Genomic DNA, 68,797 nt, shown 5'->3' on the forward strand with positions numbered 1-68,797 from the left:
CCCACATCAGGTTCTCTGCTTGGTAGGAAGCCTGCTTCTTTCTCTCCCTCTGCCTGCTACTCCTGCTGCTTGTGTTCTCCTTCTCTGTCAAATAAACAGATAAAATCTTAAAAAAAAAAAAAAAGATGAGGTAGAGGGGCACCTGGGTGGCTCAGTCTGTTAAGCCTCTAACTCTTGATTTTGGCTCAGGTCATGATCTCAGGGTCATGAAATCGAGGCCCATGTGAGGCTCCATGCTCAGTGGGGAGTCTGCTTGAGATTCTCTCTCCCTCTCCCTCTGCCCCTCCCCTGCTCGCTTGTGCTCTTTCTCTAAAATAAATAAATAAATCTTAAAAAAAAAAAGATGAGGTAGGAAAATTGATTCTTGTTTATATAAGTACTCCATTCTAAGGAATCTGAATCATAAAAACAAATTAGAAATAATAACCTGGACAAGAATTGGACTTGCCACAGGGTCCTGTAAAATGTTAATACTAACATTTTTAGACAATTTCGCATTTTGAAAGAATAATATAACAGTATCATATTATTTTTAATAATACCTATTTGTGCACTTTTAGGTTCTTATATCTTGCATGCATGTTTGAATATATTTGTACGTAGGTAAATAACCTCGTTGCTGGATGACCCCTAGCTTTTTCCCACCCCATTGGCCAAGTTAGCTGTGTAGCTACAGCTGCTGATAACAAAGCCTGGGTTCCTATTTCGGGGCCAGCTTCTCAACTGTACAGCAGGTGACCAAGAATTTGGTTCAGAGAAGCCTCATCAATGATTTTCAAAGTTTGGTCAGTGGCAGATGGAATACTTGGAACCTTGATTCTGAGCATCCAGTGATAGGCCCGGGAATTGCTATTTCAACAAGTCCCTCAAGGAGTGTGATCTGCACTCAATTTTGAGAGCCCCAGCTGTGGGCACCTATTCCTGATTGCTGTGGAGAAGCTGTGACTGTTCACATTCTCCTTGCTTGCCAGGGTGAGAGTGGCATGCCTCCTTATTGTTAACCATAATGGGACTTCAGTGAGCCTGGTGCTGGGTCTGCAGGCACAGTCTTCTCATTATACTGCCTGGTATTTCCATTTTGGATGGGGTTTCTGTCTGCTGGGGTCCTGACATCCCATCATAGGCTGCAGAAGCAGCAGACAGCACAGTTGGCTCTGTCCCTGGATCCTATTCACAATATACTACGCTGGAGACCAGGATCATGAACTCTAGGGCAGGCTCTATACCTCTCCCCACAAGTGATGAGGGATGAAGGGGCATCATCTTAGGTCAATAACCTCTCAAGGCTGATGGGGGCTCAAGTGATTTCCCAAGTACTATACTTGAATGCTTCCAGGGATGGGAAATTCACCACTTACAAGTAAGCTCTTCTCTCTGTGGATCTGCTCCCTGTCCCTTGAATGGACAGCAGAGTTATGCCAGTCTCACTTGCTCATCTCATGTGGACACATCTATTCTGGCTCCTTCCAACATCTTTTGGAAACAGGGGTGTCTCTGCTCTGGTTAAAAACCTTCAGACACTCCCATTCTTCTTAGGATCTAGACCACAGTCCCTACCATGGCCTACTATTCTTGCTGATCTTTGCAGCCTCATCTCCTCCGCTCTAGGACCCTGTCCCACAGATCTTGGTGTTCTCTTACCAGGCCAGGCTGTGTCTTGCCATGGCCTATGTCTCTTTAAGTGGTTAACTCCTATTCATCCCTTGGCTCTCCAGCATCATTTCCCTGATCTCCAAGTCTGGATCAGGTCCCTTGCTTGTTCATGCTCCTAACACTCTGGGCCTCTCATTAACATCTGCCAACGCTGAAATTTTTCACTCAAGCAATTCTTTCACCAATGTTTGCCTCCCCCAGTAGACGGCAAAGTTCATTAGTCCAGGGATCTGAGTTTGCTCTCTTGCATCCCCAGCATCTAGCAAAAAGCCTGGCAGGTATTTAATTGGACGGATGGCTAGCTCCAGGAAGGCGGGCCACAACTGGGAATTAATCAAAGACAGACCAGGAGCAGCTACACATATAAAGCCCTCAGAACTGAGGGCATCCGTGTGCGGCCAGGGGCCCGGGGAGCCCCCAGGGCAAGGACACAGCATAGCTCTGGCTGGCACCCAGCTGCCGAATGGGAGAGGGGCACTCCGTCTTTGTGCTTGGGGGCCTCAGTTTCCCTACCGGTTCCCCGCGGGGTCGACTGAGAATGGCCTCAGCGGCCCCCGCGTAGACGCACGCCAGGCGTAGCAGGCTGTGGAGGTCTGAGGGGCCCGAGCCGGTGAGGCCGCCGCTCCCGGCGAGGGCGCTCCAGGTCGGTCCTCCCGAGCAGTCGCGCGCCGCAGGGGGCCCTCTAGCCGCCAGGACGTGGCGCGGTGCGAGTCGGGAAGGCGGCGGGCGGGTGCGGCCTTCGGCGGCGGAGGGCGCCATGGTGGGTGGCGAGGCGGCCGCCGCGGTGGAGGAGCTAGTTTCGGGGGTGCGGCAGGCGGCCGACTTCGCGGAGCAGTTCCGCTCCTACTCGGAGAGCGAGAAGCAATGGAAGGCTCGCATGGAATTCATTCTGCGCCACTTGCCCGACTACCGCGACCCGCCCGATGGCGGTGGCCGCCTGGACCAGCTGCTGTCCCTCTCCATGGTGTGGGCCAACCACCTCTTCCTGGGTTGCAGGTGCGGACCCCTGCGGGCTGGCTGACCCTGTCCCCTACCTTCAGACCCGCAGCCCTCCCCTAGGGCCGACCCCTGCCCAGTGCTGACCCCGCCCCCAACCTCCCGCCGCACTGGCCCGGCCTATGGCTGATTCCCACGCTAGCCAGCTGCTTGGAAAGACATTTAACCTCTCAGAGCCTCAATTTCCTCATTTGGAAAATGAGTTGTGAAGACTACAATATTAAAGAGCAAAAAAAAAAAAAAAAAAAAAATGCACCTAGCACAGGCTATTTAGCAAGAGCTCAATCTATGGTGGGCGCTAAAATGCCATTGTCATCTGTATTAATACTATTAGTTTAAACCATCGCCTTTGCGGAGTACATTGTAAGTGTCTTGGCTCCTTCCACCCACATGGCAAACGTGCAGACACAGAAACTGAGATCCCCATTTTACATATGAAGGAGCTGAGAGAGGGCCATATGTCTTCTGGCAGGATTGTGGATTTTACCATTTATGGCAGGATGTGATCTGTGGCCTTTGGCTTTTTCTCCCCACTCCCCAGTCTGCTGGACTCTTTTGCCTCTCTGCCTTTCCTGTTAGGAAAATAACAGACGACTTCAAGGGGCTGTTGTTGAAGTGCTGGATAAGGCACCCCTTGTACGCCCTCAGTGAAGAAGGTGTCAAATCTTGAAGTTCCCACATCCTTTTATTTTAGTGTCTTGAAATTGTGCTAGGATAGTAAGATGACTTGTCTTAGTCCTGGTTTCTGTGCCCGTTTTGGCTCTCTGACTCTAGTCATATGCTTCCGCCAGCCTTTAGCCACTTGGTTTGTTGGGGTTGTTAGAGCAGGATTTGGAGGAGCAGTGCCAAAGGCTTTTCCTCTGTTTTCTGGGTGCCCCTGAGAAATCCTGGTTAATGGGCTCCAAGACTAGGAAAATGTCAGAAAATTGGAAAAATGAACAAATGATGTTATTTACATTAGACCAACATTCCGTGTGTTTAAAAAATAAAACATTTTGGTCCTCATACTGTATCCATGAATATGTACTGCCAGATGTACATTGCCTCTATTTTTGTAAATTTTTTTTGTTTTGTAAATCTTGAAACGCCTGCTCTATTTGCATTCCTACAGTGGCTTCTGAATCCACAAGCCAGAAGAACGTTTCCTAACCTGCCGCTGAGCATGTGTCCATTTCCCCTGTAGTATCACATCAGAATGCTGAGTTGGGCTACTTGCAATTTCTCATTAACCCATAGTGACAAGTAATTTCTCCACGGTTTTTATCTTACTACTTTTTATTGTGCAGTTACAACAAAGACCTTTTAGACAAAGTGATGGAAATGGCTGATGGGATTGAAGTGGAAGACCTGCCACAGTTTACTACCAGGAGTGAATTAATGAAAAAGGTAAACAGGGTTTCTAAGTGCATTTGAAATGGTATAGCATTAATGGCCCCTGCTTTTATGTTGATGTGTTAGAGTATATTGTTTACTCCCCAAGGATCTAAGCCCTTTGATTAAAAAAAAATTTTTTTAAGTTTTTTTTTTTAAATTTATTTATTTGATAGAGCGAGCAAGAGAGGGAACACAAGCAGGGGGAGTGGGAGGGGGGAAAGCAGGCTCCCTGCAGGCTCCCTGCCGAGCAGGGAACCTGTCTCGGGACTCGATCCCAGGATCCTGGGACCATGACCCGAGCCGAAGGCAGACGCCCAATGACCGAGCCACCCAGGCGCCCCTCATTAAAAATGTTTAAAAATTTAGGACGCCTGGGTGGCTCAGTGTCCTGGGATCGAGTCCCACATCGGGCTTCTTGCACGGCGGGAAGCCTGCTTCTCCCTCTGCCTGCCGCTCCCTCTGCTTGTGCTCTCTCTCTCTCTGTCAAATAAAATCTTAAAAAAATTTTTTTTTAATTTGTTACTGAAGTATAATTGACATACAATATCCTATTCGTTTCAGGTGTACATCATAATGTTTTTATACGTTACAAAATAATCTCTACTTATTATCTAGTTATCCATCATTCACCATACAAAGCTGTCACAGTATTACTGACTGTATTCTCTGTGCTGTACATCACATCCTTATGACTTAGTTTATTTTATAATTGGAAGTTTGGACGTCTTAAATGCCCTTCACCTCTGTGACCCACCCCCCACCTGGTAACCAACAGTGTTTCCTGAATCTATGAACCTGGTTTTGTTTGTTGTTTTTTTTAGATTCCACATAATAAGTGAAATTCATCTGTCTTATTTCACTTAGTGTAATGCACTCTAGGCCCAACCATGTAGCGAATGTCAAGATCTTTTTTTTTTTTTTTTATTGCTGAGTAGTATTCCATTATGTATAACAGCACATCTTCTTTATCCATTCATTTATCTGTGGACACTTAAGTGCCTTTTCACTTTCATTTCTCTGTAATTGGTATAAGCCTTTTCATAACTAGATAACAACTAAATTACACATTGTTGGTGGAGTAATTCATAAATTTAACCTCTAAACTTCCTTTATGAAGTTTTGAGCTTTTTGCTTAATTTTTAAGAAAATGTTGGCTAGAATGCTACAGCTTTCCACTTATTAAAAAATCTTGTTGGTAACATTAACTCATCTTTACCCCAATGGGTGAAGGTCTTAACCAGATTGGTTTGGCCCATCTGACTTGCTGATGGAAATGTAGATGGAATAATACCCACATATAGCTGTTCTGTTATCACTTTAAATTGTCAGCATTTATAGATCACAGGTGTCAACTCTGTAGGGCTTAGTCTGATATGAGGTTGCAGACTTTACATGGTGAGCTATTTGCCTGGGGAGCCTTGTATCTGGGTCCTTGTGCTGGGGCCCTGGAGAGTGTGGGAGAAAGAAGCTCAGATGATGGGCTGGGCATCCCAGTTGTTCTTCAGAATCCCCTAAGACATGCTTCTTTTTTTTTTTTAAGATGTATTTATTTTAGAGAGCAGCACTAGTGGGGCAGTGGAGCAGGGGAGGGCAGAGGGAGAGGGAGAAGAGAATCTCCAGCAGACTCCCTGTTGAGTGCGGAGCTCGATGTGGGGCTCCATCCTCTGACCCTGAGATCATGAAGCTGAGCTGAAGTCCGACACTTAACCGAATGAGCCACCCAGGCACCCCAAGACATGCTTTTTCTCATTTGCCTGGGCCTTTTCAGGCAGCAAAATTAATTGCTTCCTCTCTCCCAAAGTTTGTTTCTTCGGCACTCTACCAGGTCTATTTTAGAAGATTGTAAGCTTTTCAAGGGAAGAGATGGTGCCCAAAGTTTTAGTCCTTCTGTCTCCAAAACCTATTATAGGCTTACCTAAGAGCAGCTTAGAAAATGCTTACAAAATTGACGAAAGCAATAGAGTAAAAGGCTGCAAGTCCGTTTTATTTCTATTCTCAGAAATATAGGTAAGCCCTTACCTCATCCTTGTTGGGTTTTGTTTTGGGAGGCAGGACATATAAAGAGGTTCCCTTCTGTGTGGGTATCAAGGAACTAATCAAAATCTCAGCTTCCCAGAAAGTACTTCAGTCTCAAACAGCACACCCCACTTGATTTCAAATAGTTTTGCTAAAAAAACATACTCTTTTAAAATCTGAATCTGGGGTCAGAAATTGGAAGTTTGTGACTTTTTGGATTGTCTCATATAATACTTTTAAAAAAAAATCTCTGGGTAGTTCATCAGTGTCCCATAGTGGTGAGGTTCCTGGGGCTCAGTCATGGGGCAGCTAGATAGTTGCTGGCTGCCTGAGTGCACCCTAGGCAGGAGTAGGATCAGCTTTTACTTCCTAACTGCGTGTGGCAGATTCTTTCCTTGCTTTTTACTCCCAAGAGGTATTTTGCCGTCCTTAAAACTTTTTTCAAGTCAATTTTGTTATACTTCTTTTTTTTTTTTTTTTAAGATTTTTATTTATTTGTGTGAGAGAGAGAATGAGCAAGAGGGAGGGGCAGAGGGCGAGGGAGAAGCAGGGAACCCAATGTGGAGCTCGATCCCAGGACCCTGAGATCATGACCTGAACTGAAGGCAGGTGCTTAGCCAACTGAGCCACCCAGGCGCCCCTATACTTCTCTGTCTTATATGTAGTCATAGTCTTCTGGACTATTAGAGATCAGAACCCTTCACGATGTTTGGGTCACAGACCAAGGGAAACTAAGGAGCTTTTGTAATTGATAAGCATGTCCATACACCAGTGTGAAGAACTACATGTGTGTGTTGGGCCAGGGCGTTTCTCTAATCTGTTAATACTGTGAAGGGGTCTTGAACCTCCACAGTATAGGAGTCCTCTGTCCTGGGATGTTCATTTCTGACACTGTCATTGCCCAGTGTCAGCCTCCAGAGAAGAGTCCTCAGGCACAAACCTGGTATCCCTGAAAGCAGCTCTGCCATCAGACTAGTCACACTCACCTAGCTACCTGGAAGAAGCCTGCGGGGAGCCTCTACTTCTAGAGCACTTGCGGATTGTGTGTGTTCCGGCTTCCTTTCAATAAAACGTAAGTTTTCTTAGTAGCCAAGTTTTAGACTATTGATACCACTGAAAATGAAACTCAGTTAACCCTGAGAAGTGAGATCCTTAAAGGGTATGCAGAGTTTTGCCAGTTTTTAAGACTTCTGGATACTTCGATCCTGAGAAGGACTCTTCTGATGTGTGTGCTATGACAGACTTGGGTGGTGTTGAAGGCTGTCCCTTCTCTATTGAAGGCCACCCTGGGAAGCCACTGGAAAGAGTCATGGGGACTTCCCAGCAGTTCTTTTGTCTCTTGCCTAAAGTTTTTGCGTGTAATAGAGGCTGGCAAACATTAAGCAACATGGCTAGGCCACATACCAAACAAACAAACAAACAAAAAACCCCTGATATTGAGCCATGCACCTGAAAGTGTCATAGTTCTGCCTAGAATAGATCCTGAGCTCTAAAATTAAAGTTTAGGTGGGTTTTAAAGCTAGCTAGCAAGTAGAAATGAATCACCTGGCATTGTTGGCATCTTGAGACTGGACAGTGAAGGTAACTTAGGACAGTTTCTTTAGAGTAAGATTTAAGGGGCGTCTGGCTGGCTCAGTCGGTGAAGTGTCCACCTTTGGCTCAGGTCATGATCTCAGGGTCCTGGGATCGAGCCCTTGGTGGGGAGTCTGCTTTTCTCTGCCCCTCCCCATGCTCATTCTCTCTCTCTCTCTGTCTCTCAAATAAATAAATAAAATCTTTAAAAAAAATAAAGTAAGATTTAAAAAAATTATATACTGCAGTTTTGAGGCAGATACATCTCTGGTCTATCCAACTCTTATTTTTTTGGTCTGAGAAAAGAAATGAGCATTGTTCTCTGACAGGTGGTATTTATCACACAGTTGCAGTGTATGATTTTTCTTCGGATTCAAATACAAATATACTGAGCAAACAATCTCAGGGATCTAACAGTCATCCCTAGGCAGCTACTAGCAGCCTTTGTGGCAGACCAGCTTTATCCATTAGCGAGCAGTAATTTACAAAGGGCAGCAGCTCACTCAGGAAGGGTGTGGTTACTAGCACTGTCAGAGGTTAATATTTCCAAGCCATTGTCTTAAGGAGAAAGAGGAGTGATTAACGAGGAAGCTCTCATTATCGGCTCACAGAAAGAATTTGTCAACTTAATTTCTTGGCCCATTATTCCTAAGAACATTTTTATCCAAGAAGGAAAATGGCAGTACGGAAGGTGACTGGATTTGAAATGTGAACGAGAAGGTAGGAAAACAAGCATACTTGCCTTTGAAGAAGTGCTTTTCTGTGCATGATGTCCAATCTTAGCAAGCTCTAAGGTAATGGAAAAGCCACTCCTGTGGTGAAAGGAGATGTGATTTTAAAGCAGCAAGTATTTGGAAGTATTAAAACAAATTCAGCCTGTCAGATGGATGGAGCTACCTTTTCCCCTTTATCCACTAGAAAGAGAAAAAGCCAGAAAAGCTGATTCTGACCCCCCAGGCCAGACTGTTGCCCGGTGCTCAGGATGAGTACATCACATGCCAACACCTTGTGTCAAAGACCATACTTGCAGCAGCCCGAGCTGTGGCAGCTTCTCGGCTGCCGTAGTCTTGGTCTGTTCTATGGGAAATTGGAAAGATGGCTTAGGGGATTTTCTTTTCTTTTGGAGTAATGATGGTTTCTTTTTTTTTTTTAAAGATATTATTTATTTATTTATTTGACAGAGAGATAGCACAAGTAGACAGAGTGGCAGACAGAGGGAGAGGGAGAAGCAGGCTCTCCGCCGAGCAGGGAGCCTGATGTGGGGCTTGATCCCAGGAGCCCGGGACCATGACCCGAGCTGAAGGCAGCTGCTCAACCAACTGAGCCACCCAGGTGCCCCAATGATGGTTTCTTTAGGTGATACTGCATTCTCCCAAAAGGGGAAAGACTTGATATATTTTGCTTTTCCTGAGGAATTTTGCTGTTTCATTCCTCAAAAAGACTGGAGTGACAGGCTTAGCTAGGAAATAGGTCATACCTTGAAAACTCTTATTACTAAAAAGACTCTCAGATTGATTCACTTGCACTGCTAAATGTTAAGGAAATCCATTCAAATACAAGGTGACAGCCAACATGATTTCTTCACACCCAGCTTAAAAGTTGTCTAAAGCTAAGTTTAAATTTACCAAAGGTGCTAGAGAGCACCCAGAAAGAATATATCTGCTTCAGTTCGCCACTATTTGAAGACATGCATTTACAGTTTCTAATAGTGTGAAATCCAGGAATACATAACCTTCACATCTCCTAAATATCCTGAGTCAATGTGAAATCTTGTGAATTACTACCTGGATTCAACTGATTTTAATTTAGAAGAGTGTTGTGTGATTCTGCTTTTAGAACCCTTCACTGAAGAGCATGCCATGAAGAAAGTTATATTTCAGGTGTTTCTGTTATCACTTTAAATTGTCAGCATTTATAGATCACAGGTGTCAAGACAAAAAAATTAGGCTCTAGGTCCCAAATAGATGGTATGTTCAATGTTTTGTTGAATTTTCTGTATGTACTAAAATAATAATTTGAGTCTACTTTCCATCTAGGTAGATAAATATTGTATTACTGCTGTATTTTATTTTGTAAAAGATTTTATTTATTTGAGAGAGCGAGAGAGAGCACACAAGCCGGGGGAGAGGCAGAGGGAGAGGAAGAAGCAGACTCCCCACTGAGCAGGGAGCCCGATGTAGGACTCAGTCCTGGGACTCCAGCACCATGACCTTAGTGGAAGGCAGAAACTTAATTGACTGAGCCACCCAGGCACCCTTCATGCTGTATTTTAATTTATAAATTAGATTTGCTGGACTACATAGCTAAATAACCTTTTCTTTTTTTTTCCCCAGCATCAAAGCTGAGGCAGAAGATTCATCACATTTTCCAGCATCAGCTACAGGCTTAGGAAGGAGGCTGGGATGAATGTGACATGGACCACAGCAGCTCTCTTAAGATTCCTGGTATTTCCAACATGTAGGAAAGAGGCAGTTGGAATGACAATCTTGTCTAGTTTGGAGTTTTAAAAGGTCTCATTCTTCCAGTAGCTATCATTGTAAAAGTGTGCATGGATATTTATGTATTTATAAATCATGCCCTCTTTTTTTTATTTTCACTTTTTGAATGTCAAACTTTTTGTTAAAAATGCCTATTTTTTTTTTTTATGTTGTTGTAATAATTGCCGGTAGTGAATTTTACAATTTGGATTTTTCAATAATGTATTTTCAAGTCTGATTCTGTTTTATGGTCTTTTCCCCTCCCCGCACTGAGGCAAACCAGCCTTATTTCTTTTTTTTTAAGATTTTATTTATTTGAGAGAAAGAGAGCATGAGAAGGGGGGAGGGGCAGAGGGCGAGGGATAAGCAGACTCCCTGCTAAGCAGGGAGCCCGACTCAGGGCTCGATCCCAGGACCTTGAGATCATGACTCGAGCCGAAGGCATACACTTCACCGACTGAGCCACCTAGGCGCCCTTATTTCCTTATTTCTTTCTGAAGTTTATGCCGTCTTTATGGCCACTGCCACACACACTCATCTTTTTTTAAGAGATGAGTGAGAATCAAATCATAGGCCTCAGGTACCTACCAGCTCATGGGAAGAGGCGGCTTGTGAAAGGGCATCTGGCCTTATTTTAAAATGGACACCAGATGCCACAGCTTGATCCAGGCAGCCTAGTTGATTTATAGATTTTCTAGAAGGTCTCCTAGATAGCTGAGTAAAGCCCACATTCTCTTTTTCTGCAGGGATCCTGAGGGTTTTGGTCTTCTAGACTTAAGGATTGCTTTGCCCATAGCCCCTGAAGAAATATTTGTGTAATGCAATGCTGTTTTGCTCTGAAATTCTGTTTTCCCCACTTAGTTAATATATCTGTTCTTTATCCCCTCCCTCTTCCACTCATTCATTTTAAAATTTTTTTAAAGATTTTATTTATGTATTTGACAGAGAGACAGCGAGAGAGGGAACACAAGCAGGGGGAGTGGGAGAGGGAGAAGCAGGCTTCCCGCAGAGCAGGGAGTCCGATGCGGGGCTCGATCCCAGGACCCTGGGACCATGACCTGAGCCGAAGGCAGACACCTAACGACTGAGCCACCCAGTCGCCCCATAAAATTTTTTTTTTTTAAAGATTTTTTTTATTTGTTAGAGCACAAGCAGGAGGAGCTGCAGGCAGAGGGAGAAGCAGGCTCCCTGCTGAGCGAGGAGCCCGATATGGGACTTGATCCCAGGACCCTGGAATCATGACCTGAGCCGAAGGCAGATGCTTCACCGACTGAACCACCCAGGCGCCCCTAAGATTTTATTTTTAAGTAATCTCTTCATCCAACTTGGGGCTCCAACTTACGACATTGAGATCAAGAGTTGCATGCACTACCAACTGAGCCAGCCAGGAGCCCTCTATTTCTTATTTAGTACCCACCATTAAGAACTTACCTCCAGGCATAAATATTGAGAGAGGGACTTCATTTGGGGTCAGCAATATAACAGTCACAGCAGAATTCACTCATCACTGGGCTTGGTATTTGGGGTAATGGTGAATAAGGCAGTGGACCCTGTCTTAGCTGAACCTACCAGTAAACCCAGGTAATTAAAAAAACCAGGAATGCTGAAGAGGAGAGCTGGCTGTGGGAGCATGATGCTGGGAACAGACAAGTGGGATGACTCTCACCCACTGCTCAAGCCTAAGGACAAGCATCACACCTTGGATGAGCACATCTCTGTGCAGCTTCTGGCTCTAATCTGTAGCAATCACTAGGGTGGACCACGTGAGGTCAAGATCTCTGATATAATTGGGCAAACCATTTCTCTCCCTAGCCTTACCTGGGAAATGGAGGTCATAGAAATACCTAGCACAAAGAGCTGTGGCAAAGACGAAGATGTTGCAGGGGTAAGCTAGTGCTCAGTGAGCCTTAGCCTCTTCCTCACATGTGGCCTAGCCTCTTTCTATTCTGGTTACCTATACAAATTTGTGAGGCTTAAAAACCAAATTTATAAATTGGGAAATATCAGAGTGGGGATGTTCACTTCTAAAATGCATCTTTCACAGGTTTCTCATCACAGATCCTATTTTCTCTGTAAGATATAATGCCCTTTTAAAATAATAACATCCTGTCAGGAACGTAAATCCATTTCAGAAAGCAAGCTTAAATTGTGCACTGATTGCATGTTCCCCTCCCCCATTCTTCTTCACTCTATTTTTGAAGACTTCTCTAGTTAGTCAAAAGCAAATTTTCTGATAACCATTTTCTAATGGGTTTTCTTATCATTTCCTCAGCTTAAACTGTCTCTGTTTTTCTTCTCATCTTTAAAACCTTTGTAGCTATCTGATCTGTAAAATTAAGCGGTATTTTAGAATTTCATCCTTTGTTTTTCTGGGATAGAAAGTGGCACAGAAATCTAAATTTTTGCATTGCAGCAGTCCTTGTAGTGTAGGCAGAATGGCCCACTCTTAATGGTGAAACTGCAGCTCACTCCAAGATACTGGCCTTGGTATATGCAGTGCTGTCCAACACGGGGTAAGGATCAAATGAGATCATAGGAAGGGACATGGTACACTGTTACCTTCAAATAACAACTAGAGAGCATCTTTTCTGTTAAAGACTTAAGTCTCAAGACCTTGTGAGAAGCAAGTACTAACAGTACAGGTTAGGGTGCTCAATTAACCGTGATACCCTTTTATATTACCCAGAAAATTGATTTTTACAATATTCATTAAAGTCTATAGCCCACCTGATGAATCGTCTACCATTGCAGAGGCAAGGAATTTCCAGGATCCATGTGGACCTGAGGGCTTACCTATTCCATGGGCACTGGGAGGATTCATTATCACTGCCCATCCTCTGAGGCTTTGCTATTTGTAGTAAACGGCACTGAAAATACACATTGTCGCATCTGAAATGAGATTTATATTCTTTTTTTTTTTAAGATTTTATTTATTTATTTGACAGAGAGACACAGTGAGAGAGGGAACACAAGCAAGGGGAGTGGGAAAGGGAGAAGCAGGCTTCTCGCCGAGCAGGGAGCCCGATGAGGGGCTCGATCCCAGGACCTGGAATCATGACCCGAGCCGAAGGCAGATGCCCAACGACTGAGCCACCCAGGAGCCCCGAGATTTATATTATTCTAAATGTCAGGTAACTCTGTTTCTCTGCTGCTCAGCACTAAAGTCTCTGCTGGGTCCCCTTTTGTCTGGAAAGAGACTCAACTTCTGGAGTCTGAGGACTGTAGTCTAGGTATCATGTCATCTAGTCATGGCTCTCATCCTTGACTAGTTAAGAGACACCTTTTGGTTCTGTAGGAAGTAAGACTAAACACAAATCTTAAGAGGCAAGAGTTTTAGAACTTAAACAGATTGTAGTCATGGAAATTGCTTCCTTTAACGAATGCTGAATGCACACTAAAAAAAAAAAATCTGCCCTCATGGAGATTATATATATATATTTATATATATAAAAAATAAATAAAAGATATGTATTACATATATAATATACATATTATATATAAAAAGTTTTTCTTTTTTAAAGATTTTATTCATTATTTATTTGACAGAGAGAGACAGGCAGAGAGGGAACACAAGCAGGGGGAGTGAGAGAGGGAGAAGCAGGCTTCCTGCAGAGCGGAGAGCCCGATGCGGGGCTCGATCCCAGGACCCTGGGACCTGACCTGAGCCGAAGGCAGACGCTTAACGACTGAGCCACCCAGGCGCCCCTATATATAAAAAGTTTTATACACACACACACACACACACACACACACACACACACACTCCTTGGGGAAGAAGAATCTCTCTGGGCTTGGTTTTCATTAAAATAAAGAGCAAGCAAGTGAAAGAGGCTATTTATTCATTAAGTGAAAAGCAAGCCAGATGAGGTTCTGTTTCTTCCCTGAAGTTTACTCTAGTCCTTCCAAGTTAGGACTCTCAGGTCTAGGGGTGGCAGTGTGTTGGCTGCCTTTCTCATTTTGGTTTAGTTTTTCTCACAATGCCAAGCATTAGGGGCAGAGTCCTTTGCATATGTGCTTTTGTCAGGGAGGGAGGTGGGCCTGAAGCTTTGCCCACAGACAAGAGAACCAGCTGAGGAGGTGGGGGTAACAAGAATACATCACCTGAACAGATTCCCTTGGGAATCAAAAAAAGAAAAGTAAAAATTGAGACTATTAAGTTCCCATTAGACAGAGCTATAATTCTTAGCATATCCTAGGCATGGACATGTGAACCAGAACTTTTTTCCTTGACAGTGCTCTCAGGCAAGGAGGGCTCTTTAGACATAACCCAGGTGGTCCCAGCCCAAGTCCCATCCTTCTTTCCCAGCCTAGGAAGAGTAGGCAGATGACCCCAAAATAGCCTTGATTATGGTCTTCCAACCTATTTGCCTGGGAGACATGCTGTTAGGGCATCTTGAGGCAGGTCTTGGTCTTCCCCTGGTTTAGTGAAAGGGTGATTAACAGTAAGGAGGTCGGGGCGCCTGGGTGGCTCAGTTGGTTAAGCGACTGCCTTCGGCTCAGGTCATGATCCCGGAGTCCTGGGATCGAGTCCCACATCGGGCTCCCGGCTCAGCGGGGAGCCTGCTTCTCCCTCAGACCCTCTCCCCTCTCATGCTGTTTCTCTCTCTCTTTCTCTCAAATAAATAAATAAAATCTTTAAAAAAAAAAAAATAGTAAGGAGGTCAAGCTTGAACTGTTCGGGCCTGCTGACTAAAAGCCCTTGCTTTGCTGTGGATCCTAGCACCAAAATCTCACTGCTGGGGCTGCATTTTCCTGTCTCTTTGATATCTTCTCATATTAAGAATATTTAACTGAACCTAGATGTAAACTGGTAGATAATTCCTTCCTCCTGATTTACTTCACATCAGTGTAGGGATCTTCAAAGTGGGGGATGATTCTTACTTTGATCTTTATTGGAGGCTTCAGTGGAAAAATTTCTTTAAGTACCTGGCACTTCGTGAGCTTTCCCTGCTTCATTCCTACCCTACTCTCCCTTTGAGGCCAAGCTGGGAAAACAAAATGTTTCAACTAACTTACACAAAAGAAAAATGAGCACCCAGAGTGACCCCCACAAGACCAGGCTCCATCCCCAGAGCTGCAGAAGGGCAGACCAAATCAGTTCCAGTTGCAGAGTAGGGCCAAACATGTGAGTTGGCACCCATTAAGTACTCAGTAGCTATGCTGACAAAATGAATGGCAGCAGGCACTGAACGATGCAGCCTTAATCAAATGCCTGGCGGTCCCAGAGAGAAAGGTAGAAGCAAAACCTCCAGGCGTGCCTGGGTAGCTCAGTCAGTTTAGTCTGCCTTTGGCTTGGGTCATGATCTCAGGGGCCTGGGATCGAGTCCCGTGTCGGGCTCCCTGCTCAGTGGGGAGCCTGATTCTCCTTCTCCCTCTGCTGCTCCCCCGCTTGTGCTTTCTCATTCTCTCTCTCTCAAAAAAAATAAAATCTAAAAAATAAAAAGAAAAACAAAACCTCCAGGATGGGGATTGGGGGTCAGCAGGTGGCCAGAGCTTATAAGTCCACTGGAGTCCTCCACTAACACTAGGTGCCTTGGAACTCCTGTACTCCTGCATCTAGGGTCTGGGGCTTGTGAAGGCTGTGGATGTGCTCCCCTCTCCATGAACATGGCCTTTGCCCTAGCACTGGCATGGCAGGCTTGCCTGAGTCTCACCTTGTAAACCGTTGAGACTTTATCACTCTGTGAATTGTGGACCCCAGCTGACTGGGAACTCTTGGACTTGGTCCATCACCTACAGTCCCACTTCCCCTTAAACCACTTGTTTTCAGCTTCTCAGGTGGTGAGACAATGACTCATGCTTCCTTCTACCTTTGTGTTTACCAAATTATTTTTTATGACTACATTCTACTTTTATAAAAACCAGAAACCTGCTAATCAGTGTCTCCAGAGGATTTGGAGCTTGGACCCTGGAGGTCCTCTGCTGTCCTACTGGCCTCCTGTCCAGGCCTGTGCATGTACTGCCAGAGGCTGTCTGGAAAGGAGGTTTCCTAGTATTTGGATTTACATTCCAGTCTTTGGAACTGTATTTGTATTGTTGCTCTTCCAGCCTGATCCGTCAGACTTGGTCTTGAGAAGGTGCCATGGGGATTGTGCTGTTCTCAAGCTGCTCAGTGCAAAATAATATGCAGCCCATCAAAGAACCAATGTGTAAGGGCTAACAAAAGCCAGGGTGGGGAACTTTCTCCCTGAACAGACGGGTTCATCAGCCTCACCACCATCAGGCCCCAGTAACTGCCCTCACTGATCTTGTTGGCTTGCAAAAGATCCCTTGTGCCCAACCCTGGGATTGACATCGTCTTCATTCTAAAGGCAGCCTTTCAACTCTTCTGGTAAGTCTTGACCTGAAACCACAGCCTTACATGCTCATGCAGGTACAGGTCTATAACCACAGCCTGCTAAAACACAGCAGGGATTACAATCCAGCTTTTCTTTGGAGGTGATACTCCAAGCTTTTGGCCGAAGCTGATATGGACTAGAATCTCTGATTTCTTTTCCTATGCTCTGCCCAGGATGTTATCAGGACAAGAAGCTTCCAGTTCCTTGTGGTCTTTGTACTCACACCACCACAGTAACATAAAATCTCCCAACTCAGTTTTGTAAAATGACTATACAGAGGCCAAATTGCTGCAAACCTCTCTTTGACATTCTCTTATTCAGGAGTGCAGCCGGTCCAATTCAGTGGTGGGCTGTGCTATTCTTGGCAGAATGCTTTGTTTGTAAAGGGGGAAGGGAAAGGGCAATTTACACCTCGGGCTTCAGACAGGAAGCAGCATAAAGAGGTCTGCCTTAAGTGCTCTTAATGTTTGCATTTTGGCAGCCTTCAAGACACCACAGAACCCCTCCGCATTCCAGGAATAATGACAACTAAATGGTACAGGTTGATGGAGCCAGAGATCCTTTTATAGATAGGCTCTGATCCCCTCCAGACCAAGTACCCAACCCAGTGGCTTTAAGGATCCCAGTCTTCCAGGTAGGGGTTTAGAAAGCTCCCCCCAAAAGACTACAGAAGCATCATACTTGTAAACCAAGACTGTCACCATATAAAGACCTCTAACCAGCTAAAAGGTTATTTGCTGTCAGCAGAATACACTCTCTAGTCTTCTCATACGTATTATTCTATGAGTGACTGATAAACAAAAGCATCATGTGGCCAAGCTTTACCACTCAAGTCAATGGCAGTTCCTGAAAGTCAGTCCATGCAGGCTTTTCACCCAAGGCTGAAACCTCCATATGCCAAAGAGGAAGCCTGGAGCCCTTCCTTCCAGGGTTCTTGATTTCAACCAGCAAGGAGCTAATGTTGCTGAGCTTGTGATGAGTTGTTTACTAAAAAGGTTTGCAAAAGGCACAGCTCATTTGTCTTTCTAGCCCAACTGAAAAAAAAAAAAGCCCTAGCCCATGCTATGAATAGGAAATGTAAAAACCTCAAGACGTTATTAACAAAATTGTTTTAAACCAATGCAGCTGGGCTGGGGTGAGGTGGAGAAATTACTGAAAGAGGAATGGCACACACATTTGTATATTCTTTTTCAAAGGACAGAAAACAACAACAATAAGACTTTCTCTTTCCTCCATGTCATATACTTGAATAACTAAAGAAAACTAATCTTTATTCCTATCTGACAGCAGTTGTTTTTTCCTAACTAGATGGGAACTGAAGTAACAGAGCTACCATCTTGGCACAAGGCCCTTGCCCTATGGACAATTTCATTTACCTTTAATAGCTTTGCAACTACTGACTTTTCTATTTACATAATAATCCCCACATAACTGAGATTCCTCTGGGACTCTGCATTATGAAATGCAATAGAAAGGAATTGTAATAAATACCACCAAGACCTAAAAAGTTGATCCCTATCTCTTAAAACTTGGGAGAACTGAGAGCTCAAAATACCTCAGACATAACTCTTAAATTGTATTATATGAGCCCTAGGGTTCTTTCTTCAGAGTACTAAATGAATCAATTAAGTAGACAGGTACTTTGTTTACTAAGCACAAAATACGGTTACTAAATAAGGCACCTTTAATAGATTTCTTTTTCACTACCTTCTACCTACCTACAGGAGTAAGAATTTTTAGATCAGTTTCAGAAGTTATTCACGGAACTTTTACTGGGGTGTGTGGGGGTACTGACTCAAGAATATTTCCATGAAGGGAAAAAAATTTGGTCTATTGATAAGTCATAGGTCATAGTCCTTTATATCGGAGACTAGAAGGTGTTCCTATAACCAAAAAAAATAGAAGTAGAAAATGGTGGTCAAGAAAACTTCTTCACTCGATAGATACGAGTCTGTGCCCAAGTCTAAATCAACTCAAGTATTTTTAAAAATGAGAGGGATGTATTTAAGTCTAATAGGTTTTCTAAAACTGAACTCAATACCTTATTATTTCTTGAGGGATAGTCTACTTCTTGGCTAAACAGGTTGCCCAGGTACAAATCCCAGCTCTATCACCTGCTAGCTTGCTGATCTTCAACAAATCACTCACTTAATCTCTCTGTATCTAGATTCCTCATCTGTAATATAATGGTACCTACCTCACAGGATTACTGTATGAAATGTGATCATAAATGTTAAAGTGCTTCAAATAGTGCCACGCACATTGAGCATTCTACGTCAGAAGTACTGTTACAGAGGAAGTGCATCACAAATGCATTTAAACTTTAGCACGAATCCAACTTCATACTGAAATAAATGACTTAGTTCTAGCCTCTTGCTATACCATACACATTTATAAAATTTACCTAGTGTAAAAGTAAACATTTTTGTATGGTATAACCTTGTAAATTGAAGGTTTACATCTAGTACTCAACCAAAGAAATAGGAATCTGTTCTAAGGCTGAAGAAAAAAAACGGAGGAGTAATTGGGAGAGGAATATTCCTAAGAATTTTCTCCAATGGGAATGTGGACGAGATATGAGTTTTATGCATGTGTTGAACTTAGGACTTTGAGCTCAGAGACTCCCTGCAAAGTGAGATGTGACCCCCTTATAATTATCAACTTGAAATATACAGATTAAGATAAAAATAGATTTTGAAGCAGTAACCAAATAGCATTTAATGAAGTAAGAGGGGAGACTCTTACTGTTATATTTAAGAGTCAGTCACTGGAGTAAATGTCTACAGAAGCTACACTTTGTCTCAGAGCTGAATATGAAAGCATCACATTTACTACAACCAAAAAGTACCCATAAGCATCTTTTTGGCCATTAATTCCAGTGAGTGGACTCTTATTTGTATAAAAAGCTTCCTAAGATCATACACTTACCCCAAAATTTGCCAAGTAATAACTTAAAGGGAAACATCAGCACTTATCCTTCCAGTGTTAAACTTGGCTTAAAAAATAGAAGCTGCAGACACTGCGATCCTAGTCTTCCAACAGAAACTGTCAGCTTACTAAGCTAGTAAGAATAGGACAAGAAACTATTGGGGTTACTCAAATAGCTGTTTTAACTACTAGAAAGACTACACAGGTGTTTCAACAGAATTTACTTGTATATTTTCCATTTTCTGTACTATTTGAAGGCATAGGATAGCTTTGTATTAGCTTTCTACAATACTGTGTTTTAAATTTATCCAGTAAACTAAGATGCAGTACAACTTTTATACAACTTAGGAGATTAAAAAAAAAAAAATCTCCACAAGAGAAAGCAACTCAGCAGGCCCTGGTATTAAAACATTTTTCCAGAATAAACAGATACGCAATTGCATTAAAAGGCAGTTTTCAAATATTTTAAGTTACACCAAGATCCCTTCCAAATATCTGCCTTGCTAAACCAATGCAACCAACTCTTACTCAGTGTTAATAGTGGGGCATGGATTTTGGTAAATGTTTACGGTTTTACTTTCTTCATTATCAAAAATCTTTTAAAGTGCTATCAAGCAGCAAATAAGTTGCATTAGCTCTCTGCTCCCAGTAGAGGTGCCAATTCCTCATGGTAGAGGTACAAACTGTGAAATTGCAAAAGGTACAGTTTAACAGTAAGTAGTGCATGAAGAAACAGTAACAAGTGGCCTAAATACAGAGTTGGACAGAATCAAACCAGTTAGGTCTATAATTGCTCAAGTGAAATGGATTTAGTTTCATTCAAACATTTAAAATAAAGTCGGAAATTATAATTGGTGGTTAGAATCAAATTTGAAGAATTTCTTGATAAAATATAAATCTGTTCTTTTGAAACTGGAAATAAACTATCAATTGATGGAGAGCTAGAGACTTATTAACCCCTCCTACACAGATAAGGAAATAAGTGACAAAGTCTCTTGCACTGAAGTTATGTATTTTAACAGCTTTACATGTAATATTCATATATAAAAAACTTTAAGTGCTTTTCTCCAATTTAAAAATCTAAAGAATTCAAAAATAAGGCATTCAATATTTGAAAAAAGTACAGATTTACAAAATGTGTATTATTCTGTCATGAAAACTCCACACCAACATTATACACTTGGAAAAAAATACAAACAGGATATATTACAAATTTATGTAAGCAATAACTTAGTTCACACCATGCAATAAAAAGTACATTAATCAAGATACACAAGCTTTTGTAGGTTCTAAACTGAAGGACTTTTTTTTTTCTCTGCAGAATCCTTAAAACCTGTGGCACTTAAAATTTGTTAGCCTTTCTACTGAGAGGTAAATTATACACAACAATGATGAAAAAATTAACAGACCAGTTGTCTATTATGAATCATTCCAGCTTTGTTCAACAATGGCCGAAACTCTTTTCTCATATTCTCGTTTGTTTTCCTGATAAAGCTGTGCTGCTTGGCTATTGGCTGGACTGTTTGGATTCGGTTCATCCAGCAGAGACTGGAAGGAAAGAGAAAAGAAAAAAGGATTTGTAGAGTTACTCTTTACATTAACATGGGTCTAGATATGGAACAGAGAGACTGTACAAAAGAACAAATTACTCAGTAAAGAAATGGCAGATATTAGTATATAACTTCTATATTTTTAGGTCTTAAATACTTTCAGAAATGGCTTGATGAATTTAATAATTTCCTGCTGCTAGAGAACTGAAGCTTCTAAAACACAGAGTACTCAACTGCCTTAAGACCTCTAATTTCAAAGAAATTGGGAAAGAATATTCTTCAACATACTGAAACATTGGCCAAGAAATAAACAGCTCGATTTGGTTAAATATACAATACCTAGAAATAGCATTTTCCAAAGTTAAACTCTATTTTGTGGTTTGCAAATGTCTGACATAAGTTGGGTAGTGAGTCTTGTTTCCTTCTATCAAGAAAACATATACATCCAGCAGCAAGGGAATAAAATAGGGAAGTTGAAAACAATGTTTATAAAATGACCTGAATTAAAGAAGAAATGTGATAGGAAAGGCTTAAAAAGAAGGTCACAAACCCAAATTTTACTTCTGCTCCTCATAAACTAAACATCCACATAAACTAAAACATCCCTCACTCCACCTCTCTCCAAAACTGTCATTCAAGGTCAACTCTGAAATAATCTGCCACAGTGTTTTGGCAAATGGTTACACTACCTTTTTTTAAAATAGGATTTCTTGGATAGGGTAACATACTTAATGGTTCTCTGCACTTGGCAGTTTCCTGAGGTCCCTATGGTTTTTCTAAGCAATCATCTTTCTATTTCCAAGAAGCATTTTCCTTTTCTACATCCTCTGGTTATGCTTCATGGGAATAAATAATACCTGACCTGTGAGAACACTTTGTTTACACAAGGATCAGGAAACTGTGTGTTTGATCCAATGTGGTCACTAACAAAAAAGCAGACCAGTTGTCTGAAAACCACAGGATTTTATCCAGGCTGTGCCATTGGTTACCTGCTACTGCTCCTAAAGGAGCTGACTGTATCCCATAGAATCTTGAAAAATCATGATGCAACCTAACACACACTTACCTGAATTGATGTTAAGATAGAAGATACATCATATGTTGGACTCCATCGATTCTGAAGGATATCTAAACATATGCTACCATCAGCATACACTGCAAAGACAACACTAAAATTGGTTACCTATTAACTTCATCATATTTAACAGTTAAAAGAGAAATCTTTACCACAAACAGAACGCTTGGCCCAGTCAGAAGTTCTGAACATTAATTACCAAACCCTCTTGTCTCACAGGAAAACCAGTGTTAAAACTAAGGTCTCTTATTTTGCACCTTTTCATCAGGAAGCTTTGTCAGAGCTAAATTTTTTCAACACCCATCTTTATACCCAATCTGTTTAAAGCATCTATTTCTAAACTCCTTAAATAAAGCTCTTGAAAAAAAAATACTTTTTTTGACATCGTAATTACTCTCCCAGAAATTATTCCTACAAGAAATAAATGTGGACACATGAAGTTTTATTTATAGGAAGTTCACTATAATACTGTTTATAAGCGTGTAAAATTAGACCTTGTGGTCCATAAAGAGATGACTGGCTAAATTAACAGTATATTCATATAACCAATACCAATGTAGCCAAGGGAGAAACGATACACATCTACCCTCTGTTAACTGATAAAGATCCATAATGTCTTAATAAGTTTTCAATTTTTAGAGGATAGTATTTTTTTACAAAATATTTAACTATTTTCATTTGAAGTATAACTATTTTCATTTGAAGTATGTGTAGTTACAAAAACATTTGTAAGATTAAATGCCAAAATATAAGTACTGGCTCTCTGTAAGTAATAGGATTCTTGTATTTTATGATTTTTTAAAAATTTTTTATTGTATGTTAATCACCATACATTACATCATTAGTTTTTGATGTAGTGTTCCATGATTCTTACGACTTGTTTTTAATGAGTATGCTTTCCTTTCATAATAAAAAAATAAAATAAAAATCCAATGATTAATATGTTTTAAGTCTTTAACATTTGGGAAGTCTTCTTTCCTCTTGAACTGATTATGTGAAAATACAATGAACATTAAATTTTTACCCACTTGTGAGACTCTGTCTACATGACAAATTTCCAGAAGTAGAACTGCTGTGTTGACAAAGGATAAATGCATTTAAATGTAATAGACACTGTTAAACTTTGGAAAGCTTCATGGAGCAAGCCAATCACCCTACATAAAGACAGGAATAAGTAAGGCTTTTGGGGGGAGAGGAGGCAAATTATACTTAAATACTGTCGTTTCTCAGGGCTCTCTCTATCCTCCATTCTCTTCCTTCTGGCCCTGTATACAGCCTCTGGGTGATGTTATTCACTCTCATGGCCTCAATGACCATCCATATGTGCTAGCTACTTCCACTTACTGGCTTTAGACCAGATTTAACTCTCCGCTTTAAAGCAGCCTAGTCAACGGCTTACTATCTATCCCACAGGAACATCAAACTTGGCAAGTCTAAAGAACAATTATCACCTCTGTAAAACCCATAAAAGTACAAAATGATTTTTAAGTTTTGAACTAGTAACTATTTCTAAGAAGTAATCCAAAAGTAAACTAGAAATCAAGCATCCATCAACTGGTGATAAAAAAAAATAATGTATATTCATATAATGAAATTTCATTCAGCCATAAAAGGAAATAGATTACAGTTACAACATGGATGAACCCTGAAAACTATGCTAGCTGAAAGAAGTCAGTCACAAAAGCCAACATGCATTATAGGATTTCATTTATATGAAATGTCCAGAACAGGCAAATCTACAGAGGTAAGAAAATACGACTGCCTAGGGCTAGGGTGCTGGGAGAAAAGGGAGTGACTGCCAACTGTCATGGGATTTTTTGGGGAGAGATAAAAATATTCTAAAATTGATATGGTGATGGTTGCACAACTCAGTATACTAAGAACCCCTGAACTGTGTAATTTAAATGAATGAACAGCACAGTATGTGAATAGTATTTCAAATAAAAATGTTTAAAAAGTAGACCAGAAAGTTAATAAAAAAGTACTGGTAAAAGAAAAAAGGGTAACCACTGTTATTAATATGAAGGAATGAGAAATAACCTAATACACTGTTTCCCCAACGATGAAAATACTATACCTACAAACATAGAACCCCCTGCACATTGTACAGTCTTTTCCACCTTCCTTCATTTACAGATCCTTCTTACTACATTGTGGGTCAATTCAATAACAAGTCTAAGTCAGATTAAACTAAAGTGGAATAAATATTAAGTGACTCCTTCTGCAAGTAAGTTAACTGATGGGGAAGACCATATTTAAATGAGCAAAGGTTACAAAAAGGAAAGCTTAAATATTTTGGAAAATAAGTCTTTCGTACAGTAATGTATTATCCAGGAATATACAATGTGTATTAGAAGTAAACAGGAAGTCATAGAAGAGCAAATTTAATTACAAAAGTCACTCAGAAACCATTTATGGAAAATAGGAATAAAATAAATTTCTCCAGGGGCGACTGGGTGGCTCAGTCAGTTAAGCATCTGCCTTCCGCTAAGGTTATGATCCGAGTCCTGGGATTGAGACCTGAATCGGGCTCCCTGCTCCTCGGGGAGCCTGCCCCTCCTTCTCCCTGCCACTCCCCCTGCTTGTGTTCTCTCCTTGTGTCAAAAAATAAATAAAATCTTTAATAAGTAAATAAATTTCTCCCAATGAAAGAAAGAACGAGAGAAAAAATGGAAAACTGTACTTAAAAAAGCCTTAAAAACATATGAACCTTTGACCCAGTAATCCCACTTCTAAAAACTTATGGTAATATTCATGGGTATTTGGGAAGATTTTCAAGAATGTTCAAAGTGCTGTTTAAAATTACAAACAGGGGGGCGCCTGGGTGGCTCAGTTGGTTAAGCGACTGCCTTCGGCTCAGGTCATGATCTTGGAGTCCCTGGATCGAGTCCCGCATCGGGCTCCCTGCTCGGCAGGGAGTCTGCTTTGCCCTCTGACCCTATCCCCTCTCATGTGTTCTCTCTCATTCTCTCTCTCTCAAATAAATAAATAAAATCTTTAAAAAAAATAAAATAAAGTAAAATAAAATAAAATTACAAACAGGGTGCCTGGGTGGCTCAGTTGGTTGGGCGACTGCCTTCAGCTCAGGTCATGATCCCAGGGTCCTGGGATCGAGTCCCACATCAGGCTCCCCCTGCTCTGCAGAGAGCCTGCTTCTCCCTCTGCCTCTGCCTGCCACTCCCCCTGCTTGTGCCCTCTCTCTCTGTCAAATAAATAAATAAAATCTTTTAAAAAAATAAAATAAAATAAAATTACAAACAACTTGGGGCACCTGGGTGGCTCAGTTGGTTAAGCAACCGAATCTTGATTTTGGCTCAGGTCTTGCTTGATCTCAGGGTCACGAGATGGAGCCCCTCGGCAGGCTCCGCCTCGAACGCGGAGCCTGCTTAAGATTCTCTCTCCCCGCCCCCTTTGCATCCCCTCCCCCCGCACTTGCACTCTCTCTCAAAATAAAATAAAATCTTAAAAAAACCCTGAAAATCACCAACAACTGGACACAGATTAATTATGGTTACCTCACAGAACATGTATGCAGCCATTAAGAATGATGCAAAAGAATATTCGTAAGATGTTCATAATATATAAAAAGTTATGTAACTATGTACAATATGATCTCAATTTTGTACAGCATTTATTTGTAGTTTATTATTTTTGAAGATTTTATTTATTTGAGAGAGAGAGAAAGAGTGGGAGAGATCATGAGCAGGGGGGAAGGGTAAAGGGAGAAGACAACTCCCCACTGAGCAGGGAGCCCGATGCGGGACTTGATCCCAGGACTGTGGGATCATGACCTGAGCTGAAGGCAGACAGACCCTCAACCGACAGCCACCCAGGCGCCCTATAATTTTTTAAAAGCTAAATCTTAAGCAACCAATTCTTTTTGGTATCCTTCACATTTCTACAAATGAATAGGTATTATTTTAAAATCAAAAGTATTAAGACAAAACAACTTTACCTGAAATTTGGAACCTTCTAAAGATTCCAGGCTACAAAAACGTAGCCAATACTGACATGGAAGCAACATCCAGTAGTGGCCTGTAGCAGTGAGAAGTATGGGGCAAGGCCTACAAGGAAGGAAAGAACTCTTTTCCCCCCATCACTTATGAAGTTTAATAAATAAAATGTTACTTACCATTTGGATGGAACATTTTGGATAAAAACCTAACAGTTGGTGGTTTATTTGGATACTCTTCAGAAAATTCTATTACTAGTTTAAAAGTACCTAGATAGAAAACAAACCAAAATAATTATGGTAAAGACAAGCATTATTTTTTAGTATCTTCATCAATGAATTCCCAACCCATAGTGGTTTTTGCACAACCACACAAAAAGTAATGTCAATTATGTCTTAGCACATAAAACGTATTAAATATACTTTGATTTACGTTAGACTGGTAACATACAGCACTGGCAAGCACTTGGGAACACACACTTTCATGTGCTATTGGTGGGAATGTTAAACTGCCATATTTTTGGAAGGCAATTTGGCCCTAGCTTCTGAAATTTAAAATGCACATTTGGGGAACTACAGCTAAGTTTATTATAGCTTAGAAGGGGAATGCCAAAAGATTTTGAGAGGGGCTAACTACCACATGACAAAGGACTTAGATTGGAGGCATGGACATTAATTTGAAAGGTCTCTCTGTTCCCATACAAATCCTTTCACTTAAATATGCCAAGAACCAGTAAGTGTAACTGCCTACTGTTGGTTATAGACCAATGTGGTACACTCCTGTAAAGCAGTATTTTATGGTCAGTACAGACACAGGCTTTTAAAAAAATTATGCATTTCTAAGAAAGTCAATCTGTTCACAGTGTACAAAGTAGGACTCTCAACTCCAATTCCAAATCTATTTTGCAGAAATAACCATTATTACTGGGTTTTGTACTTCTATTCTGTTTATTCACTATCCAGAGTTCTTTTATTTTGAGGAAGTCCACCTGAAGGTTGGAGAGGTATTCTAACTGCAACCCCTTGGACATACTCAGTAAATTGAGACTTATTCTTAAGGAAGTCAATAAAAGTTTAAACCATTCCAGATGTCTCTAGAAGGTTCTTCCCTGATTTCATCAATGCAGTTTTAAAAAACAAAACAAAAATCCTTCTATTTATTTTATCTGATAGTTTATATATTTGGTATACAACCTCTACCTTTTCACATTTTTTGCTGCTTGGAAATTTGGGATTAGGGAAGCCAAAGATACAAGCAAAATCAAATGTGGTATCTATTTCATATTCTGAATACATCAGAGGTGTTATGAAAAGTACAGTTAAATAGTGAAGATACTCTTATATTCTTATATCTAATTATGTATTTTGAAAGTGTGCATTTTAATTTGCTTTAATTTAAAAAAGTACATTGTAAAAATTTCAGCCTACACACATATGAACAGCAATTTTCACGTTTTTTCCTGCCCACTTCATGGAGTCTCAGGACCCCTTTATACTCTTATTCCCAATCATGGCCAAGCTTCCAGTGGGAAGTCAACTGAATGCAAAGATGGGGAGGGATATGTGTGACAACATACCATTTTATATATTTCTACCAAAAATGGAAAATAATTTCATTTTTAAATATTGGCTCTTTAATAATTAGCTTGCAAAAATTCCCCTCAATTTTTAACAATCTGTTCTCATGAATCAGTACAAACTGCCTCCAGCATGCCACTGAATATAACTATCAGTATTTCTTATATTAGACAGTATTTAACTCATGAATTTTTTTTTAAAGTAATTTCTATGCTCAATATGAGATTCTAACTCATGACCCTGAGATCAAGAGTCACACGCTCTACCAACTGAGCCAGGCAGACGCCCCAACCCAGAAAATTTTTAAAAACTCATTCATTAATTACTGTAAACTCACTACACATTAACTTAAGTAACATTTAATGAAAAGTAATATATTTCCCCACAAAGTTAGTGAGAAGCTTAGCACTGTTTTACATTTCTGCAAATCTTTTTAATGACTGGCTTAATAGAAGACAGCTGGATTCTCTCAGCTGCTGCTGCATTCGATCTGTTGCAATATGCTGTTCTGGGATGAGGTACAGGGAAGAAAACAAGGTCTCACAAAAATGTTAAGTGAAAAAGGAACATTTTAATAGTTTTTTCAGATAATTGTAGATACTCTTTTTTGATTACTAGAGTAAGGAAGTGGTAGGTTTTTAAGGATTAGTTGCAATGTAGAGTCTGAAAGCATACTTTTTGCATCACTTACACTAAAATCTGTTACACACTGCATAAATGTTTTATCCGTCCCTAATTTTCTTTTATACACTGGTCGTTCAGAAACTATTGGTTCAATGAATGATGCAATTCTTGTAAATGTTGCCACATTTCATTATATACTATCCAAAAACAAATCACAATTTGGTAATACCACCTACTGATGTTATCAGAAGTCTTAAAGTACTGGGCAACCATTATTTATTTATTTATTTTTAAATTTTATTTATTTGAGAGAGAGAATGAGATAGAGAGAGCATGAGAGGGGGGAGGGTAGCAACAATACTGTTACTTTCCTTGATCTAACAGCTCACTTAAGTCATTTTTGAGTGTATCTGCCAAACAGTCGAATCTAAATTATGTTTGTCTCATTCATTCAAGTAAAAATGTTCCATGAAAAAAAGTTCAAGTTGCAACTCAAACAACTGCAGAAGTGCTTTTCCTCCAGAAAATCATCACAAGTGTTTTATGCATACATTCCACTTAATCACACAGAATATTTTAAAAATGTATACTCAAGGGTCAGAATTCAGTAATAATAGTAACATCTACTTTTTCATCAAGACTTTTTTTTTGGCCATCAAGACAAAAAATTTTTAAGTGAAATTGGCAGCTTTTAAAATGCAAAGAATATGGGGCACCTGGCTGGCTCAGTTGGTGGAGTGTGAGACTCTTTATCTTGGGGTTGTGGGTTCGAGCCCCACACGCTCGGTGTAGAGATTACTTAAAAAAAATCTTAAAAAAAATTTTAATTTCTACATACATACATACATACAATGACTATTAGTACAGTTTAGAGCCACTGTGTTGATTTGTGCCAGGATACTAAACTGCATAGGTCCAGTTTTAGCCACTAATGTTTTTGTACCACCAGTGCAAATGCTGACAGAGTAAAAAGGGCAAATGTCTTAGTATCAGTATAAAGACAGTTTTAATTACAAAGAATCCATGAAACAGGCTTAGGGACTTGAAGAGGGGGCTCATGGACCACCCAAGAACCCCTGGTATAGTGCAAAAAGCTAAAGTCCTTAAGTACTTCTCTTCCATTCCTTACCCTCACCTTAGTAGTAACCACTTTCAACAGTATGGTACACAGCCCTTTAATACACACACTTACATACATGTATTTGGTAAAAATGTAATAACAATATGTATCATTCTGAAACTTTGTCTCTTGAGACTCATGTCCAGATCTACCTTATTCTTTAACAAGTACATGATATTCCACAATCTAATTCCACAAATCATAAATTTGCTTAACCATTTTCCCCTATTAGGCATTCAGGCTATCTCCTTAAAAATAGTACAATCAGTATCTTTGTGTAAATATCTTTGATGGGTTAATTCTGGAGCCATTTTGATAATTAAAAACCTGTTCAACAACTCTTAAATATCTATGCTATTATTAGGGAAAATCTAAGAACCTGGTTAAAATCAATATGAAAAGCTCAATTATAAACATGTATCAGAACCAGTTTTCCATTTTCCTGGCTTTTGGTGAAAAAACTAAATTTAAGACGCAAAAGATTTCACAGAATGCTAACTATTTATGGGTATCAAAAGTAAGCTGTAGTATGTGCAGCTACTGGCAGCTACGTTATGTGGGTTTTTTTTTTAAGATTTTTAAATTTTTTAAAGTAATCTCTGCACCCAATGTGCACCTCAATCTTACAACCCTGAGATTGAGAGTCACATGGTCTACTGACTGAGCAAACCAGATGCCCCAGCTATGTGCGCTGAAGAACAATTTCAGCTCAACACCTTATCACCGTAGATAACAATGTTAAAAGAGCATGATTACTCTCCTTTAACCTACCATCTAGGTCTACAGTTCTACAGCCAAATACCAAAGTAACACAAAGAACTGGCAATGGAGGTGGTCAAGCTGATGTGTGAACTATAAATTCTCAGTAGCATTATTTAATTTGACCTAGTAACCATAGAAAATAGTTTTAAATTAGAAATGTTGGTGTTATAATTTCATACTTAAAAACAGTGTCCCAGTACTACAGAAAACATAATTGAGAATGACTTACCATCTTCAAAGGGTGTCCCTTCTGGTCTGAAAACAAGAAGATTTCTGATTAAAAGATGTTTCATTCTGCCTTTCCCTGATTTTTTTTTTTTTTTTAAGTAGGCTCCAGGCCCAGTGTGGAACCCAACACAGGGCCCACCCCTAAGATCCTGAGATCCAAGACCTGAGCTGAGATCGAGAATTGGCTGCCCAACTGAGCCACCCAGCTGACCCCGTTTTGACTTTTAAGAGTGGATAGGATAAACTCAGAGAAAGAGGAGCTCATTTTAATGACTTGTGGAATTTTAAAGTTATTATTATCATCTTAGCCCTAGATTTTTATGGATGTAGGCATAAAGGGTAACCATTTTCTAAGTTTTCATTTTAGGGGGGTTTAGAAAAAGATCAAAACAAAACAAAAAAAGGCTCATAATTTTAGCACACAAAATTTCAGTTCATAAATACCAACCAGGCATTTTGTAAATGTGTATTCTTAAGAGAAAAAAGTCATATTTTCAATTTATATCAATAAGATGGAAATACCCTTTAAAGATAATTATAACACCAAAGTGTCCTGCTTCCCAACAGAGCAACAGCTCTTGTTCAAAACAGCTAGATAGAACTGACATAACCAAGAAAGCCACTTTCTTTTGCTCAAATCTTTTCCCTGCCTCCATATCCCAATTTCATCTTTCCTAACCAGCACCATCAAGTTTATTTTTTGCAAGTTAGCTTGAATTTAAGATCTCTTTAGAAGAATAAACTACACTAACTTTTTCACTAGTATTTAACATAGACTCATAACTAATTCAATGGCAACTCAGAATTGTTTATGAAGGTGCTCCTTTGAAGTTTTAGTGCAAAACCCTAGTTTTCAAAAGTGTGAAAGAAAAAAGATCAAGTCCAGAAAAACAGGAGAAAAGGAATAAGGAAATTTTAAATCAAGGCGCCTAGGTGGCTCAGTTGGTCAAGCAGCCAACTCTTTAGGCTCAGGTCATGATCTCAGGGCTGTGAGAACTGAGCCCCCTGTGGGGCTTGGCACTGGCTGTGGAGCCTGCTTGAGATTCTCTTCCTCTGCCCCTCTGCTCCCATCCCTAACCCGTCTCTTAAAAAAAAAAAAAAAAAAGCATACATGCAATATATATAATGTTTAACATTTTTTGTTTATTCTTGCCACATTGGAAGCTCTATTTTTTCTTCTTAGTCTTTTTACAGTTCCAAAAGAATGCAAGCATAAACATTTGCTTGGTACATTTTACTGTAGAAAATAATTTACCTTTTCTTGTTTAGTTTCAAATGATATTTTTAATCAGGTAAAACCCAAAGTGCTTATAAAATCATAGGCAGTAACATCAACACAAATAAATTTTAGTTAACTGCAAAAACACAGAATTTTTAAAAAATTTATTTTGCAGTTTCTGTAAGAGCCCCCAATTCCACTTCAGCCTCTTTGCCTAGTTGATACATTCACTTTTCTTAAAGAATTACTATACCTATCATTTGTTATATCTTTCTACTCACCCAAATATAACTGCATTCCACTGCATAATGTTGTTTTCAGATGGTGCGCCACTGACACCCACAGGTGGGTCCTCTTGCAATCTAGAAATCGAGAGTAGTAATTTTCAAAGTTGAACAATAAGGTCACTACGAAGGCCAAAGAGAACCCTTATGGACTATTCTACCTACTTTGACACAAACTAAATCATTTCCTTGTTCTTGTGCTGAGGTGGAATAAACCATAGGACTAAAAAGGAAAAAAAAAATCAACCATGTATATACTTATTAAATACCTCTCCAAATTGTCTAAATTTCTAAAGAGCTTTGGAGTCATCCTTCTTTGAAAATGAAGGTTAAGATGTATCTTCGAGAAGTGATGCATACAGACTGCCATCAACAACAAAAATTAAAAGCCCCAAGTGCAAAAAATATTTTCACAGACCATCTTTTTTGCTGCTGTAAACATGCAAAGACGGTCTATGTGAGTCCAAACCACAGCTACCTGTGTAACATGGCCACCAACCCCCCACAAAGGACCCTCAAGGCAAACACTAAATGACTGAAAACACTGATATTCAATTTAATTAGCAAACTAGTTTTAGGCAGGCGAGTACCTTTATCCCATTTGCTTCAATTAGCAGTAGCTTTAAAGTAATCAAGCCTCAGTTATGTTTTTTCATCAGTCCCTATTTTAAAGATCTGCGCTACAGCTAAATCTACCTCTCCTATCAGGAGACACGATACAAAGCTACCTTCCAACATTTGTCACAATCAGATTCTCGTAACCTTAAGACCCTTGGAAAACTACGAAAGGTGCCATGTGTTCAACTCAGAATTTAACAAGAGATGGGCAGTAAGAAACCAGAGTAACAATGGACACGAACTGGAAGTTTTATTGTTTGGCTTTCACTCATTGGAGCTAACATGAAATTTGATTTTAAGCTTCAGAAGGCAACTTTTGCACCAAATAGAGCATCTCCTTGTAAAGACTGTCATTTCAATAGAAAAATAAATGGGACATTTTATACACAGGTATCTGTATGTAGTGATTGTCCTATAATATGATACTTTGAAATTAGACTACATAAAAATAGTTCTTTTCAGTCAACCTCAAACACATTAAGCCACGATGACCAGAAGCCTTTAAAGAATTATGCTGCTTCTCGCCCACCAAGGGTAAACGGCTACATTACGAATATATTCAATGATTAACCGCCCAAAGCCCAAGACAATGGCTTCCAAATGCTTCACCTATGGCTTTATAATGGCGAAGTTGAAAGGTTACTTCCTAAGCAGCTAACCTAAGTTTTTATACTAGATATTTTGTCTCAATTAGGGCAGATCTCCCCAGAAAAAAAAAAAACACTTAAAAATGTGCAGTGGATCGTAATGCTAAGTTTTCTCATTTTTCCCCCCGTACCTCCAAGTATTCAAAGGTAAACAACTGAAAAAAAAGTCACTTCCTCCTCACTAACCCCAACACCACCTAACAAAACCCTATTTTATAAAAGGAGGCCCAGGGAGTATCAGGTTAGCGCCAGCCTCAAGGAAGGCATTTTTCCAGACTTTGGAGGCTATAGATAGGGTTTTAGACACCAGGCCACAGAGCTGAGCTCCAGAAGGCACTAGCAGCCCGGGCTACCAGCCCGAGTCCCAGGTCTCTAAGCCAGTTCTCAAGGTCCTTTCGGGGGGGGCGAGGGAGAGTCGGGTTTCGGAGGATGGGTTAACAACCTCCCGACCTCACGCTGCAGACCCCACCCTCACTGCAGAAAGAATGGGGGGGGGGCGCTTTTCGCCCCAACCCTGCCCCTCAGCGAAGACCGCAGGGCCATCCAGGAAAACTGGTGCACCAACAGGGAAAAAGATTCTGCAAGGGTTTGCTTCTGGGGGACAGGGACCGGGCACGACAGGGTGAAGGGGCGGAGGGATGAGGCTTGAGCTCTAGGGCCAAACGTCGGGCAGCTGACCCAAGAGGGCAGCGGGTAATCCTAGGACAGACCATAGCCATCTTTTTACTTTTGGGGGAGGGGGGTATCGAAATTTCTTACGTCGGAAGAGCAAGCAAGGATGAAGGAGTGCGAACCGGGGCTAGGACTGGGCTTCGGTCGGTACCGCTGGGCCCACAGTCGGCCCTCTTAGGGTTATGAGAGGAAGGTGTCCCGGATCCCCGCCCTGCAGCCCCACAGCTATGGGGAGGAGCCGTCATCCAGGCGAAGGTGAGGGCCCTTACCGCTTGAAATCCCGCATGAGCCTCCTCCGGGCCGGAGTCGACATGCTCCTCAGCTGCCCCGCGGTCAGTCTGAAAGAAAAGAGTCCCGCGCAGCCCCCCCCCCCCCCCGCCCAGCGGCCGAATCACTGTTGGTCACCGCCGCCGCCGAGGCTGCACAAACAACCCTGCAATGACGTCTCCCTCCGCCGCCTCCAGATCCCTCCGCCCTCCGCCAGTACCACAGACTGAGGGGTAGCGGAGAAGGGCACGGGGCGTATGAAAGCCCGTTATGGGAGCTTTTGAGCAGGGTTCTATCCTTTTGGCTTCCTAATCTAATCGATAAGTTAGTGTTCTCTGTTCTCGGTCTGGAGATTGTGGATTAAGAGACCCCGAAACCGAAACACCATCCTGTGTCTCCCCCTTTCAGTAGTTTAAACTCGACCGGGTGGGGACAGAGAGGCTCATCCGGGGCCACAGATTTCAGGGGAAGGAGGTGGGATGACGTAAGATCACGTGACTGCCGGCGGCGTTGTCAACAATCCACCCCTGAGGGGGAGGGGACGAAGTATCTAGAACCACGTGTCCCTATGACGAGGTTAGAACAGATCACGTGGGAGCGTCGCCTGAATCTCAGTCAGGTCTATGGAGCAAGTGATCAAATCTATGGGGCTGAGGGCGGGGAGAGGCCTTTACTAGTTTTCCCTCCAGTTTGCTTCATGAACAGGGTCGGCGATCGTGGCAGAAGCAAAAGCTTGCTTTGCTTCTTTAAAACAGAGACAAAGGGGCGCCTGGGTGGCTCAGTCGGTTAAGCGTCTGCCTTCGGCTCAGGTCATGATCCCAGGGTCCTGGGATCAAGCCTCACATCGGGCTCCCTGCCCAGTGGGAAGCCTGCTTCTCCCTCTCCCACTCTCCCTGCTTGTGTTCCCTCTCTCACTGTGTCTCTCTTTGTCAAATAAATAAACAAAATCTTTAAAAAAAAAAAAGTAAATAAAAAATAAAACAGAGCCAAAAATAATATAGATTTAAAATCCTTTCTGGTTGGTACAATGACTTACCAAATCTGGTACGTGGGGCAGAGGGAACTTCCATTTTTTAATGAGTGCAGCATTGAAATACTAAGGCCCACACTAAGTAAAATTCCCTGAAATGCTTCCATAAGGCCACCAAATAGCCTGTGTATGCACTACACTGGGGTTTCCACCATTGGAAATTCTGAGGACAAAAAAGAATGTAGAGATGGTCTTAAGGTTTGTTGACTATCTCTATGGAATTACGGAATCTTATTTTAACATAGGTCTGCTCTCATTTGAGGATTGGTGTCAAAGTCAATGGATTTGGCTAAGATGGGGGTACATGGAGATGAAATCTCAAAGCATTTAGAAGGGTGGTTGGTTGTCAAGAAGACTTACAAATCTGACTCTGATGTGGGGAAGAGATTTTGCAGACTTGGGTGGGGGTTATATAGCTAACCTGGATAACTCATTTCAGGTTTTCTACACTACTAAGTAAGGTGCAGATGGGCCTGAAATGTCGCCCACCAGGGAGCTCAGAGGTGTTGATGCAATCCGTGGGGATTCTGACATTTCCTTGAGTTCTCTCCTTCCATTGCCTTTGATTCCTGGGCTTGGGGCTTTAATGGTTTGGAGGACTCTGAGCGCTTTATATCCTTCTGGGTAATTCTTCAGCCCAAGGTGAAATGGGACCATTGCGCCAAGTTGCCCATAGTTTCATGGAAACTGAAAGTGTTAATTTCCCCCACTTTCTTGCTACCTCCTTTTTCTGAAACCTTGAATTCTGTCTTTTGCTTTTATAACTGCCTTGGTGATCAAATTAGCCAAGCCTCTTTTTTTTTTTTTTAAAGATTTTATTTATTTATTTGAGAGAGAGTGAGAGAGAGAAAGAGCACAAGAGGGGGGAGCGGGAGAGGGAGAAGCAGACTCCCCGCTGAGCAGGGAGCCCGATGCGGGACTCGATCCCAGGACTCCAGGATCATGACCTGAGCCGAAAGCAGTCGCTTAACCAACTGAGCCACCCAGGCACCCAGCCAAGCCTAACTCTTGATAGGTTCTGTGATGCATTCACAAATGAGATTCTCTAAATTAAATGCTAAATATTCTCATTTTTTGCCTTCCTGCTGTAGCGATTCTAGTTCTCCCCAGTATATAGCTAAAGATGAAGACATACAGGTAGGTTCACATGCAGTGAAATGCTAAAAATAAACTTCAAAAAATACCCTATTGTGTCATTTATCTAGCAATGTATAATTGTTATGGAAACTCATAATTTATGGAAGCTGTCAGGCCAGCAGAACCCCATGTCTAGTTCTTAAGCAATTAGTTAATGGCTTCCCCCCCTTTGCTGTGCCCTTGTATGTCAGGCCATGTCGGTATGTCTACCGAGCCCTTTTAATTGTTTTCCCAAAGAGGGTGTCTTTAAAAAGGAGTACGACGAGTTCGAAAAAAACCTAAAAGTATATAGGTGTTCAAGAAATATTCTTAATTTTGAGAACCGTCTTAACCCCGTTTTAAGGATGAATGCCGACAGCTGAGATCGAACTCTGGTCTGTGGAATATTAATGTAACTAGGTAATTCAGACGACTATAATTACACAAGACTTCCTTGGAAGACTAGTTTTACAAGATGTCTCTATTTAATGACTCCAGCCATCCTTTTAGGATCCAGCACCAGCGGCGGAAGTTCTTCGGCCTGGGGGCATCTAAGACGCAGGTTAGGCAACCCTCCGCCTCTGTTGCCCCTTCCTAGAAGACATGCAGACTCTCGGTGCAGTAAAATGTGGATCCTCCCCCACCTCTGCTCAAAACCAACCTTGTGCGTTGGTCTCAACCCGTATACTGCCCACCCCAACCCCAAGAACGCTTTCACTTAGCACCCACCGGGAACTCGTTTTCACCATTCTCATTTTCTCTTCCGGGTCGGGCCGGTGCGGTGGCGTCCGGCCGATGTTCCGGTCTTGCGCAGTAGGCTCCGAGCGCGAGGTCAGCGGCACCGTTGCCATGGTAGTGGGCTGCTTGGAGCTAGCGGGGCTGGCAAGCTAAGTAGGGTCGGTGTCGAGTTGTTCCGCAGGGTCTGCGCGGAGCCGGGCCGGCGGGACTGCAAAATGGGCTGAGACTTCCGCTGCTGACCGGACGAGGTCGACTGCGGGGCAAGGGGCGCAACACTGGTCCGAGACCCTAAGACGTCTGGTTTGAGGAACCGGTGGGGCTGAGGTTTTCTTGGGTCCGGGGGCCTGATCTGTGGGCGACTGCAGTATTTCGGGAACCCCATAGTTGAGGGGCGTATGACAGGAAGTGTGCGTGTGCGGACCCCACTCCTGATGGATTGGTGACATGTAGTGAGGGAATCGTAAATCTGAGTGTTCACAGGAATGACCGAGACAGCAGGAAGCTCCCTAATTTCTGGTGAGCCCTGGAGCCCCACAGGGACCCTACTGCCTAGTTGGCAGAGTTCCCGAGGACAAACAAGCATCTATGGAAAAGATTAATATTTTCCATGTTTACGTATTTTAAAATATGAGTTTATTGCGGAAATGCATTGTCCAGCTTGAATAAATAAAAGTACAAATGTTTAACTTCTTTTTCTTTATTTTTATGAAGAAGAATCCGGGCTTGAAAATGGAGATGTATGAAACCCTCGGAAAAGTGGGAGAGGGAAGTTATGGAACAGTCATGAAGTGTAAACATAAGGATACTGGGCAGATAGTGGCCATTAAGATATTTTATGAGAAACCAGAAAAATCTGTCAACAAAATTGCAACGAGAGAAATAAAGTTTTTAAAGGTTTGCTTCTTTTACCTTAATTGCTGTAAGTCAAAAGAGGAATTGTTATGGAATAAAAAACTATATAGGGAATCTTTTAGTTAACATATGTATTAAGACATAGAGTAGAATAAAAAAGTGTGGTACCCTATCTTATTGTCTACATTTTGAAATTTTATAGTGATACAAGATATATATGCTTATATATAATGTAACAAAAGTCATGCCAAATATTATGAAATATTTATTCAGAAATAGTAAAAGACAGTATCTGCTCTAAAGAATTTTTATTGTTTAATCAGAAAGATGGGAGGGCACTTGAAAACAATACTGAATAAAAAGTGACGCATAATAAATGCCAAGTGATTAACACAAAGTCCAGTTGGGTAGAGAAATTTTCTTGGAGGAAATGGGACATGCATTTGGTCTTAAAGGATGTGCAGAATTTAGGTAGGAGGGAGAAACTATTGTATTCTAGGTTAGGGGAACAACATAAACTCAGAGGTGTTCAAGCAGGACAAAGGACAGAGAGCAGGGACGTTGATTGGTCTGTAGAGTTTTTGTACAAAAGTAGAAAGAGGTGAGATTAGAGAAGTAAACTGGAGTTAGGTTTTAAAGTCTTGTCTTAAAAGGACAAAATTTGATTTTGTAAGAGGTGGAAGGTTTTGAATTCAAAATAAAGCAACTATATATAATAATTTAGCACTATTTTTTAGAACAGGTTGTAAGACAGAGTAAAAACAGGGAGGTCTGTTATAAATTTAATTCAAGAATCCTGGTAAAGATCATGAGAGCCCTCGCTGGGTTGCAGCAATTTGAATTTAAAGTTGGAAAAGCAAAGTTAAAACAATATATTGCGGAAGAAGACATGAAAGAATGTAGAAGGAAACACAAAGAGGGAGACAAAAGGATTGGTGAAGTTCAGTGACTGTTCTCACTGATGGAAATATGAAAGACCCAAATAAGAAATGGTCTGGGAACTAGTTCAGTTTCAGAAATGTTGAATTTGATGTGACAAGAATACATTTAAGTAAAGCTGACTAGTATGCTTTTAGAAATGGGGCGGAAATTAGAATTTTGTGTAGGTATGACAGGTCAACCCAGGGGAAAGAACTCAGGACTGCGAAGAAAGGAGCATTAACCTTCTAGGTCCTTGGGGATTGGGTACAAAACTAGTGATTAAAAAAATATTTAAATCTACATATTTTGTTTATTAGAATTTGTCTAGATGCTATAAGGTTTATGACTTTGACAACATAGTCTAGATGTTTTATGTAAAGAAAATAGATACTCTTTCATTTTTATCTGATACAAAAGTAATATTCACCTCTTTTTTACAATTGAAGTATAATTAACATACAATGTTATATTAATTTCAGGTGTACAATGTAGTGATTTGACATTTCTCTACATTACTGAGTGCTCACCATAAGTGTCGTCATCTGTCACCATACAATGTTATTGACCATATTCCCTGTGCTGTACTTTTCATTTCTGTGACTTTTTAGTTTTATCCCTGGAAGTTTATACCTCTTAATCCCCTTTTATCTAGCTCACCCTTTGTCTCCTCTGGCAACCACCAGTTTGTTTTCTGTATTTAAGAGCCTGTTTGATTTTTTTGTTTGTTCATTTGTTTTGTGTTTTTTGGATTCCACATATAAGTGAAGTCATATGGTATTTGTCTTTCTTTATCTGACTTATTTCACTCTGTTATACCTTCTAGGTCCATCCATGTCTCAAATGTTAAGATCTCATTTTTGGGGGGTGGGGCACCTGACTGGTTCAGTCAGTAGAGCATGTGACTCTTGATCTCAGGGTTGTGAGTTTGAGCCCCACATTGGGTGTAGAGATTACTTTTAAAAAAAATCTATGGTTGAGTAATATTCCATCGTATATATACACCATATCTTCTTTATCCATTCGTCTATGGATGGATACTTTGGTTGCTTCCGTATCTTGGCTATTGTATTAACACTGCAGTAACCATAGGGGTGCATATATCTTTTTGAATTAGTGTTTTCACTCTCTTTGGGCAAATACCCAGTAATGGAATTACTGGATCATGTGGTATTGCTACATCTAATTTTTTGAGCAACCTCCATACTATTTTCCATAGCAGCTTCTTCAATGTATAGCCACCCCCCCACCCAACAGTGCACAAGGGTTTCCTTTCCTCCACATTCTTGCCAACACTTGTTATTTTCTTGTCTTTTTAATACTAGCCATTCTGATTGGTGTGAGGTGATATCTCATTTTGGTTTTGATTTGCATTTCCCTGATGATGAGTGATATTGAGCGTCTTTTATGTGTCTATTTGCCATTTGTATATCTCCTTTGGAAAAATGTCTATCCAGGTCCTTTCCCCATTTTTAAATAGTATTGTTTGTCTTTTTTAGTGTCGAGTTGTGTAAGTTCTTTATATATGTTGGATATTAAACCCTTATCCTATACATCATTTTTAAGTGTCTTCTCCCATTCAGTAGGTTGCCTTTTTGTTTTGTTGATGGTTTCCTTTGCTGTGCAAAAGCTTTTTATTTTGGTATAGTCCCAATAATTTATTTTTGCTTTTATTTCCCTTGTCTGTGGACACAGATCCATAAACATGTTGCTAAGGGGGATCTCTAAGAGATAACTGCCTAATGTTTTCTTTTAGGAGTTTTATGGTTTCAGGTCTCACATTTAGGTCTTTAATCCATTTTGAGTTTATTTTTGTGTATGGTGTTAGAAAGTGGTGCAGTTTCATTTTTTTGCATCTAGCTGTCCAGTTTTGAAAAGACTGTCTTTTCGTGATTGTCTTGCCTCTTCTGTTGTGAATTAATTGACCATGTAGGTGTGTTCTGTTCTTTTGATTTGTGGGCAAGTTTTTATGCCATTTCTATTTATCTGTGTGTTCCATTGATCTCTGTGGCCTGTTCTATTGATCTGTTTGTCTATTTTTGTGTCAGTACCATACTATTTTGATACTATAGCCTTGTAGTATATCTTGAAATCTGGGATTGTGATACTTCCAGTTTTGTTCTACTTTCTCAACATTGCTTTGACTATTCGAGGTCTTTTGTGATTCTATATAAATTTTAGGATTATTTGTTCTAGTTCTGTGAAATTCTCTTCTTTGTAAGTCTATATTAGATATGGACAAATGTGTTTTTTAAATAAAATAAATATGTTAAGCATATATATATATGTGGATTGTTGAAGTACTCTTTCTAGACAGTGGAAAGAAAAGGTAAAGTCAATAAATATGTTATGATTTTGTGAGATGCCAGTCCTATTCCTGATGACCTAAAACATTTAATACTGTAAGGCAGTTGTTGTACACCATAAGTGAAAATCTGATTAGATGGAGATCTTTTCCCAGGCAGTATCTTTTGCTCTTTCTTCAACTCTGTTACATTTAAGCTGATTATTTTTTTCTACTTTATCATTTTGGGTTTTTTTTCCGAAGATTTTATTTATTTATTTGATAGAGAGAGCGAGAGAGGGAACACAAGCAGGGAGAGTGGGAGAGGGAGAAGCAGGCTCCCTGCTGAGCAGGGAGCCCAACGCTCGATCCCAGGACCCTGGGATCATGACCTGAGCTGAAGGCAGATGCCCAACAGCTGAGCCACCCAGGCACCCCTCTTTCATTTTGTAAAAACAACCAATATATGGCAAGAACACAGAGAAGAATTAGAAAATGTACTTAACTATTACAACTATTATGCAGACTGTTTTGAAACACCTTAACTATTTATTCTCATTGGCTTATTTATTTGTTTGGGTGTTTTTGTTTGTTTTATTTTTAAGTAGGCTCCACGCTGGGCCTAAGATCAAGACCTGAGGAGAAATCAAGAGTCAGAGGCTTAACCAACCAAGCCACCCAGGTGCCCTTTGTTGGCTTATTTCTTATAGAATTTTTAGTTTGATCTTATCTAATTCAACAAGAGAGAGTTCTTGGATTAATTCACATTTTTAGTCTAAAAAGGTTGCCCTTATGACTTCATTTGAATTAAATTTTTATCTGCTAGAATTTTATTAAATAAATTACAGTTAGAGTAATTAGTGACAATATCTTTAGAAAAGTTGTCTGGTAATGAAGGGAAACAAAAGTCAACAACTTGAAGAGTGGCAATGGAGCATTTCTAGGAGTTTCATGGTTAATCTGAGAAAGCACCTGATTCTTTACCGTGGTGGATCTTTCATAATGCTTATTAACTCACATTGACTCTTCGTTGCTTTAGCCTTAAGACTAGAGAGGGAACCAGTAATTTTCCTTAGTTGAAGGATTAGTAGTGTAGTGTCCAAAAGCAGTCAGTTGTTTGTGCTGCTGCTAGCATGGTGTCACTGCAGCCCTCTGGCATCTTGCCAACCAGGGAAATTGGGAGCAAAAATAGGAAAGGAATCTGGCATTATATCCTGGCATGTTTTTCTTTTAGTCATATTTAAGGACTTTGGTCTATGTGATAGTACAGATAAGTAGAAAAATTGATAATTGTGCTGTGAGAATAAAGACAAATATTTTTCATAAAAGTTTAATTTTCTAATGAATCTAACATTGAAAATATGCCTCTCAGTTTGTAGCCAAAGGAATAAATGCTTTTAGTAATTTGAAAATGTTAAATATTTGAGACTTGGTGATCATTAAGTTAGTGTGTTAAAAAATAAAGTAAGCAGCATAAAATATTGAACCTCATTTGTTTTCTAAGCTGATAGATGCCATTTTTGACCTTTTGAAGTTATCTTACCATTGATTGTTACTAGTTTAAAAAGGTATTTTGTTACTTAGTAGAATATTATAGACAGTGAACAAGAAGGTATCCACAAATAATTGTATATTTTTGTGAAGTTCCTATGACATAAATTGTTATCTCACATATCTGTAAAGTTTCTACGTATTTTGATACTCTTTTGTTCCAGTGTAATTAATTAATTTATATTGTCCACCTGGAACTTATGTTTCACTTTTGAGAGTTGAGGATCAAACTAAGAAAATAATTTATTTGAATTCAGATCATGTACTGAGTGGCATTGAAATCCATGCTCATTTGAAAAGATAACATTTTAAATTTCAGATGTTAGACTTTTTTTTTTTTTAAGATTTTATTTATTTATTTGACAGAGAGAGAGAGATAGCGAGAGCAGGAACACAAGCAGTGGGAGTGGGAGAGGGAGAAGCAGGCTTCCAGCTGAGCAGGGAGCCCAATGCAGGGCTTGATCCCAGGACCCTGGGATCATGACCTGAGCCGAAGGCAGATGCCTAATGACTGAGCCACCCAGGCACCCCTCAGATGTTAGACTTAATTATAAACCAAATTAAAGGATAGAAAGATATGTCTTAGGGGCACCTGGATGATGCAGTAAGTTAAGTGTCTGACTCTTGGTTTCAGCTCATGATCCTCAGGGTTGTGAGATCGAGCTCCACATCTGCTGAGCATGGAGCCTTCTTGAGATTTTCTCTCTCCGTGTCCCTCTGTCCCTCCCATTTGTACACACTCTCTCTCAAATAAAGAAATCTTAAAAAAAAAAGATACGTCTTAGCATACCAGGTTGGATTATAGTACATTAACTCTAAATTATTTTAATAAACAATCAAATGCCAACTTGAAGTAAGGCAGTATATTATCTCCCCTTGTTCTGTATGTATTAATTATGAAATAGTTTAGCACTTTCTTAAGTTTATTTTTTTTTAGTAATCTCTGTACCCAACGTGGGGCTCAAACTTATAACCACAAGATCAAGAGTTGCATGCTCTTCTGAGTGAGCCAGCCAGGAGCCCCTAGTTTAGCATTTTTTAAAAATAGGAATGTAAACAAATAAGTTGAAAAATTTCTCTTGAAATGCATGGAGTAAAATGGGCTGAGAATAGGGGCACCTGGGTGGCTCATTTGGCTAAGCGTTTGCCTTAGGCTCAGATCATGATCCCAGGGTCCTGGGATTGAGCCCCAAGTTGGGCCCCCTGCTCAGCAGGGAGTCTGCTTCTCCCTCTCCTCCCTGCTCATGCTCTCTAGATCTCTCTCTCTCTCTCAAATAAATACATAAAATCTTAAAAAAAATAGGCTGAGAATATTTCTGCCTTTAAAAATTATATGGTGTTATATATAAATTAGGTGTTATATATACTTATAGGTGTTATATATAAATTAGGTGTTATATATAAATTATTGTGCATGAAATAATGTATTATAAATCTGTTTCTTTTGTCAATAGCAATTTCGTCATGAAAACCTGGTCAATCTGATTGAAGTTTTTAGGCAGAAAAAGAAAATTAATTTGGTGTTTGAATTTATTGACCACACAGTATTAGATGAGTTACAACATTATTGTCACGGACTAGAGAGTAAACGACTTAGAAAATACCTCTTCCAGATCCTTCGAGCAATTGAGTATCTTCACAATAATAACGTAAGTGCTTCGGAGTAAGCCAAATTATAGGATGTATATGAATCTTAAGTGCTCTTTATTTTTTTTATTTTTTAAAGATTTTATTTATTTATTTGACAGAGAGAGACACAGTGAGTACACAGTAATAAAGCTGTAACTATAACAACAGGGCAGAACAAGTATGGGATGCTAAAGGAAGTATCAGTAATTGGTAAGGAGGAACCAGCGGTTAATTGGGACCTTTTACTGGGGAAAGTACATCAAAATGTTGCCAGGTGGGCTCAAATGTAGGAAGGTTTGGAGGTAGGAACTGGAAACTAGGACATGGGAATGGGAAATGAATGTGGATGCTTTTAGGGAAAGAAAGCAGAAATGAAGTTGCTAAGAGGTACACAGTCTTGCTTAACATGAAAAAATTAAGACAGGAAAGATCAACTTCTGATTTTTAGTGTTGCCTTTAACACTGCCTAGTAAGTGTTTAGCTCAGCAAGTTTTTATGGAGATATTTCGTTCCCAAATTCAACTCTGCTTTCTGGGAAGTTAGATATACAGGAAATAACAGGAAGAGCCTCAAAAAATTTATTAATAAATGATATAGGCATAATATCTTATATCCTAAGCTTTTTTAGATATCTTAATTTCTAATTTTCTGTCTTGCTAATAGTGCATCTCATTTTGTGGTTTTGAAAAATGTGGTTGTGATAGCAACTGGAATTCAGATTGTCATTTCCTTGCCAGCTGGATCCATGGGGAGGCCGTATAATGTAATAGTTGAGAGCACAGTCTGTAGAATCAGACTCTCCTAGATTTTCACCCACCAGCTTTTCTCTGGGTAACAACACACCTGTGCAGTTCACAGCTCACTGCAGTAGTCTGCAGTGACAGGTGGCAGTCCCATTATGCTCTGATCCCAGGAAAGTTGCCTGATCTCTCTGAGCCTCACTGTCCTCTTCGGTAAAAGGATATAGTACCTCACAGATTTTTTGTAAAGGTCAAATTAGGTAGTAGGTATAAAGTGTTTAGCATTGTGTCAAGCATATTTTAAGTACTTAATAAGTAGTGCTGGTAGGGAGTCAGGAATAGTTGTGTTATCTGTATCCGTGTCATGCCTTATCTATTTGAAAGTGTTTCTTGAATCAAGGGAGACACCAGTATGGGCTATACTCGGAGAGGACTTCAAAGAGGAAGTAAAATTAAAGTAAGTAGAATTTGGAATTGTAGCTAAGATTTTACTGGAATAGAAGAGGAAATAGATTCAGATGGAATACCACTGTGAGAACAGTGGCAGGCCTGAGCAGGGGACTTGAGAGAGTGGTAGTGAGTAAGCTTTACAGAGACTAGGTAAAGGATGATAAGATTGCATGGGTTCCCTGAGGAGAGGTTTCCAGAGTCTTGAAATTCATCCTGACGAGTTTGGACTTTTTCCTGAGGATACTGGGAAACCACGGAAGGGTTTTGAACCTGGCTGTAACCGGATTAAAACAAAACCTAAGTTTATTTTGGCAAGTGTAGAGGAAAAGTATGGGTAGAAGCAGATCAGGAGAGAGGCTTTTGTGACAGTCCAGATATGAAGTGGTAAGGGCTTGAAATAGGGAGAGGAAGGATGGCAAAGGCAGAGGATGGAAAGACTCAAAGGGGAAATGATAGGATATGGGGACTAAGTAGATATGAAAGGGATGTGAATAAAGTGAGAAATCAAAGATAATTACAAAATTTTTAATTGAGTGCAGGAAAATTATGGTGCCTTTGGCAGTAACCGGTTTTACAAGGGGGAATTGCTTTTAGAAACATTGATATATTTTAAGGGACAGTGAGAATTTCTCAGTCAGAATAGTGGTTGACCTATTATTTAACATGGCCTTTCTAGGAAGTTGTCAGAACTGGATATACAGATTTGGGAATCTTCCTCTTAGAGACTATGGTTGAAGAAGTTAAGGATGGATTATTCTCCAAGGGACAAAAAGAAAAGTAAAAGGTCGTCCTCAGCACCACATATGGAGGAATATCCATGGAATTGTGGGGGCAGCAGAGAAAAAGGCCTAGACAGAAGCACCTAAATTCTTTATTCTCTTGGTCTCACCAAGGACCTAAAGTAAAATTAACCCTGTCATTCACCTCATAGAATATTGTGAAGTTAGTTACTCCTGAGAATTAAGGCAGCCATGAATGAAGTGGCTCATTAGAATATTATGCCTATTATCTGGGTATCTGGGTTCTGGCCTTGATGATTTAAGGTTATCTTCATGTTGACAAAAACCAAGAAAAGAAAACTTTATTTTCCTAATATCTCCAAATTTCAGATGAATATTTTTATGTGACTGAAATGTCTGAGATAGAGTCTATCATGATACCCCATGTTACTTTTCATAAGAATTTATGAAGTCAGATACAGTTCAGTACCCGAAAAAGCTTTTTATCTCCAGAAATATGTTTACCTTCTTCTATTTAATAATGAAAATACGTTTTCTTTCCTATATTGGCTTCTAGGCAGCTCAAATAAAAATTTACTATTCAGTTACAGTAACTAATTAATTATAGGAATTTGGTTTATCTTTTTCACTCTGGTTGTTTTTTAAAATTTAAAATTTTCATCTGGTTAGTATTATAAGCCTCTTATACCTGAAACAAATGTAACATTGTGTGTCAACTATACTTCAATAAAAAAATTTTAAAATATATTATAAAATATCCAAACTATGTAGCATAAGATTATGTGCTGTTTGTGCTGATGTGCACTCCTGGTCTCCCACTATCAAACACACAAGTGAGAGTTGACTGTGTCTGGCTTTCACAAGTGGTATGTCATATAATTTCAGCTCATTATTTTAGAGCAAATGGGTCTGACGGATTAAAACTGTGTACACAGGGCACCTGGGTGGCTCAGTTAGTTAAGCATCTGCCTTCGGCTCAGGTCCGGATCCCAGGGTCCTGGGATCGAGTCCTGCATCAGGCTCCCTGCTCAGTGGGGAGTCTGCTTCTCCCTCTCCCTCTGCCCCTCCCCTCCTGCTTGTGCTCTCCCTCTCTCTCATCCTCTCTCTCTCTCTCAAATAAATTTTAAAAATTCTTTAATAAAAAAAGCTGTATAAACAATAAATATTACCATGCTTTTATTTCATATAATTATTTTTAAAAACTCAAAGTTTTAGAATTCATGTGATAATTCAAACTGCTTATTGTTTACTTACAGAGAAATTACCATACTGTACACGAAGTTGTAAACTTCAAACAAATTGAAATAGTTCTTCAAAAATAGTCCAAGTCCTATAAGCTTGTGAAGCAATATTAAGTGCTATGTAAAGAGTTTGTTAATTCTAAATGAATAAAGTTTTGTGAATCCTGGAAAAAACTATTCTAAACCTCTTTGAAACCATTTTGGAAGCAAAGTGTAAATACAAATATATGGCCACTTATGGGGAAGAAATGGTTATTCATTCCCTCATTCATTTATCCAATAAATAGTCATTGAGCATCTTCCAGTAGCAATCATTGATTGTAGTAAGAGCTGAGGATGCAGCCTTGAGTAAAAGACTTGGTTCCTGTCCTCATGGAGCTTCTTAAATTTTATTAAATTTTCAGTAACCTTTATGAATTATGAATTATTCTGACTAATACCTAAACACTGTTGATATTTCTTAGCCCCATCCCACCTCCTACTCCACAAAGCCCTTTTTCCCTAAGTTTAGGCCACTTTTGCATAGGGTTTTATTTATTTTTATTTTTATTTTTTAAAAGATTTTGAGAGAGAGAGAGAGACAAAGAGAAATGAGTGGTGGGGTGGAGCAGAGGGAGTGAGAGAGAAACAGACTTCCTGCTGAGCAGGAAGCCTGACATGGGGCCCAATCTCAGGACCTGGAGATCATGACCTGAGCCAAAGGCAGATGCTTAACCAAATGAGCCACCCAGGTGCCCCTTGCATAGTTTTTTTAAACTCTGCTTTGAATTTTAAACTCATAGTCTTCCAAACAAGGAATTGTTATTATTTGGATAATGTTACTGTTAACATTTTACTATGATTTAATATGTTTTGGGGTGACTGGGTGGCTCAATTAAGCATCCCACTCTTGGTTTCTGCTCAGGTCATGGTCTCAGGGTCATGAGATTGAGCCCCACATTGGGCTCTGCACTCAGCACAGAGTCTGCTTGAGAGTCTCTCTCCCTCTCACCCTGCCCCTCCTCTACCCCCCAACTCACTCATGTGCCCTCTCTCAAATAAATAAATAAATCTTAAAATATATATATATGTTTTGGGATGCCTGGGTGGCTCAGTCGGTTAAGCATCTGCCTTCGGCTCAGGTAATGATCCCAGGGTCCTGGGATTGAGTCCCGCATCAGGCTCCTTACTCAGCGGGAAGCCTGCTTCTCCCTCTGCCTGCCTCTCCCCCTGCTTGTGCTCTCTCTCTCTGACAAATAAATAAATAAAATCTTTTTAAAAAATATGTTTTAATATATTAATGTTTTGCTATATGTGCTTCATCTATTTTGTTTTCTGAGGTATTTTAAATTACAGGTACCCTGACGTTTTATCCCTAAATAGGTCACTGTATCTCTTTATAAAAGCATATTTTCCATTGGACAGCCACATGCTGAAGACTGAAACTGGACCATTTTCTTACACCATACACAAAAATAAACAAAATGGATGAAAGACCTAAATGTGAGACAGGAATCCATCAAATCCTAGAGGAGAACACGGGCAGCAACCTCTTTGACCTCGCTGCAGCAACTTCTCACTAGACACTTCTCCAAAGGCGGGGGAAACAAAGGCAAAAATGGGCTATTGGGACTTCATCAAGATAAGAAGCTTTTGCACAGCAAAGGAAACAGTTGACAAAACCAAAAGACTACCCACAGAACCGGAGAAGATTTTTGCAAATGCCTTGTCAGATAAAGGGCTAGTATCCAAAATCTATAAAGAACTTACCAAACTCAACACCCAAAGAACAAATAATCCAATCAAGCAATGGGCAGATGACATGAACAGACTATCTCCAAAGAAGACATACAAATGGGGCGCCTGGGTGGCTCAGTTGGTTAAGCGACTGCCTTCGGCTCAGGTCATGATCTTGGAGTCCTGGGATCGAGTCCCATATCGGGCTCCTTGCTCAGCAGGGGGTCTGCTTCTCCCTCTGACCCTCCCCCCTTTCATGTGCTCTCTCTCTCTCATTCTCTCTCTCAAATAAATAAATAAAATCTTAAAAAAAAAAAAAGAAGACATGCAAATGGCCAACAGACACATGAAAATATGCTCAACATCACTCTGCATCAGGGAAATAGAAATCAAAACCGCAATGAGATACACCTCACACCAGTCAGAATGGCTAAAATTAACAAGTCAGGAAACAAGTGTTGGCAAGGATGCAGAGAAGGGGGAACCCTCTTACACTGTTGGTGGGAATGCAAGTTGGTACAGCCACTCTGGAAAACAGTATGGAGGTTCCTCAAGAAGTTAAAAATAGAGCTACACTACGACCCAGCAATTGCACTACTAGGTATTTACCCCAAAGATACAAATGTAGTGATCTGAACGGGCACCTACACCCCAATGTTTATAGCAGCAATGTCCACAATAGCCAAACTATGGAAAAAGACCAGTTGTTCATTGACAGATAAATGAATAAAGAAGATGTGGTATATGTATACAATGGAATATTATCCATCAAAAAGTTGAAATCTTGTCATTTGCAACAAAGTGGATGGAACTAGAAGGTATTATGCTAAGTGAAATAAGTCAATCAGAGAAAGACAATTGTATGATTTCACTCATATGTGGAATTTAAGAAACAAAACGGAGGAGCATAGGTAAAGGGAGGGAAAAATAAAACAAGATGAAATCAGAAGGGAGAAGAGGGAGACAAACCATAAGAGACTCTTAACCATAGGAAACAAACAGGGTTGCTGGAGGGGAAGGGGGTGCGAGGATGGGGTAATTGGGTGATGGGCATTAAGGAGGGCACGTGATGTAATGAGCACTGGGTGTGAATCACTGAACTCTACCTCTGAAACTAATAATACACTGTATGTTAATTAATTGAATTTAAATTAAAAAAACCCCAAAAACATTCTCCTATGTAACTTCAGAATTATGATTATATTTGCACAATAAACAATAATTTCTTAACGTCATGTAATACTAACCTTAAGATGTACCCAGTTGTTCCTAAAATGTCTTTTACAAATGATTTATTAAGGTCAGGATCCAATCCAATCCAATCCAAGGACTGAATTTTCCATTTGGTTTTTAGGGCATAAAGGGAATTCCCAGTTTTTTGGTCTATCTCAAACATCCTTATTCAGCCTCTTTCTAGAAGCTACTGGCTTATTTTTTCATATACACATTAACATTTAATTGTATAACTTTCCAACTGAAAAGTTTATCAAATTGAGATTCTAGGTGATTTAGAACCAAGTTCTCTGAGGCTGTTAGATGATATGGAAATTTGAGTTCTCCCCTCTAATGAGTGTTTACATTCAAGCATATAGGGCTACATAAGCAGAGGTATTATAAATCACATTAAGAAAATTTTTAAAAGATTTTATTAGAGAATGAGAGAGCACAAGAGGGAGAGGTAGAAGCAGTCTCTCCGCTGAGCAGGGATCCCCCCAACCTGGGGCTCGATCCCAGGACCCTGGGATCATGAGCTGAGACGAAGGCAGATGCTTAACTGACTAAACCACCCAGGTGCCCTTATTAAAAAAAATTTTTAAATATTTTTAATTTTAAAAAATTTATTTAAATTCCAGTTAACATACAGTGTAATACTGTTTTCGGGTGATAAATCAGATTTCAACATCGCGTTTTATGTAGTTCTGGAGCATTTACTACAAAGTAAAGGAGAAACCAACTCTGAATCCTAGGTCTAATAGTTCACACTATATACAAAAATTAACTCAAAATGGTTGAAAGACCTTAATATAAGTGCTGAAACTATAAAACTCTTAGAAGAAAATGTAGATGAAGATCTGTGCGACCATTTATTAGGCAATTTTTTTTAATGGAGTTTATTAAGTAATCTCTACACCCAAGGTGGGGCTTGAACCTACAATCCTGAGATCAAGAGCTGCACGCTCCTCTGACTGAGTCAGCCAGGCATTCCTAGGCAATAGTTCTTTAGATATAACATCAAAAGCAAAAGTAATCAAAGAAAAAAGTAGACAAATTGGACTTCATCAAAATTAAAAACTTTTGTGCACCAAAGGACACTATCAAGACAGTAAAAAGTTCAAAGAATGGGAGAAAATATTTGCAAATCATATATCTGATAAGTATCCAGGATATGTAAAATACAACTCAAGAGTAAAAAGACAACCCAATTTAAATATGGGCAAAGGATTTGAATAGACATTTCTCCAAATAAGATATATAAATGGCTGATAGCACATGAAATGATGCTCAATATCATTAGTCATTATGAAAATACAAATCAAAATTACAATGAGAAATCACTTCACACCCACCAGACTGGCTGTAATTTAAAAAGCAGACAATGACGAATATTGGCGAGGAAGTAGAGAAATTGGAACGTTCATACACTGCTGGTGGTAATATAAAATGGTGCAGATGGTATGGAAAACAGTTTGGCAGTTCCTCAGAAAGTTAAATATAGAATTACCATATGACCTAGCAATTCTTGTCCTAGGTATCTACACAAGAGAATCGAAAATGTGTTCACATGAAAACTTGCACAAGAATATTCACAGCAGCATTATTCATAATAGCCAAAAAGTGGAAACAAAAATATATCAGTCTGATGAATGGATAAACAAATGAGGTATATACATACAATGAAATGTATTCAGCCATAAAAAAGAATGAAGTACTGATACATGCTACACCATGAATGACCTTGAAAACATCATGTTAAATGAAGAAATCCACATGTAAAAGACCACACAGTATAAATTCCATTAAAATGAAAACTTCAGGGCTGGCAAATTCATATTTGTATATCTTCTTTGAAGAAATGTCTATTCAAGTCCTTTGCTCATTTTTAAACTGGGTTACTTGTCTTTTTATTGTTGAGTTGTACTTTATATATTTTGAGTATTAGATGCTTATCAGATATAAAATTTGCAAATATTTTTCTCCTGTGGGTTGCCCTTTTTGCTTTCTTGATTGTGTTCTTTTATATTTCGTTCTTTTTATTTTTATTTATTTATTTATTTTTAAAGATTTTTTTTTTTTATTTGACAGAGATAGAGAGGGAGAGCACAAGCAGGTGGAGTGGCAGGCAGAGGGAGAGGGAGAAGCAGGCTCCCCGCTGAGGAAGGAGCCCGATGCGGGGCTCGATCCCAGGATCCTGGGATCATGACCTGAGCCGAAGGCAGCCGCTTAACCGACTGAGCCACCCAGGCGCCCCTATTTATTTATTTATTTTTAAAGATTTTATTTATTTGTCAGAGAGAGAGAGAGCGCATGAGCAGGGGGAGCAGCAGGTAGAAGGAGAGGGATAAGTAGGCTCCCTGCTGAGCAAGGAGCCTGATGCCGGACTTGATCCTAGATCCCTGGGATCATGACCTGAGCTGAAGGCAGAAGCTTAACTGACTGAACCACCCAGGCATCCCTATTTAGTTCTTTTTAGTAATTTCTTTCTCTTTAAGGATATTCTTTAATTTTTTTTAAAGTTTTTATTTATTTTAGAAAGAGAGAGCACGAGTGGGGGAAGGGGTAGAGGGAAAGGGAGAGACAGAATCTCCAGCAGACTCCCTGCTGAGTGCAGAGCCCCATGGGGGGCTCAATCCCAAGACCCTGAGATCATGACCTGAGCTGAAACCAAGAGTCAGACACTTAACTGACTGAGCCACCCAGGCACCCCTGGATATTCCTTATTTGATGAGACATTGTGTTCATAATTTTCTTTAGTTCTTTAGACATTATTTCCTTTAGCTTGGAACATTTCTTTAAAGTTTTACTTATTTATTTTTTCAGTAATCTCTACACCCAATGTGGGGCTTGAACTCACAACCCCGAGATCAAGAGTCACGCACACTGATTGAGCCAGCCAGGCACCCCTAACTTAGAACATATTTAAAATAGTTGATTACTGTTGGGCGCCTGGGTGGCTCAGTTGGTTAAGCGACTGCCTTCGGCTCAGGTCATGATACTGGAGTCCCAGGATCGAGTCCCGCATCGGGCTCCCTGCTTGGCAGGGAGTCTGCTTCTCCCTCTGACCCTCCCCCCTCTCATGCTGTCTCTCTCTCTCATTCTCTCTCTCAAATAAATAAATAAAATCAGCAAATTCAATATCTGAGCTTCTTCAGGGAAGATTTCTTTTTCTTTCTTTTTTAAGATTTATTTATTTTAGAGAGACAGAGTGAGAGAGAGAGAGTGAGGGGAGGGAGAGACTCTTCAAGCAGACTCCCCACTGAGCATGGAGCCCTATGCGGGGCTCAATCCCAAGAACCATGAGATCATGACCTGAGCCGAAACCAAGAGTCTGATGCTCAACTGACCCAACCCGGCACCCCAGGGAAGATTTCTTATGGACTGCTTTTTTTTCCATATATGGGCCATACTTGTTTCTTTGCATACCTTTTTGAGGGGGAAATTTTTTGGAAATTTATAATTTTTTGTTGAAAACTGGAATTTAAAATAAGATATTGTGGAAACTCTGGACATTGGAGTTTGCCATCACTCTGAGTTTATTGTTGTGACTGTTTAGTTACTTTACTGAACTAATTCTGCAAAGTGTGTATTCTTCCTCATGTGTGACCACTGAAATCTCTGCTCATTTGGCTTAGTGGTGAGCTAATGATCAGGCAGAGATTTTCATAAATGCCTGAAACCAAGAAATCTCTCAGCCTTTTATATTGAGGGGCTCTTCCAGTGTGTTGGGATCTGTCTTCAATGTTCAGGCAGGCAGTTTGCAACTCTCACTTAGCCTTACTTTCTTGCTTGCTCAGAGCCTCAAATTCATCCACAGGTAAGAGCTTTCGTACCATCTCCAGTCTTTCCTGAACGTGTGCACAGCTGTGTATGTGGCTTTTGGATTCTCAGGAATGTGTTGAAGCTTTTCTTTCTTTCTTTCTTTCCTCCCTCCCTCCTTCCCTTCCTCCCTCCTTTCTTTCTTGCTTTCTTATTTATTTATTTATTTATTTATTTATTTATTTATTTATTTATTTATTTTTAGATTTTATTTATTTATTCATGAGAGATAGAGAGAGAGAGGCAGAGGCAGAGGGAGAAGCAGGCTCCCCGCGGAGCAGGGAGCCCGATGCGGGACTCGATCCCAGGACCCTGGGATCATGACCTGAGCTGAAGGCAGACGCTTAACCAACTGAGCCACCCAGGCGTCCCTTGCTTTCTTATTTATTTATTTGACATGGTGGGGGTGCGGTTGGAGAGAGCAAGCACAAGCAGGGGGAGCTGCAGAGGGAGAGAGAGAAGGCTCCCTGCGAGCCTTACAGGGGCTCCATTCCAGGACCCTGGGATCATGACCTGAGCCGAAGGCGGATGCTTTAATGACTGAGCCACCCAGGTGCCCATGTTGAAGCCTTTCAAACCCTTTATGGACATCTTATTCCCAATCTATCTTTTTAAGTATTTTGGTCAACTTGTTGTTTGTCCTAATTGTTAGTTACCTCAGGTGGCTATAATGTTATAAAGTGGATGTTAATTATTTCTGACCAAGGCCCCAGGAGAAAGGCTGTTTGCATTAGCAAGCTCTGCTTTAGGTCAAATAAAGGCAAGGCTTCTAGTGGGATTTTCCAGTGACTTGTCAGACAAGTCAAATAATGATAGCTGGGAATAGGGCTTTGGAGGAGATATAACCCATTCTACTTTCTCTGGTGGCTGCTTGGCTACTGGTTTTCACTATGATTTGGGGGACTGTTGGTTTACAAAGCTCCCAGAAGCTAGGGAGAGGGAGGTAAAATAAGGCAAGTTAAGGATACTATATGGGGTGTGTGTGTGTGTGTGCATGGGTGGCTCAGTCAGTTAAGCATCCAGGTCTTGGTTTTGGCTTAGATCATGATCTCATGGGTCTGGAGATCAAGGTGCCCCACCCTCACCCCCATGGGGCTTGGAGCTCAGTGGGGAGTCTGCTTGAAGATTCTCTCCCTCTGCCTCTCCACCCACTCATGCACTCTTGCACACACACTCTCTCTCAAATAAATAATAAGTCTTTAAAAAAAAGAATACTATATGGGTAGGAGTGAGTGGCTGGCTCCATCAATAGAACATGTGACTCTTGATCTTAGGGTTCATGAGTTCAAGCTGCATGTTGGGTGTAGAGCTTACATTAAAAAAAAATACCATATGGGTCATATGATTTATGTTTTAACTCTTTAAAGAACTGCTAAATTGTTTTCCAAAGTGGCTGTATTATTTTACATCCCCACTAACAATGCATTCCAGTTTTCCACTTCCTCCTCAATATTTGTTTATTGTCATTTTGGTTGTGGCAATTCTAGTGGGTGTGAAATGGTACCTTTTTTTTTTTTTCCTGAGAACTAGAACTGTCTTTATTTACAGATGATATGATCATCTATGTAGAAAATCCTATGGGATCTGCAACAAAATTAATAGAACAAATTTCTAAGTTTATCAAGGTTGTGGGATTTAAGATCTATATATCAAAATTAATTGCATATATCAAAATTAATTATAATTTTATATACTGGCAATCAACAATCAGAAATTGAAAATAGGGGCGCTGGGTGGTTCAGTTGGTTAAGCATCTGCCTTCAGCTCAGGTCATGATCCTGGGGTCCTGGGATCAAGCCCCACGTCAGGCTCCCTGCTCAGCGGGGAGCCTATTTCTCCCTCTCCCTCTGCCCCTCACCGTGCTTGTGCTCTCTCTCTCCCTCTCTCTCTGTCAAATAAATAAATCTTTTTTTTTTTTTTAAGAACTTAGTTATTTGCGAGAGAGAGAATGAGAGACAGGGAGCATGAGAAGGAGGAGGGTCAGAGGGAGAAGCAGACTCCCCGCTGAGCAGGGAGCCCGATGCGAGACTCCATCCCGGGACTCCAGGATCATGACCTGAGCCGAAGGCAGTCGCTTAACCAACTGAGCCACCCAGGCACCCAATAAATAAAATCTTAAAAGAAAAAGAAATTGAAATTAAAAATACCATTAAACAGGGGCACCTGACTGGCTCAGTCAGTAGAGCGTGTGACTTGATCTCAGGGTTCTGAGTTCAAGCCCCAAGTTGAGTGAAAAGATTACTTAAAAATAAAATCTTTCTTTCTTTTTTTTAAAAAAAGATCTTATTTATCTATTTATTTGAGAGAAAGAGAGGGAGAGAGTGAGCATGAGTGGGGTGAGAGGCAGGCTCTCCGCTGAGCAGAGAACCCAATGTTGGGCTTGATCCCTGGACTCTGGGATTATGACCTGAGCTGAAGGCAGATGCTTAACCAAATGAGCCACCCAGGTGCTCCTTTTCTTTCTTTCTTTCTTTCTTTTTTTTAAACGTTTATTATTTATTTTAGAGAGAGAGAGAGCATGCACATGGGGAGGGGAGGAGCAGAGGAGGAGGGAGGGAGAAAGCTTGATCCCATGACCCTGAGATCACAACCTAAGCCAAAACCAAGAGTGGACACTTAACCAACTGAGCCACCCATGCACCCCAAAAATAAAATCTTAAAAAAAAACATTAAACAGCTTTATTTTTATTTTTTTAAGATTTTATTTATTTATTCATGAGAGAGAGAGAGGCAGAGGCAAGAGAGAAGCAGGCTCCCTGCGGAGCCTGATGTGGGACTCGATCCCAGGACCCCAGGATCATGACCTGAGCCGAAGGCAGATGCTTAACCAACTGAGCCACCCAGGCACCCTAAACAGCTTTAAATATAAGAAATATTTAGGGAGAATCTGACAAAAGATGTATAAGACCTATAAACCAAAAACTACTAAACATTGAGAGAAGTTAAAGACATAAACAAATGGAAAGAAATACTGTTATTTATGGAGGTCAAAGTGTGATAGTGGAAGACGAAGGAGGATGTAGTCAAACATAGAGTTTTACAAAGTTGGGATTTAGAAAGGGCTTTGTTCTCAAGGATAACAAAATTCCACATATAGTCATGGTGTTAGTTATGGAAAAGAATGAAAATATTAGGGTATCAGCTGGGTGGGAGCTTTCTGCCTTGTGTTTAAAGGACTGAGAAGGAGAACAATGGATGTGTGGTGGGCAGAATTCGTGAAGTGGTATCTGGATGTGCTTTTTTCTATGTCAGTGTTTGCTCATGTTATATCCTTAGATCTTGGTATAGTGCCTAGCATATAGTAGTCATTCAATAAAAGTTGTAGAAATAAGGAAGGATTAATACAGCTTTATGGATGGCACACTTAAGGTGACTCATTACCGCAAGTTAATATTTTGGCCATTTATGTAGGGAGACTGAGGCAGAACACAAGCCAATCCCAAAGACTTATAGCAGTAAGCTGTATAAACAAGGAAAGATCTTAGATTTCTGTCACAGAGATATTTTCACTTGTGCTATGACACTTTGTAGGTGATGAGAATATGCTTCATTTCATAAAATTTTTAAATGCTTTCTTTGTTTTAGGCACTGTATTGGTCACTGGGGCTGTAGCTTGAACAAGACAGACATACCTCTTGCCCTTGTGGAGTTTCCAGTCTAGTGGGAGTTACAAACAAGTAAACAGGCAATTAATAATATGGCACGACAAATAATGTGATGGGGGAAGTGCAGAATGATGTGAGACCATATACAAGGAACATCTAATATAAATATCTAAGCTAAGGCCTAAGGAAATAGTTGGCCAGGCAAAGTGTTCTAGGCGTTGGAACAGCATCAGCAAATGAACAGAGATGAGACAAACCTTAGAAAATTGGGAAATATCCTATAGGCTAGGGAAGGGAGGTGGAGAAAGTGAGCAAGGGCCAAATTCTACAAGGTCTTACAAGCCATTTTTGGGAGTTTCAAATTTGTCCTGTGGGATGGGGAATCCTTGAAGGATGTTAAGCAGAGAAGTGACATGATCACACATGTGATTTTTTTTAAGTTTTAAATTTTTTTGTAACCACGACACACAGTGTAGGGCTCAAACCCATGATCCTGAGATCAAGAGTCACATGCTCTTCCAACTCAGCCAACCAGGTGCCACACCCATGTGATTTTAAAATAGTATTGTGACTTCCTTTTGTGGACAGTGGGTTGGAGGGCATCAGAATGAATTCAGGGAGACGAGTTGGCAATGTAGTCATTTTGGTGAGAGAGTTAAGGGGACTTGAACTAGGGACAAAAGTATGTATGGAAGCTGAAGGAGAAAGATACCTTGGTTTCTGGCTTGAGCCATGGGGTCAATGTTTGTTCTATCCGCTGAGCTAAGGGACTGTTGAGAGCAAATAGGTTTGGGGGAGAAGATGAATTCAGTTTTGGATTTGCTAAGTTTGAGGGGTGTCTGGGTCAGCCTTGTTGGACTTCTTGTGGACTTCTACTCCTTGTGGAAATCAGGAGAGACATCTTGGTTAGAGATAGAAATTTGGAAATCATCTGTATATTGTTACTTACTAAAGCTGGAAGAGTAGATGAGATTGAGATGGAGCAGCCAAAAGGTGAGAAGAAAGCCAAGAGAGTATGGTTTCCCCATAACAAGTGAAGGAAGTGGTAAAAACAAAAACAAATGAGTAGATGTGTTTTCCCGGGGAACATGATGTATGAAAAAAGAAAACCTGAGACCAGAATCCTACATTTAAGAGACAAATAGGGAAAGAGGAAATGCCACAGAAATAGAAGGGACTGGGAGAATTTTAGGTCCCAGAAATCAGGAAGGGAGGAGTAGTTGGCAACATTTTTATACTAATGTATCAAGTAAGATGTGTATTGAGCGGTGTATATTGGATGCAGCAACAATGAAGTTCATGATGACTCTGGTTTGGGGCAGTCTAATGGAATGTAGAAGCAAAAGATAGGTTATATTACTTTAAGGAGTGAATGGTGAGAAGGAGAAGATTTAGTAAAGATAATGTCTTCAAGAGGTTTAGCTGTAAAGGCATGAGAGAAAGGGCAGTTATATCTAGAATGACATGGGGTTAAAGGAAATCACTGTTTTTCATTAAGTTCTTTTGATTACTTTTCTTTTTGGGATCGTGATTTACCTTTTTAGTATTATATTGTTTTCTTGGCTTCATTTCATTTTTTTAAAAAATATTTTATTTATTGAGAGAGAGAGAGCAAGTGAGAGAGCACGGGTGGGGGGAGTGGGGGGCAGAGCAGAGGGAGAGGGACAAACAGACTCTGCGCTGAGCATGGAGCCTGATGCAGGGCTTGATCCCACAACCTTGAGATTGTGACCTGAGCCAAAATCAAGAGGTGGAGTCTCAACTGACTGAGCAACCCAGGTGCCCCTGGCTTCATTTCATTCTGAGATGATGGATGGGGCAAGAATTGAAAATATGTAACTATTTAGCTTTTGCTTTGTGTAGTTAATCCTTTGCATATGGTAAGAAAATAGCTTAAGTGTCTTAATTAGCTAGATTTTCTCTATGTAATTTTTGAGCGATCCTCTAGATAATAAAACCTCATTTTAATCTATTGCATCTTCTGTTTGATTTTAGATCATTCATCGAGATATAAAACCTGAGAATATTTTAGTATCCCAGTCAGGAATTACTAAGCTCTGTGATTTTGGTTTTGCACGAACTCTAGCAGCTCCGGGGGACATTTATACGGACTATGTGGCCACACGCTGGTATAGAGCTCCAGAATTAGTACTAAAAGATACCTCTTATGGAAAGTATGTATATTTTGGGATCCTTTCTGGCCTTTCCTGGTCATCTCTTTTTTCCCTTTGTGTATCTGTCACCCCTACCACTAATACCCTCTGCTCTCTGCTTCTGGGTTAGGAATAAGAAAGGGATGCCTCTAAAAAAAAGAGAGACCCTCTAGGCACCTGTCCTGCTACATAATGATGTTACCATGCCTACTCTGTACTGTTGAGGGGCCCCAACCTCAGGTGACCTTTGCAGACATCTTTCAGGCTGTATCCATGCTTGCTTTAAGCTGTGCCCCACCCTTGGCAGAGTTGTCTCCTCTGCTTATCTTTAGCCTCTACATTCTGCAGAGATTTAAAAATCATTTACCTCACTCTGCCAGTGTTACCATAGGAACTGCCAAGTTTCCTATTTTCTGGAATATGGCACCCTCTTTACAAAGTCTGGCAAATAATTTTAGAAGATTTTATTTATTTATTTATTTGAGAGAGAGAATGAGAGAGAGCACAAGAGGGGAATGGGTCAGAGGGAGAAGCAGACTCCCCACTGAACAGGGAACCCAGTGCAGGACTCAATCCAGGGACTCCAGGATCAAGAACTGAGCCAAAGGCAGTCGCTTAACCAACTGAGCCACCTAGGTGCCCTGGCAAATAATTTTTAAATTGTGCTGCTCTAGATGCCTTAAAAAGTAGCATGGTATCAGTCTATTGTGAAACCATAGAAACAGTATATGAAACTGCAATCTAATATACAAATAGCAAATCTTAAAGGGACCAAGTGGTCCAACTTAACACAAGAAATGGGGTGATGGTGGATAATTCTCACACACTTTTCCTAGAAACCATTATTCTGTTTTTACAATAATATCTAACTCCAGGGGCACCTGGGTGGCTCAGTCATTAAGCGTCTGCCTTCGGCTCAGGTCATGGTCCCAGGGTCCTGGGATCGAGCCCCGCATCGGGCTCCCTCCTCAGCAGGGAGTCTGCTTCTCCCTCTCCCACTCCCCCTGCTTGTGTTCCTTCTCTCACTGTGTCTCTCTCTGTCAAATAAATAAATAAAATCTTTTTAAAATAATAAAAAATTATGAATTCAGTTATTTTATTAATTTTTTATTTGAAAATAGTTGACACACAATATTACATTAGCTTCAGGTGTACAACATAACAATTCAACATCTTTTTTACATTGTGCTATGATCATTACAAATGTAGCTACCATTTTTTGCCTTATAATACTATTATAGTATCACTGACTATATCCCCTATGTTGTACCTTTTATTCCCATGACTTATTAATTCCGTAACTGGAAGTCTGTATCTCCCACTCCCCTTCACCCATTTTGCCCATCCCCGTCATCCCCATTTAAAATAAGAGGTTACTAAGGCACAGAAAGGTAAACTCATTTGCCCCAAGTCACTCCAGAGCACCTTTTCAACTGTATTTACCACTGATGCCCTACACAGACCATCTCTATGCCTCCGTTAACTTTATCTGTGTAATGGAAATAATAATAGGGCCAGCTTCATTGGTTTGTTGTGAGAATCAAATGATTTAATGAATGAAAAAGATTAGAATATAGTAAATGCTCAAAAAATGTAGCCTCCATAAGATCTGTCCTAATTTTACCCTCTCTTCATGATAGAGCTTAAATTTCTTTTCTGATGCTCCCCCTATTTTCCGATCCTTGCCCCCGAATCATATCCCCTTCTAAACCCTTTTGTTCATTATTTGTAGATTTTATGCCAGTTAATATTTAATATGGCTTATTTCTAGTTCTTTAAAAAAAATACTTCATGGGGCGCCTGGGTGGCTCAGTCGTTAAGCGTCTGCCTTCTCAGCGGGGAGCCTGCTTCTCCCTCTCCCACTCCCCCTGCTTGTGTTCCCTCTCTCGCTGTGTCTCTCTCTGTCAAATAAATGAATAAAATTTTTTAAAATAAACAAATAAATACTTCCTGCTTAAAGATATGTTCTTTGAGAACAGATAAAATCTCTTGTAGTCCACAGAGACAAAATTGGTAACTCGCACATGGTAAATTTGGACTCTGTGAGACTTCACATTACGTTTGAAATAAATTTGCTAGTGCGTGTTTTTTAAAAAAAATCCTTTTATTGTTGAACAACACACAGACCCAAAAAAAGCTCGCACAATGAATGTATAGCTTCGCTACCAGATCAAAAAATAGAATTTTGGGGCGGAGGGATGGGTTAAATAGGTGAAGGGGATTAAGAAATATCATAATGAGCAATGAGTAGTGCATAGAATCATTGAATCATATTATATGCTTGGAACTAATATAACACTTTACATTAATTATACTTGAATTAAAAAAATAGAATTTTGCTGCCCCTTCAAAGACTCTCATGTGCCCTATTCCAATTATATTGTTCTCCCTGATCCCAAAAGTGACCATGATATTGACTTTTTTTTTTTTAAAGATTTTGTTTTATTTATTTGAGAGAGAGAGAATGAGAGACAGTATGAGAAGGAGGAAGGTCAGAGGGAGAAGCAGACTCCCTGCTGAGCAGGGAGCCCGATGCGGGACTCCATCCTGGGACTCCAGGATCATGACCTGAGCCGAAGGCAGTCGCTTAACCAACTGAGCCACCCAGGCGCCCGATATTGACTTTTATTATATTCAGTTCCTTATATTTCTTTATAGTTTTATCTACTTATCTAAGTACATGCACTTAGTTTGATCTAGCCTTTTTTAAATGATAGCTTTTTTGAGATATGATTCACATACCATAAAAATCACCCATTTAAATTGTATAATTCAGTGGTTTTTAGTATATTCACAAAGTTGTAAAATCATCACTACATTCAATTTTAGAACATTTTCATCACCCCAAAAACAAACCCTATATCCATTGGCAGTCACTCTCCCTTTCCTGCCAAGCCTTCCAGGCCTAGCAACCACCAGGCTACTTTCAGTTCTCTATGGATTTGCCTATTCTGGACCTTTCATATAAATGAGATTAAGCGAGATCTGTTTTTTGGGGACTGACTTCTCTCACTTTGAATATTGTTTTCAAAGGTCATCCATGTTGTAGCATGTATCAGTACTCATTTCTTTTTATGGCTGAATAATATCCATTCTATGGATATACCACATTTTATCTATCTAATTTTTAGTTGATAGACATCTTGATTGTTTCCACTTTTCGGCTCTGATGAATAATGTGAACATTCGTGTACATGTTTCAGTGTGGACATGTGTCTTCATTTCTTTGGGTTTCATACCTGGGAGGTGGAATTGTGGGTGGCAACTCTGTGTTTGATCCTTTGAGGAACTGCCAGATTTGTTTCCACAGTGTCTGTATTGTTTTACATTCCCACCAGCAGAATGTAGGGACTACGATTTCTTCATATCCTTGCCAACACTTATTATTATCATTTTTTATGGCCACCCTAGACTTTCTCCTCTACCCCCCAGGCATTCTTTTTTTTTTTAAGATTTTATTTATTGGGGCGCCTGGGTGGCTCAGTCGTTAAGCGTCTGCTTTCGGCTCAGGTCATAATCCCAGGGTCCTGGGATCGAGCCCCACATCGGGCTGCCTGCTCAGCGGGAAGCCTGCTTCTCCCTCTCCCACTCCCCTTGCTTGTGTTCCCTCTTCGCTGTGTCTCTCTCTGTCAAGTAAATAAATAAAATCTTTTTTTTTAAGACTTTATTTATTTATTTGACAGAGAGAGAGACAGCGAGAGAGGAACACAAGCAGGAAGATTTTATTTATTTATTTGACAGAGAGAGACACAGTGAGAGAGGGAAAGCGAGCAGGAGGAGTGGGAGAAGGAGAAGCAGGCTTCCCGCTGAGCAGGGAGCCCGATGTGGGGCTCGATCCCAGGACCCTGGGACCATGACCTGAGCCAAAGGCAGACGCTTAACGACTGAGCCACCCAGGCGCCCCAATAAATCTTTTTTAAATAGGCTTTTTAGGGGCACCTGGGTGGCTCAGTTGGTTAAGCGTCTGCCTTTGGCTCAGGTCATGGTCCCAGGGTCCTGGCATCGAGCCCCGCATTGGGCTCCCGGCTCAGCGGGGAGTCTGCTTCTCCCTCTCTCTCTTTGCCCCTCCCTCCCACTTGTGCTCTCTCTCTTTCTCTCTCTCTCTCTCGCTCACTCTCTCTCTCAAATAAATAAATAAAATCTTTAAAAAATATGCTTTTATTTTGGAATAATTCTACATTTATAGAAAAGCTGCAGACATAATAGGGAGTTCCCATACAGCCCTCACCCAATTTCTGCTTCTCCTAACATCATAATCTTACATTACTGTGGTATATTTGTTAAAACTAGTCTTGCTTTTTTATGTAAATAAGATCTGATATGTTTTTATTTATTTACTTATTTTTAGATTTTATTTATTTATTTTTGTGAGAGAGAGAGAGAGAGAGAAAGAGCGCGCACAAGAGAAAGCAAACGTGAGTGGGGGTAGGGGTAGAGGGAGAAGCAAACTCACTGCTGAGCAGGGAGCCCATGCAGGACTCCATCCCAGGACCCTGGGATCATGACTGAGCCCAAGGCAGACATTTAACCAACTGAGCCACTCAGGCGCCCCAAGATCTGATACGTTTTTAAAGTCTCTTTTAAACTACAGTAATTTCGTCTATCCCTTTATTTTTCTTACGACTTATCTGTTGAAGAACCCAGACCACTGAGTTTCTAAGTCTGAATTTTGTTGATTGCATACTCGCAATGGAGTTCAACATGTTTCTTTGTCCTTTATATTTTGTGCAAATTGGCACCTGGGTCCAGATGTTGGGTTAATCTGAGGTTCAGTCTATTTCGCAAGATTATAGGCAGTATTGTCTTCTTGAGTTAGGAGAGACATAAGTCTGAATGTCTCTTTCTGTGGCGTTAGTAGCCACTGATGCTTAATGGCTAGATCTGTCAATTCATTGGGATTTGCAAATGGTGGTATTTTAATTTTATCTTCTCTTCTTATTACTTATAATACTTTTGGGTGAAGGGTATTAAGGAGGGCACTTTTTGTGATGAGCAGTGGGTCTTGTATGTAAGTGATGAATCACTGAATTTTATTCCAGAAACAAATATTGCACTGTATGTTAACTAAGTAAAATTTAAATTAAAAAAAATTATGGTTGGTACAAACAAAAAATTAAAATAAAATAAAAATTTTAAAAATTAAAAATGCAAAAAATAAAAATAAAAAAATAAATGCTGCCTACCTGTTCTTTTAAAAAAACTTTTGTTGAGATAAAATTCATACATAATACAATTCATGCATTTAAAGTATGCAGTTCAATGGTTTTTAGTATATTCACAGATAGGTGCAACATCACCATAATTTTTGAACATTTTCATCACCTTAAAAGAAACCCTGTATCCTTTAGCTATCACCCTCCTATACCCCCACCCCTCTTGTTCCAGCCCTAATCAACCACTAATCTACTTTCTGACTTTATAGATTTCCCTATTCTGATTTTCATATGAATGGAATTACATAATATGTGGTCTTTTGTGACTAACTTGTTTACTTAGCATAATGATTTCAAGGTTCATCCAAGTTGTGGCACATTTTAGTACTTCCTTTCTTTTTTTTTTTTAATATTTTATTTTTAAGTAATCTCTACACCCAATGTGGGCCTTGAACTCACAACCCTGAGATCAAGAGTCGGATGCTCTTCTGACTGAGCCAGCTAGGCACCCCCTTCCTTTCCTAAGGAATTGAATCCAATTATTTCCCCATTATGTGGATAGATCACTTTTGTTTATCCATTTGTCCATTGATAGACATTTGAGTTGTATTCACTTTTTGGCTATTATGAATAATGCTGCTCTAAATATTTATGTATCAGTTTTTGTGTGGACATATGTTTTCATTTCCCTTGGAGTAGAATTAATGAGTCTTTTTTTTTTTTTTCAAGATTTTATTTATTTATTTGAGAGAGAGAGAGAATGAGAGACAGAGAGCATGAGAGGAGGAGGGTCAGAGGGAGAAGCAGACTCCCCGCCAAGCAGGGAGCCCGATGCGGGACTCGATCCCGGGACTCCAGGATCATGACCCGAGCCGAAGGCAGTCGCTCAACCAACTGAGCCACCCAGGTGCCCAAATTAATGAGTCTTATGGTAACCCTGTGTTTAATCATTTGAGACACTGTCAGACTGTTTTCCAAAATGTCTGCATCATTTTAAAATCCCACCAACAGAGTGTGAGGGTTACAGTCTCTCTGATATCCTCATCAACACTTGTTATTATCTGACTTGGGTTCTAGTCATCCTAATGGGTATGAAGTGGTATCTCATTGTGGATTTGATTTGCATTTCCTTGATGACTAAGGATATTGAGCATCTTTTCACGTGTTATTGGCCATTTGTATATCTTCCTTTGAGCAATGTCTGTTCAGATCCTTTGCCCATTTTTAAATTGTATTGGCTTTTTATTATTGAGCTGTAAGAATTCTTTGTATACTCTAGATTCAATTCCTTATCAGATAATGCATTTTTAAATTTTTTCTATCATTCTATGGATTGTTTCTTCATTTTCTTGATGGTGTCCTGTGACACACAAAAGTTTTTAATTTTTTTTTAGGATTTATTTATTTGAGAGAGAGAGAGACTGCAAGTGGGGGCCAAGGGAGGGGCAAAGGGAGAGGGAGAGAATCTCCAGCAGGCTCCCCACTGAGCATGGATTCCCCACATAGGGCTTAATCTCACAACCCTGAGATCATGACCTGGGCCGAAACCAGAAGTTGTTAGGCTTAACCAAGTGCACCACCCATATGCCTCTATTTTGAGTTAATTTTAATATGTGGCATAAGGTAAGGGGTTTCCTCCTTTTGATGTGGCTATCTACTTGTCTAAGCACCATTTGTTGAATGTTTTTCCCTCATTGAATGGTCTTGGCACCTTTGTTGAAAACCACTTGACCAGAAATGTGAGGTTTATTTCTGGACTTTCAGTTCTATTCTGTTGATCTGTGTGTCTGTCCTTGTTCCAGAACCACACTATCTTGATTACCATTGCTTTGTATTGAGTTTGAAGTAGGAAAGTATGAGTCTTCCAACTTTGCTTTTCTTTTTCAAGATTGTTTTGGCTATTCTGGGTTCCTTGCAGTTTCATATGAATTTTAGGATCAACTTGTCAATTTAAAAAAAATTTTTTTTTCAAAAAGACATCTAGTATTCTGATAGGGATTATGCTGAATCTGTAGATCATTTTGGAGAGCACTGCCATCTAAACAATGTTAGTTAAGTCTGCTAATCTATGAACATAGAGCATTTTTTCATTTATCTAGATCTTCAATTTCAACAATGTTTTGTAGTTTTCAGAGCATACATTTTGCACTTCTGTTAAATTTATTCCTAAGTATTTTATTCTTTTTGATGTTATTGTGAATGGAACAGTTAATTTCATTTTCAGATTGTTCACTGAAAGTGTGAAAAAAATACCTGATTTTTGTATATTAATTTTGTATCCTGCAACCTTGCTGAATATATTGGTTCTAATAATTGTTTTTTGGATTCCTTAGGACTTCCTATATACAAGATCATGTCATCTGTGAATAGAGATAATTTTACTTCTTCTTTTCTGGTCTGGATGCCTTCTGTTTCCTTTTCCTTCTAATTTCTCTGGCCAGAACCTCTAGCACAATGTTGAAAAGAAGTGGTGAATAAAAAAATTAAAAAAAAAAAAAAAAAAAAGAAGTGGTGAGATCAGACATTCTTGTCTTGTTACTAATGTCAGGGGAAAAACATCCAATCTTCTACCATTAAGTTTGTTGTTAGCTGTGGGTTTTTCGTAGATGTCCTTTCTCAGGTTGACAAAATTTCCTTTTATTCCTAGTTTGTTGAGAGTTTTTATTACGAAAGTGTATTGGTCAAATGCTTTTTCTGTACCAATGAGATGATCATGTGCCTTTTATTTTTTTAATCTATTGATACGATGTATCCCATTAATTGATTTTGCATATTGAACCAACCTGTGTGCCTGAAATAAATCCCACCGGATCATGGTGTATAATTCTTTTTTTTTTTTTTCCTTATGTCTTTGGCACCAGAACCTGCTTGACCTTGTTAAAATATAATGAAAGATGTCATTTACAGTGCAACATTCTGTACTAAAAGTTATTTCCATTGGAGGTGTTGCCTGTTTGATTGGGTCTACAAAACATCATAAACACTCTTAAATTTAAGGACTACTGTATTACTCTCTCTACCAGGAATGGGTAAATCTGGCCTATTGTCTGTTTTTGTAAATAAAGTTTTATCATAACAGCCACACTCATTCATTTACATATCATCTATGGCAGCTTTCACCCAGTTGCAGTTGCTTGAGTAGTTGCACCAGAGACTGTATGGCTTGCAAAGCTTAAAATATTTATTATGTGCTCCTTTACAGAAAAAGTTTATTGGCCTCTGTACAATACCATGGTGAGAGTATAACAACACAAGAGCAAGAGTAAACAATCTTTAATATATATATATATTTTTTAACTGAAGTATTGTTGACATATAATATTAAATTAGTTTCAGGTACACAACATAGTGATTCAACAATTATATAGATTATGAAATGTTCACCGCAAAAAGTATATTACATTATTATTGACTTTGTTCCTTATGCTGTGCTTTTCATTCTGTGAATTATTTATTTTATAACTGGGAGTTTGTACCTCTTTTTTTTTTAAGTTTGTACCTCTTAATCCCCTTCACCCATTTCACCCATCTCCCCACCCCTTTGACAACTGCCAGTTTGTTCTTTATGGTTCTCAGTTTTTTATTTTATTTAATTAATTAATTTAACTAATCTCTACACCCACCATGGGGCCTGAACTCTCAACTCTAAGATCATGAGTTGAATGCTCTTCCAATTGAGCCAGCCTGGTGCTCCTGCTAGTTTGTTCTTTATATTTAGGAGTCTGTTTCTCTCTTTGTTGTTTGTTTTGTTTTTTAGATTCCACAGTGTGTGTAATTCTTTTTATTTGTTGCTGGACTCAGTTTGCTGTATTTTGTTGAGTATTTTTTTTCCCCCTCAGATTTTTTTTTTATTCTTATGTTAATCCCCATACATTACATCATTAGTTTTAGATGTAG

At 39.9% G+C, this 68,797-nt stretch overlaps 3 protein-coding genes across 11 annotated transcripts; 2 read left to right on the forward strand and 1 right to left on the reverse strand.

Annotated features, from left to right (window-relative positions):
* Nucleotides 1-2,361: 2,361 nt before the first annotated feature.
* On the forward strand, nt 2,362-14,202 carry XTBD1 (XRN2 binding domain containing 1). 2 transcript variants are annotated; one of them, XR_004074951.2, is made up of 4 exons: nt 2,362-2,649; nt 3,936-4,035; nt 6,945-7,111; nt 9,945-14,202. XR_004074951.2 is itself a non-coding variant. In XM_006731021.3 (3 exons), exons 1-3 carry the CDS (start codon nt 2,411-2,413, stop codon nt 9,954-9,956), a joined length of 351 nt encoding a protein of 116 aa, XP_006731084.1. In that variant the 5' UTR covers nt 2,365-2,410; the 3' UTR covers nt 9,957-14,202. The 2 variants fall into 2 exon arrangements, 1 of the variants encoding a protein (XP_006731084.1); XM_006731021.3 differs by lacking the exon at nt 6,945-7,111 and having other exon boundaries at nt 2,365-2,649.
* Nucleotides 14,203-19,560: 5,358 nt separating this feature from the next.
* Nucleotides 19,561-34,154, reverse strand: UBE2B (ubiquitin conjugating enzyme E2 B). Its single transcript, XM_006731022.3, has 6 exons — nt 33,953-34,154; nt 31,744-31,824; nt 30,245-30,270; nt 26,112-26,201; nt 21,971-22,059; nt 19,561-20,902 (listed from the first exon to the last, which is right to left on the reverse strand). The coding sequence occupies exons 1-6, from the start codon at nt 33,994-33,996 to the stop codon at nt 20,774-20,776; spliced, it is 459 nt and encodes a 152-aa protein (XP_006731085.1). The 5' UTR covers nt 33,997-34,154; the 3' UTR covers nt 19,561-20,773.
* Nucleotides 34,155-36,892: 2,738 nt separating this feature from the next.
* Nucleotides 36,893-60,186, forward strand: LOC145722742 (cyclin-dependent kinase-like 3). Of its 8 annotated transcripts, none has more exons than XM_081827046.1 (4): nt 36,897-37,147; nt 37,546-37,728; nt 43,894-44,088; nt 59,590-60,186. In XM_081827046.1, exons 2-4 carry the CDS (start codon nt 37,564-37,566, stop codon nt 59,875-59,877), a joined length of 648 nt encoding a protein of 215 aa, XP_081683172.1. In that variant the 5' UTR covers nt 36,897-37,147; nt 37,546-37,563; the 3' UTR covers nt 59,878-60,186. The 8 variants fall into 8 exon arrangements, 7 of the variants coding, with proteins under 7 accessions (XP_081683171.1, XP_081683176.1, XP_081683177.1 ...); XM_081827048.1 differs by having other exon boundaries at nt 36,897-37,112; XM_081827049.1 differs by having other exon boundaries at nt 36,897-36,992.
* The last annotated feature ends 8,611 nt before the right edge of the window (nt 60,187-68,797 follow it).

Source organism: Leptonychotes weddellii, chromosome 7, assembly GCF_054177405.1.
Source record: "Leptonychotes weddellii isolate Sample4059 chromosome 7, ASM5417740v2, whole genome shotgun sequence".
Taxonomy (NCBI): domain Eukaryota; kingdom Metazoa; phylum Chordata; class Mammalia; order Carnivora; family Phocidae; genus Leptonychotes; species Leptonychotes weddellii.

What these genes read in the sequence shown, in the direction of transcription:
- XTBD1 (XM_006731021.3), top strand. Translation starts at nt 2,411, where the DNA reads ATGGTGGGTGGCGAGGCGGCCGCCGCGGTGGAGGAGCTAGTTTCGGGG. An exon ending in CACCTCTTCCTGGGTTGCAG is followed by an intron (nt 2,650 to 3,935) that starts GTGCGGACCCCT and finishes TTTATTGTGCAG; the next exon opens with TTACAACAAAGACCTTTTAG.
- UBE2B (XM_006731022.3), bottom strand. Translation starts at nt 33,996, where the DNA reads ATGTCGACTCCGGCCCGGAGGAGGCTCATGCGGGATTTCAAGCG. An exon ending in TGGAATGCAGTTATATTTGG is followed by an intron (nt 30,271 to 31,743) that starts GTGAGTAGAAAG and finishes TCTTGTTTTCAG; the next exon opens with ACCAGAAGGGACACCCTTTG. An exon ending in CAAAATGTTCCATCCAAATG is followed by an intron (nt 22,060 to 26,111) that starts GTAAGTAACATT and finishes TTGTCTTTGCAG; the next exon opens with TGTATGCTGATGGTAGCATA.
- LOC145722742 (XM_081827045.1), top strand. Translation starts at nt 37,513, where the DNA reads ATGTTTAACTTCTTTTTCTTTATTTTTATGAAGAAGAATCCGGGCTTG. An exon ending in GAGAAATAAAGTTTTTAAAG is followed by an intron (nt 37,729 to 43,893) that starts GTTTGCTTCTTT and finishes TTTTGTCAATAG; the next exon opens with CAATTTCGTCATGAAAACCT. An exon ending in AGTATCTTCACAATAATAAC is followed by an intron (nt 44,089 to 59,589) that starts GTAAGTGCTTCG and finishes GTTTGATTTTAG; the next exon opens with ATCATTCATCGAGATATAAA.